The 72,089-nt window shown below is 43.0% G+C and overlaps 1 long non-coding RNA gene across 1 annotated transcript; it reads right to left on the minus strand.

Moving 5' to 3' along the window:
• Positions 1 to 35,857: 35,857 nt before the first annotated feature.
• On the minus strand, positions 35,858 to 55,205 carry LOC147581243 (uncharacterized). Its single transcript, XR_015250878.1, has 3 exons — positions 55,096 to 55,205; positions 37,093 to 37,236; positions 35,858 to 36,246 (listed from the first exon to the last, which is right to left on the minus strand). It is a non-coding gene; the product is annotated as an uncharacterized LOC147581243 (long non-coding RNA).
• Between the last annotated feature and the right edge of the window lie 16,884 nt (positions 55,206 to 72,089).

Consider the following 72,089-nt stretch of genomic DNA (forward strand, 5'->3'; position numbering starts at 1 on the left):
AGCCAACGGAAACTCAGACTTTCCAAGATACTTCAAGCTATCTGTTCCTTCCCCGACCTGAGCCCACCAGCTGCAAAGTAATAACCAGAGTGCTGGTGAAAATGTTGAAGTACCTGCCCAGGCCTGCTAGACCTCCTACCTGTGGATGCCCAAGCCAGACCTGTGAGGGACCCTAAAGGCCTGGGATCACCCACAAGGTCCTCTGCCTGTCCTTGCCCGTTGCAGCTACACTTCCACACCCACTTTTGCACATGATGATAGCCCACAAGAACAATTCCTCTTTCTTAAGAGACCCATCCTTGACCAACTCGTCATGAAGCTGGCTGAACTTCTGCCTACTCCCTCCTGCTCAAGGTCACTTTCCTTCTCCACTTTAGAAAGCTCCTCTGGAGTCTTCCCGTGCCTGCCGTTAAGTACATAAGTAATTAAAGGTTGTAAGTAAAGGTTGATGTTAACGGTGTTCTTCTTATTTTTCGTCCTCTGCTCTAAGGGGCCTAGATTCTGTTTTTATGGCAAGTGGGTGCCAAATAGGGGAGACACAGCATTTCTTACTTTTCTGACTTCCTTCCATAGTCAGAAAAAAAAAAAAAAAAAAAACAAAACCAGTCACGTTTCCTCCTTCTTCTTGCTGTTGTGATCATTGAGACACGTTTGAGTTTTCTCAGGGAGGGGGGAAGAATGTTTTTTTTTTCCTTCTACCCATCTTAGGTTCTCTGGGACACTATAAACTGAACTGACAGAAGACAGGTTAACAAGAGAAAAACAAGCAGAAGCTTATTGACACATGTATCATACTTACACATGGAAGCACTCAGTGATGAGTGACTCAAAGGAGTGGTTAGAACTTGGGGGTCTATGTATCGAACTTGGTAGGAGAAAGGGAAGGGGGAGAAAGGGCACCTACGGGAAAAGCAAATGACTTTTTGGAAAGATAAATGAGTGCTTAAAGGAACAGGTGGGAGACATGATAATTTGGAGGACGATTGTCTTGGGTGTGGTGCTGATTTCTTGGCTCCCAGAAGAAAAGAGCAGCGTTGTTTCCGGGAGAGGATGTCTGACAATTGAGTCCTTTGGGGAGGCTCTGCTTTTAAGCAGATAAGGGATTTCAGGAATTCAGATGTCTTTAGTTCAAAATAATTTTTTAGGTCAAAGTAGGGTATTTGGGCATGGCATACCCTGCTTCTCTTCAACCTTTGTTACCAAATTACTCTACTTTGTATTCTAGGATTGACTTTAGGACAAGATCGAACTTTGGCCTTGCTTTGGGTAGGGTTGGGACTAAGTTGAGACAAGCACTCGCCTTGACTGCAGAATTTAAAGGGAGTGGCTGAAAACTCAGTCACCAAGATCGTTGTTTTATTGTAATATTTTTGAAAATAAAACCTAATGCAAAAAAAATCCAGGATGAGCAAAACATGAAAATTTGAAATTAAGCTTAGATTACTACTATTGAATATAGGCCTCTGGCCTTAGGGATCTATTTCTAGATAGTGACTTGTACTGCCTACTTCAGAGTCACCTGCCTGGATGGCTCAGTCCATTAAGTGTCCAACACTTGATTTCAGCTCAAGTCATGATCTCACCGGTCATGAGTTCAAGCCTCACACGGGGCTCTGCGCTGACAGTGGGGAGTCTGCTTAGGATTCTCTCTCTCTCTCTCCCTTTCATTCTGCCCCTCCCTCGTCCATCCTCTCTCTCTCTCTCTCAAAATAAATAAATAAGAATTTTTTAAAAACAATTTAAAAATTTATACTGACTACTTCACTGTCTGGAGCCTGCTTCCGGTGGGGGTTTTCCTAAGCCACAGCGTCCCCCAAAGTCTCCAACACACTCCTGTCCTTCTGTCACCTGTGATTCCATCCCCACGTGCTTCGTAGCAGGAGCCAACATTTCTCAGTCACTTGCCAGGCACTGAGTCATGATCTTCACATTCGTTACGTCGGGTGATCCTCACAATTTTCACAGGTACCAATAAAGCAAGTCTTGGTAGTATTCGGAGTCTACATTTATGTTTGAGGTTGAGAAAGCCTCAGAGAGGTGCTACCACGGCCACGGACGACACAGATAGTACACAGCAGGGCAGAACCAGGACCCAGAGCCCACTCTTGCCCACCCCTCTCTACTAGTCCTCACAGACTCAGTCTCTGTCTCGTCTGTTCTTTGTACTGGCCATGCATCAAGTGTAGTCACTATCCCCTTGGCAGGACCTCCCAATTTTTCTTTGTAGGGGCTTCACATTGAATCAGAAGCTTTGCCGAAATTCATCTTGCTAAAATGTAAAGCTGGAAGGGACCTTACAGGGAAAGCAACTAATCCAAAGCATTTCGTTTCCTCAAGATGCAAAATCAGAAACTTGAGTCTTGGAAAGGCGGTCTGATTTGCCAGGTGTACATGTTGATAATACTCCGCCTTTACTCCTTCCACTGAACCCTGGTTCCTTATCCTACTGTCCTGTCCTGAATATGCCCTCAAACATCTGCCCACTGAGATTTTTCCATTAGTTTCCAGGTTGTGTGCTTCTTTCCCGAGACTGCTCCAGTTTTTTCCCCTTCCAGCCCGTTTGCTGCCTATACTCCAGAAATAGTCACCGATCGCTTCTTATGTGCAAGGGTCTTTGCTGACATTTTAGGCAGCACTCTAAATACATACATACGTACATACATATGTACATACGTGCCTGGCTCAGAATAAAGTTGTAGGGCTGGAAAAACAGGGATGGGATGGGATCCCAGCTTCAGAGAGAAAATCAGCTCCAAACTTTATAGTCTTCATTTGCTTCTGAGTACAGTTCAGGAAGCCAGTCACCATCCTTAGACTAGGACCAGTTCTGCATGCAGAGGTCTTTCAACATCCAAAACCTCTCTGTCTCCTGACTCACCAGTTCCCCTTCACTGTGTGAGCTGTTGTGAAGTCATTAGAGTCAGGTGGTTGGAGGGGGAGAGGGGCGGGGGAGGGACTGCTTATAAGGCTTCATTAAAACGTACCCAAATTTCCTTTCTCTTTTTTTAAGCTTTTATTTATTTATTTTGAGAGAGAGAAAGACAGCATATGCACGGGCGTAAGTCAGTGGAGGGGAGCACGGGGGGAGAGGAAGAGAGAGCATCCCAAGCAGGCTCCGCACTCAGCACAGAGCCTGACTCGGGCCCAATCTACGAACCACGAGATCACGACCTTAGCCAAAATCAAGAGTCTGATGCTGAACCAACTGAGCCACCCAAGCACCCGGAATTCCCTTTCTCTTAACTCCCAGAAGCTCATTAATAGATTAGCTGTCAACCTCTTGGAACACACCTTGGAAAGAAAACAGGATAGATGTAAGGAAAATTTCCTCTGGGTAAAGGCATCAGCGCCTAAGAGTAGCCCCAAATGGCCCAACTTGTTAGAGATTGGCTTTGCTGCCTCACTACCCATGGTTCCCAAAGTCCATCGTGGGGTGGGTGAGGGGAACAGTCTGAGATTTGCTCAGAAGGGCTGCTTGTTGAGAATGTTCACGCTTGTTCCACAAACGATTAGTAAGTTGGGAAAAAAGCACAAGAAGACTTGTTATAAAACATTCTATAAAAATGTGGTTAAGGGAGTGAGGACCACATCAAAACAGAAGGAACTGGCTGTTTCAAGCTGATGGCGGTCAGGTAAAGTAGATGTTTCAAAATATTTGATGGCAAACTCTAACCATCAACCAGCGATTTGGCATCATCGCTCCAAGGCAGGGGCAAGTGGTGAGTGGGAAGAATCAGCTTCTCTGAATTGTTTCGGGCACAGCAAGAAAGAACTTTCCCCTCCTTGTCCTGCTCTTGTCCCATCAGCTCCACACTGGGGCTGCTGGGGGGCAAAGCACTTTACAGTTACACAGAGAGTCATGTGCAGGGAAGATAGCAAAATCAGTGGAAACTGGACTGAGCAGACCATGTGCTTCCCCAAATCCAAAGTCAAATCCACAGCCACACATAATGTCTCTACCCCTCACCTTGCTGGGTAACCAGAGTGCACCAAAGAACCCCTGCTGAATCATGCCTTAGCTATCATCTGAGCCTTCCCCAAAAGCCCATCTTTGAAATCCAAACTTTCCTTCCGGGGCTATAGCATTTTAGAGGGGTATTTTTGGATTTGCTTTTTTAAAAATAATGTTTGTCTTTAGTTTTTAAGCAAAAACGCTTGTGATAGAATTTATTTTTTCTTGACTCTACTTTTGCGTTACATGTAAGTGATATTCTAGGTTACATAGAGATTCCTGTGGCTTGCGGGTTCCAGACCGAGCCTTCGGGGCTCCCAGAAAAGTGCAACCAAAGCACAGCTCCACAAGTGAGAGCCCCCCCGCCTCCCCCGAGAAACCACTGCCCAGATCTGGGACATCTTCTTGGTGAAAACCACAATACAGGTTTGAAAAGTACAGAGAAACCTAAAGAAGAAGAAGAAAGAAAAGGAGAAGAAGAAGAAGAAAAAAGCTCCTTATCGTTTCATGGCTTTCAACATTTTGATTAAAATATATTTTCGGGGCGCCTGGGTGGCGCAGTCGGTTAAGCGTCCGACTTCAGCCAGGTCACGATCTCGCGGTCCGTGAGTTCGAGCCCCGCATCGGGCTCTGGGCTGATGGCTCGGAGCCTGGAGCCTGTTTCCGATTCTGTGTCTCCCTCTCTCTCTGCCCCTCCCCCGTTCATGCTCTGTCTCTCTCTGTCCCCCAAAAAATAAATAAACGTTGAAAAAAAAAATTAAAAAAAATATATATATATATTTTCATCAATGCAATAGTGGTGTCATACATTTTAAGGAAACATCTTGATTCTCAATGGAAGCCCAGGGTAAATGAGGCCGTAAAAATTGAGCACTGTGCCATGTTGAAAAGTGAAAAAAAAACATGGACTTGAAAAGCCACGAGGGTGAAAAGAAGCTTCTAAATATAACAAACTTCCCAAAAATGCAATCTCACACCTAACTGAAGTCATACTATTTTTGAAAGTGGAAATCCCCTCCTTCACCACACAACTCCGAGGTCAGCCGTCTAAGAATTCAACTTCTGTGCGGGTGCTAGGACAAGCCGGTCCTTCTGTGAATGCCACAGTCACTCCTCTTCCTTCCTGCGATCCAGGGCGTCAGTAGCCAAAGCCATCAGCTAAACGTGACACCCGTGCCTACGGGCTGAATTCCCTGTGCTGTGTGTGCAGTGCCTGCCGGAACGGATGTTCCTTAGAAGCACTGCTCTTGGGCCCTCATTTCAGTTCTGTGCTGCTCTCTGGACCTTAGCCAACACTTCTCCGTGAAACAGCTGGTATTCGCTGAAATAAAAAAAATAAAAAAATAAAAAAAGAGGCAGGGATTTGTATTTTGGAAAATATACCTCGTGCGTGTCTCTAATTTTTGGTGTGGCCTGAAAGAGAAACGTAGCCCTTTTGTTCTGCAAATTTTAGATATTGGAGAGGTATCAGTCACTCCGTGGAGAGAGCCACGCTCTTCCATGTACTGACACTCCCCCTCAAAGTTCATGCCCATGTCCAATGTGAGCTGGGCTATACTGAGTAGAGCTGGGCTATACTGGGTAACGGGATGGATGCCCGATCCCCAACAAAGCAAACTGCTTTTGTCCTCTACCTCTTTTCTTTTCTTTTTTTTTAACATGAAATTTATTGTCAAATTGGTTTCCATACAACACCCGGTGCTCATCCCAACGGGTGCCCTCCTCAATGCCCATCACCCACCCTCCCCTCCCTCCCACCCCCCATCAACCCTCAGACTGTTCTCAGTTTTTAAGAATCTCTTATGGTTTGGCTCCCTCCCTCTCTAACTGGTCCTCTACTTCTTTAAAACAAATTTTTTAAAGAGAACAATTTTAGGCTTAAAACAAAATTAAGACGAATTTACAGTGATTTCCCATATACCTTCCAGGCAATTTTGCTATCTCTTTTCTCCATTTATTTTCACGGCTGAGCCCGGACACGATATAGTAATATCTCAAGGGCCCCTAAGTGTTAAGAGAAAACAGTTAACATCACATTTTACCTAGCTGGAAACAGAGGTCTCTCACTGCTTATTCATGTTCCTCATTATAACTCCTTACTTTTAAACATTCTGTTGTTAGGTTGACGTTCCTATTTTTTCAGGCAAGAATTCAGACACAGAAGCAGTAGGAGTGAGGTGACCCTGCAAGGGGAAGCAGGGACAGCCTTCTTGTCCATCCTGCATACTTTTAAGCATTAACTTTTGTCTTCTGATTATGTAGGTAATTCATGTTTCCTTGTAAAATTTGGAAATTATTAAAAAAACAGAAAGAGGGAAATAAAATTACCAATATAGATCATTTCCCCAAAACTGTCACTCTAAACATTTTGGGAAATATTCTTCTAGCCCTTTTTTTTTTATACTTATTAGCACACCTTACCACCCTCCCCCCTCTAGTTGGGATCTTGCTAGCCACGCTGTTTCATAATACATTTGTTTTTCACCTACTATAGTATAATCATTTTCCTATTATTAATTTTGTATACCTATTGTTTTATTAGTCATTATAAAAATCCAGAGAAGTAGCCAAGGCAGTTATTAGCCCCATTTTAGGGATTGGGAAAACGAGGCACAGTGACTCTGTTAAGCCACAGAGCAACTCAGCCTAGGTCTTCCAACTGCCAATATAATGTTCTTCTCCTTCATCTAATTAAAAGGACAGAAAAGCACAAAATGAGGGATCCTTAATATTTCTTTGCAAGGATTAGAGGAATTAATGGTAAGTAGTTGCTACAGTGACTTCTTAGAAAAGACTAGGTAATAGCTTAGTATTTAATCTGTAATGATACCAATGCGCAGATGAGAATAAATACAATGTGTTCCGAAATTTAAAAATGACTTGGGAAATGTTGGTGAAGGTGTGGAATTCTCACATTGCTGGTGGGTATATACATTGGTAGGACCACTCTGGAAACTGGTAAAACATAATTAACATACAATTATCCTAACACCTAGCATTTCCCGTCCTAGGTATATACCTAAGAGCAGAGCAAGGCTCAACTGACTATGGTCTACAGGCCAAATATGGTCTTTATAAATCAAGTTTTATTGAAATATGGCCACGTGTATTTGTTTATGTATTATGTGGGGCTGTTTTGTACTGTAATGGCATAATTGAATAATTGTGACAAAGACCCTATGACCTGCAAATCCTAAAGTATGTACAATCTGACCCTTTATAGAAAAAGTATACAGCTTGCCTGCCTAAAAGGAAAAAGGCACATATTCACAAAAGAACATGTGCAAGAATATTTATATGTACAAGACATTTATATGCACAAAAAGATACATGCAAGAACATCTTATATACAACTGTCAAAAACTGAAACCCACCTGAATGTCTACCAATAATAGAAAAAAGAAATATTTTATGCTATGTATATTATATTCTATTGTATTTGTACAATAGAATACTGCACAGTAACAAAAAAAGAAATCTCTATTGCTATCTACAGTACCACATCAATGTATCTCGTACACATAATGCTGACTAAAAGAAACCAGACACAAGAGAATATCGACAAAATGATTCCATTTATATCAAGTCCAAGAACAGTCCACATTAATCTGTGGTGATAGAATTCAGAATAGACTGGAAGGATATATAAGAGAGGCTTCTGGGATGCTGGAAATCTCTATCTTATTCAGAGGGATAGACAAATGGATGCATCCATGGTTTAAAACCCATCCAATTCTACACTTAAAAGTATGTTCAACCTCAAAAAAATTATGATGAAAACTTGCGAAGTATGAGAAAGTGTCAGAAGAACTTGTGAAAGGAATACATTGCCACTATATTATGAGAGAGGCCTCTGATTAGACAGAATAAAGGACAGCGGTTTGGTTAGAAAAACGAATGGAACAACATCAGCGCAATGAAAAAAGGTCACGTTAGCAAGAGATAAGTTTGTTGGCCTTGCCTGGTAAGTAAGTGGTCCTCACTGAATAATATGAGGGACTTAAAGCTTTCTCCAGGAGTAGGCAAACTCTCCAGGCTCCATCCACAGCTTCCCAGAAAGGACTCTGAAGGCAGGCAGAGGAGGGGGAAAAAAGCAAGGAGACAAGGGAGGGAGACCAGAGAAAAGGATTCACGAAAACTATTCAAACTGTTGTCATTCCAGGAGGTTCTGTTTGGAGTGATGGGTGACTTTTTTTGGAAAAAATAAATAAATAAATCATTTGCCCAAATCTCTGGACTCTGTAAACATGCGTGATAGAGCAAAAGTAACTCTATCTTTCTGAAAGCTGACAGGTCAATACACCCTCCCAGACATTATGGGCATAGGTCCTATTAATTGAATATGTGAATAAAGAAAATCAGCAAAAAGGAAACTATAAACCTTGGAAGAGAAAAGCTCATTCTCTATCCACTCTTCTTTTATCAACTTCTTTTTTTTTTTAATTTTTTTAATTTTTTATTTATTTTTGAGACAGAGAGAGACAGAACATGAGCAGGGGAGGGGCAGGGAGAGAGGGAGACACAAAATCCGAAGCAAGCTCCAGGCTCTGAGCCATCAGCACAGAGCCCGACGCGGGGCTCGAACTCACAAACCAGGAGATCACGACCTGAGCCAAAGTCGGACGCTCAACCAACTGAGCCACCCAGGCACCCCTCAACTTCTGTTTTAATTGAATTATATTTGACATATGGTGTATTCTTAAGATGCACAACATGTTGATCTGATACATGTGTATGTTACAGTATGACTGTCACTGATGCATTAGCTAACACCTCTATCACATCATATAATTATCATTTCTTTTTTGTGGTGAGAATAATTAAGATCTAGTCTCTTAGCAAGTTCAATGTTTATAACATAATATCATCTATAATTACTACACTGTGCATTAGATCTCCAGGACTTATTTAACTGTAACTTGCAAGTTGGTACCCATAAACAACATTTCTCTTATCTCTCTACCCTCCAGCCCTAGTAATACAATTTTACAAGTTTGCCTTTTTATATTTGCATTCAACCACTTTTTTTTTTTTAATTTTTTTTTTCAATGTTTATTTATTTTTGGGACAGAGAGAGACAGAGCATGAACGGGGGAGGGGCAGAGAGAGAGGGAGACACAGAATCGGAAACAGGCTCCAGGCTCCGAGCCATCAGCCCAGAGCCCGACGCGGGGCTCGAACTCACGGACCGCGAGATCGTGACCTGGCTGAAGTCGGACGCTCAACCGACTGCGCCACCCAGGCGCCCCTCAACCACTTTTTTAAAAAAATCTATTTGTATGTATTTATATTTACACTGGCTCTTTCCTGGAACTTTCTTCCCCTGTAAACATCTGAATGGCCACATTCCCATCTCAATATTGTGGATTTTCCTCACTCTGCTGGGTTTTTTCCATCGCACATATCATTTCCTTATATACGATGCAATTTACTTATTTATTATGCCTCCTGTCCGCCTCTTTCCCAATAAACTATGAACCCCATGAAAGCGGAGATTTATTTCTATCTTATTACTTCTGCATTCCTGGCATAGGAATAAATATATGTCACCTAGAATAGTGAGTAAAGATGGGCAACAATCTTTTGTGACACTACTATTTAGCATTGCAATGATCCATAGATTCTTTCCAAAAAGAGTACAGTAATTTGTACGACCAACTAGTAATATATGAGTATGCTTATTTTTCTGTATTTTTATGAGCAGTGCATGTTATCAGTCTTTTTCATTGCAAACTATTCATCAGAGGTGAATACACTTCCCTGATCTTTTTTAATATCATATGTTTATTAATCATTTGCATTTTCGCTTCTACGAATTACCTGATTGTGTCATTTGACCACTTTTATTTTAGAATTGTCTCCTTTTAACTTAAAGGGATCTTGTATAAATTAACTTAATCCCTTGTCAATCCGAGATAGTCCAAATATTTTATACCATTCTCTCTTTGTGTTTTATACATTTGATTTGAAGCATTTAGATGTTCTCTGTTCAAAGAAGTGTAAGAATGTGAATGTTCCCTTTTATTATCTAAAGGAAACAAAAGATGTTTATTTTATAGACAAACTTTATGGTGTCTTTTTTGCAGGAAAGGATTATTTTCATGGATCAAGGCTCAATCAAATTTCAGTAGTAGTAGTTAGTAGCAAAGACAGGAAACTGTCAGCAGACGACTTTGCACAAAATCTTGCCTTTCAGGAAAAGGGAAAAAGAAAGGTAATTGCTAGACAAGGTTTAATCGTTTGACAAAGAGCAGGACTCTTTGTACATCAATGAGAAGATTCCAAGTTCGTTGTTGTTGCTTTTTCCTTTGTTTTTAGTAGAACAGAAAATCCAATTGGGTCTCTAGATAACTACGCCATGATTCTGTGAGCAAAGAATAACAACTATACAAAATAATACATTTCATTTGTATAATGATTTACAGTTCCAATGTGCTTTCATAAATATCATTTAATTTAAGCCTCAAAAAAAACACAAAACTTTTTTTTGCAAAAAAGTAACCAGAAGTTCATAAAGGTGACCAGGACTCTGGTGACCAGGTGACTAACTCTGGTGACCAGGACTTCATCGTGTTGATTCCATGACAGAAGCAGACCCCATGGCCCCTCTTAGAATTTCCTATGCAACTGATTATTTAGAATTTTAATAAATAATATTAAAGAAAATATATTAGGATATTAAATTGAACAGGTTGGGCCTAAAATAGCTTATTTCTTCTCTTTGTTTTACAAAAAACTCCAGGTTCTCTTGTATCTCCTTCTGTCAAGCACAAAAACAGTGACATCTATCTGGTGCCTATTCTTGCCCGGGGTCTTGCATTCAAAAAATGCAAGTCAACAGTGTCATAGAAAAAGGCTTCTGGCAAATATAACCCTATTGTTTTATAATCTCTTAAATTTTGAGGGCTTTCTTTCTCTACTAGACATGCTTCTTGGTTCTGTAGGTTGAAGATTTTTTTTTTTTCAACGTTTTTATTTATTTTTGGGACAGAGAGAGACAGAGCATGAACGGGGGAGGGGCAGAGAGAGAGGGAGACACAGCATCGGAAACAGGCTCCAGGCTCCTAGCCATCAGCCCAGAGCCTGACGCGGGGCTCGAACTCACAGACCGCGAGATCGTGACCTGGCTGAAGTCGGACGCTTAACCGACTGCGCCACCCAGGCGCCCCAAAGATTTTTTTTTTAAAGATGCAAAAGAATATTGACAACTCTTTAGATAATAATCAATGCGCTGTTAAAAGTATATGAGATGACAAAGCAAAGCCTATAAATGTACTTGAAAGCTCTTCAGTCGTAGTTAAGTGTAGATGGCAATTTTATGTTACACACCTTTATTTTCTTTTTAGGAAAGTCATAGTAAAGACCATAATGAAGTTAAACACAAGGAATACTCCATTCGATTTACCTTCACAAATATTCCTGGTGAGGTGTTAATACCCAGAAATGAGCATGTAGGCTACAGAATATATTTCTAAGGTAGGGCTCATGTATATATACACCGAAATCACTTGGGCTTCCTTAGTTTTATAAACTAAGCTTAAATCCCTGTCTGCCCACATATTCCTCCCTCAGCTGGCCCCTGCCATTCTTAATTAATCCAGTTTGTGCCAGATATTTTTAATCTTTTATGCCATCTGTTTCCAAGCACTGTTTTGCTCAAGGCCTGGCTGGGTTTCCATATCATTCAACCTTTCCTATTTTAGCTTCTCAGTTTTTGATTGCTGTGTTTCAGAGTTTGGTTGCATGAACGTAAGTCATGAGCTCAGCAAAGACACCAACACTGCCCTTAATTCAAATAATTCTGGCCCTGGGCACTTCCTTAGTGTTTAATCTGAGAATGAGAAGACCTTGTTGTGCCTGAAAACGGAGCTGGCCAGCCAGGCTGTGTATCACCCTCAGTCTAGAGACCTATTCATATCGTCATTGCCTCGTGCCAATAAACCAAGGACTTCAGGCATTTTGAGAGAATGTTTTTCTTGTGCCACAAGTGAAGAAGGGACTTTTGGCTTGAAACCCCATGGGGAACTTGCTCCCAGGGATTTATTCCAGAGTAACTATTTTTCTACCAGTAACACTTCACCAAAAAAATAAAAATAAAGATCTGTAGAGGATACGTCTACACAGGATGCTCATTTGCTTTATTAAAATAGACCTCTTCTTGCATAAACTTGTTTATGCTTCTAGAGAAAATTTGTTAATCCATATATTTCTGAATTGTAGCTTGACTCAATACTCATCCCAGGCAACAGAAATTTGTCTGGGGTGATAGCATGGCAAGAATGTTGAAAATAATACTATACATCTGCCCCTTGAACAACGTGGGTTTGAACTACGCGGGTCCACAGATACGTGGATTTTTTTCCCTGTAACTACAACACAGTACTGTAAATGTATTTTCTCTCCCTTATGATCTTTATGTTTTTATTTTTTTAATGTTTATTTATTTTTGAGAGAGAGAGACAGAGCACGCACGCGGGGAGGGGGTGGGGGAGGAGCAGAGAGAGAGGTAGACACAGAATCCAAAGCAGGCTCCAGGCTCTGAGCTGTCAGCACAGAGACTGACGCTGGGCTCCAACTTACAGACTGCGAGATCATGACCTGAGCCGAAGTCGGTAGCTTAACCCACTAAGCCACACAGGCACCCCCCCCCCCACCACCAATTTATGGGTTTTTTTAAAACATTTTCTTTTCTCCAGCTTATTTAATTGTTAAGAATATGGTATATAATACTTATAACATACAAAACACGTGTTAACTGACTGTTTATGTTTTGGTAAGGCTTCTGGTCAACACTAGGCTATTAGTAGTCAAGTTTTGGGGAAGTCAGAAGTTATGCAAGGATTTTTTACTATTCAGGATATTTTATTTGCATTGGTCCAGTCAAGGGTAGTCTAAAAATCAACTTTATAGCTTACAGCATTAGAGCTTTCCTTAACCTAGGTCACTGTTATCTGCCTAGGATTTTCTTTTGTTTTCTTTTCTTTTAAACATTTATTTATTTTTGAGAGACAGAGCACAAGTGGGGGAGGGGCAGAGAGAGAGGGAGACACAGAAGCCCAGGCAGGCTCCAGGCTCCGGGCTGTCAGCACAGAGCCCGACATGGGGCTTGAACCCACAGACCGAGAGATCATGGCCTGAGCCGAATTCAGATGCTTAACCGACTGAGCCACCTAGGCGCCCCTAGGACTTTATTTTCTAAGGTGGGGACCATATCTGTTTAATTTTCTTCACCTACAATTTGCCCCGGGATAATATGTGATGTGGTGACATTATTGACTACTCACCCATAGGGGCCCTGTATTTTATCAATTTGATGAACAGACTTCTTATATCAGGCAAGAAGAATAATGGGATGTATATTCTTCTCTCTCCTTACAATATAACTCCTTCCCAATCATTGTCACAGACCTTTTCTCCCGGCATTTTCCCCTTCTTGTCACTTTGTTTCTTCCCTTACGCAAAAGGAAAAAACCATAACTCAGATACCTGCTTCCGGGAGTATCTGAGGATACTTGGGGAGGGGGGAAGAGGATGTTTTACCAAGAGCAGGCCCACCACCTTTTGGGCACTAGCTAACAGGCCCAGGTGTTCTCCCCACCTCCCCCATCCCACCCACTTTAACGCGTGCCTCTCATGTTAGGATGGGCCCTCATGCTCTGTTCGGGCATCTATGAAGAAAAGACACAGAGCCCAAGAGCCTTATATGCAATTCCTGATCCTACCAACTAACTCAGCTTTCTGAGTTAGCTCTGTATATTAACTCTGTATACTAACTTTGTATATATATATAGTATATATGTGTACTATATATATACTATATATACACACACACAATATGTGTGTATATATATATGTGTATATAACTCTGTATATATAACTGTATATTAATTCTGTATATTAACTTTCTGAGTTAACTCTATTACAGTATAACTCTGTAATAACTTTGCTGAGGTTTTTGGTGGTTTTGCTGAGGGCGAGAGCCTGTTCGAATATCTATAAAAATAGGGTAAGTGCCCTTTCACTTTTTCTCTTCATTGAAATGGATTATACAGCCTGAAGTCATTGACCCCATGTGCTCATCAATAAATCATCAGTGTCACAACTGAGACTTCTTAGTGGTTTAGGGGGACTCCTCCCACATCTTCTCTAAACCTTATTTTAGAAAAGGGGACCATAGGGGAATTCTGGTTATTACACCCCCTGCCCCCATCTCTTCCGGAAGCTGCCAATGGTACTATCTCTAGAAACCTCAGGCAGGTCTGAGAAAACCCTGATCCAACACCCTGCCCAAGTTTCAAAGGGCTCAGATAGGTCAGGTCGTGGCAGAAATTTCCAGTCACTTTTTGGACTGTTTGGGTTTGAGCGAAATCACTAATAAATACCAGTTCGTCCTCATGCTGTCCTCACTTTCACAATTGCTGCTATGCTGTGCTGAAAAGAAATGAGCCAGAGTTTCCACAGTTTCATATGCTCCTAAGAGAACTTGAAAAGCCAGGATCCCTTTGGTGGACTTCTCCTGAAGAGAGTTCAGGAACCAAGGAAACGACATACCCCAGATATTTAAAGATCTCTCATTGTTGGAGGCCACTGGGGCACAAAAGGTATACTGAAATAAAGTAGGTAATTCCATAGAGGGAATTCGCACATACACTCACATTCAGAAGATTTGGGGGATGACGCGTTCTGTTTAACTATTAGTTAAAATATAGCTTGTTGGTTAGAATATTGGCTTGGCTGCAGTCACGACGAGACAGAAGAACAGTGCTTTAGAAACAGAGACTTTTTCTGTGTCTCCAATATAAAAGAGCAGGTTGTCCGTCCAGGCTGGGGAGGGAGATCCGCAATCCTGAGGCTCCTTTTTGTTGTTCTTTCATCCCCAGTAACTGGTTTCCAGCTGAATGTCTACGGTTATTGCTTTGGATCCCTCCACCACACCTGATTCCAAGCCGAAGGATCCTTCTTTTGAGCTCACAGAGCATGGGAGGCTCACCATGGTGAGCAGAGACACATAGCACCTCTGTGCACACAGTCACCTGGCCCATGCCCATAGCTACACCTGTCTGTAAGCAAGGCTGCAAAATACACGCTTGACCTGGGTGACCATGCACACTTTTAAATGGGAGACAATGGCTGGGGTGGGGTGGGAGAGACAAGTGGTAATTTCTGCCACAGCCCACCCTCCGAGGATTAGGATATAACATCTACCGTTAATACAGAGAATGATTCTGACGACTAAATTCCAACCCCTTCCAATCACTAAGGAATGGATGAAAGCCAGAGTCTCAAGTTACCCTATTTTCATTGTTTTGACTCCAAATATGTTCCCTAATCCTTTTCTGCCCACATGTTTTATAAGCCACATTGATCTAAAAATACATAGTCATTCCTTTACATATTTGTTAATGTGCATTTATATTAAAGGCAGATTTTTTTTTCCCTTGGTCTAAAACTTATACATGTTCAATTTCAGGTAAGTCTCTTCATCAACTATATTCTGCAGGTATTGATGATTCTGTTTATATGGAAGAGAGGCAAACTGTGTATGAACTTTAAGAAGGCAATTGGGAGGGGGACGCCTGGGTGGCTCAGTTGGTTGAGTGTCTGACTTGGGCTCAGGTCACGATAACACGGTTTACCAGTTCAAGCCCCACATTGGGCTCTGTGCTGACAGCTGGGAGCCTGGAACCTGCTTCAGATTCTGTGTCTCCCTCTCTCTCTGCTTCCTGCCTCCCACCCCCGCTCACGCTCTGTCTCTCTCTCTCTCAAAAATAAATAAACATTAAAAGAAGAAGAAGAAGAAGAAGAAGAAGAAGAAGAAGAAGAAGAAGAAGACGGCAATTAGGAGGGAGGTAAGCACTGTGGAGGTTAAGAGTCAGATTTCTCTCTATCAAATCTCTGCTCAACTCTTTACTAATTGCCCGCTCTTAAGTTATTTTTACCTCTCTGAGCTACGTATCATTTTTTGGTTTTAAGTATAACAAGCGTCTAGCACAGAGCCTGCTATGCATCAAACGCTCAGTAGATGGTCATTCTTTTTGCTCGAGTTGTGTATTTATGTATATACGTCATAAAATTGCTTCATCTAGAAATATTTTCCTTCTCTCGCTGCTCTGTATCATGGAGAGTTGAAGACAGCCTTGACTTTTTGGTGACTCAAGCACCACTTTAAGATGGCATATTGTCTAAAGAATTCTCTCCCAGAGTGCAGAAATCATTGCCTGTGTGAAACCCAGCCTTGCCATCTCTCCCAGTGCCTTCCCAGTAGTTACAGGGCAGCTGTGTTTTGCAGGTGAATTGTTTCATGCCAACCATGTTTGAGCTAAATGTGCTCAGGCTAGACAATATCTACTTACCAATTTGCATCTTTTTTTTTAAAGTTAATTTATTTTTGAGACAGAGAGCAAGCAGGGAAGGGCAGAGAGAGAGGGGCACGGAGGAGGATCCAAAGCGGGCTCCAGGACGTTGGGCTTGAACTCATGAACCATGAGATCACGACCTGAACCGAAGTCAGACGCTCAACTGACTGAGCCACCCAGGTGCCCCAATTTATATCATCTTTACCTTTAAAAAGAGTTTTCAGGCAGCTTATAAACATATATCGAGTACCGTAAGATAAAACTAGAAGGCAAAACTAGAAAATGAAACGAATGGAAAACAAAGGACGGGGCATACACCAAGCCAGGGATGAACTGAGCCCTACGATGCACACACCAGTTACAGGTGCCTCCCTCTGCCATTGGACTAAACATTATGCATTATTTCACTGGGCCTCACTCCTTGGCCACCTTCTTGTTCTCGTGACATTCTCCCTGCGCATGTGCGTACAGATTTCCCTTTCTTACAAGGACGTCAGTCGTCCAACAATGAGGTTAAAGACCTCACTTTAGCTCCATTGCCACTGCGAAGACCCTGTCTCCAAATAAGTTCGCGTTCTGAGGACTTCAGTTCAGCCCCGGACACATGGTTTCTGATAGAACAGAGTATGTTACTTCACTGTATTGTGTGTTATAGGAGTTTCCCCAAAGATTTTTCTAAATCTTGCTTCAGGCTTTCACAGGGTCTTTGGACGATCATTTAAACATCATTCCTATGCAGAGGGCTAGAGAAACCCTCCTCATGTGGGTTTAGGGGTCACTAGGATTCTGCTAAAAGGCCACTTGATGCCCTTTGGGTGAAATACACTCTGAGGGCAGCTGGTAATGGAGGCTTTGTCAGATCTCTTACCCTGTATCTGTTTCCTCCACCTCTAAGTGACATAAGTCATACTTTCTTCCATTATGTTCCATAGTACTCTCTGGAGCTCATGACTGTATCTACCTTCCGGTAGTTTCCTAGCAGTTTTGCTGAGTGCAGTAATCTATCAAAATATCTATAGAATTTGGATCAATGCCTTTTCACACCTCGAGAGAAAGGTCAGAATTCAAGAAACTGTCTTCAAGCCCAAAAGACAAAGGTGTTTGCCTTTTTAGATTTCCTCAGTAAAAATAATAAGGCCTCCATCTAATCTCTGTGGCAGTAATGCCTCAGCCTCCATGTTTGAGAGAGAAAGAAGGTGTGCAAATCACTATTTTAGAGTCAGAAGGCCTTAAATATCATCCTTTTCTCATTTTCAGGAGACAGAATGCAGGCCCAGAAAGGAAGTCTCCTGGCTCCCTATCCAGCCATCTTTCTATTAAGCTTTCTTATCTTTGTCAGATCCAAATACAAGTGCGTCAGACACTGCCTACGGATGGGACTGGGACGTGAGAACACAACTCAGGCGCCTTTTATCTGAAACCCTTGAGGCCATATGTGTTTCCGAATTCAAAATGCGTTTGCACTTCAGAAAGGCAATTCAGAGCATATACCAGATTTCCCATAACACTTCCTTGTGGGGTTTGGGTAGCACCTTCTAATCAAACACATTTAATAAACATTTTCTGCAGCAAACTGTGTCAATGTTCACATTACCTACAATAAAAAAGGCTCACACATACCCTTCATGGTACTTCGTGGGTCATAGTTTGCGCCCCAAATGACTTATGAAAAACTTACAGTTTTCAAAGTTTTCAGTACTTTCTGGATTTCAGGATTGGGGAGAAAGGATTGCTGGCTCACTTTGGTCTAGAAGAGAGATTCGTCGTTGTTTGTTTCTTTTTTTGTTTTTGTTTTTTAATGTTTGTTTATGTTCTCCGGAGAGACAGACTGCGAGCGGGGGCGGGGCAGAGAGAGAGAGAGAAGGAGGCACAGAATCTGAAGCAGGCTCCAGGCTCTGAGCTGTCAGCACAGAGCCCGATGCGGGGCTTGAACTCACGGACTGTGAGATCATGACCTGGGCCGAAGTTGGACACTTAGCCGACTGAGCCGCCCAGGCGCCTCTAAAAGAGATTTTTAAGCTTAGTTGTGAAAAGGAACCACGCCAGGTACCCGCACCGCCCCCCACCCCGTCACCCCCCCCCCCCCCGAAGCAATCAGATTCTGTGGGGTGTGGCTCGGGAATTGCAACTGTGGACAAACAACTCAGATGATACTGGAGTAGATGGCTGGGGAAACTAAATTCATGAAATACCGCCTAGAGCGCAGTGTCACAGCATGAGAAACAGGTGGGAACCGCAGCTGGGCTATTTTTAGCACATGCCTCTCCCAGCACCTCCCTGTGACATGGGTTTGACCCTGCAGTCAAGTTTCACAGAATTTCTCCATGACATTTTGATGGGAACTGGGTGTCCAAAGGGCATGCGTATGTAAATAGTAAAAGAGATGGGAGAGAAAAAGAGAGTCAAATGAAGAGGAGAAAACTGCTACTCTAAGAATGCTCAAGGTACTGTCTGGTCACCAGATTAAGTCACATGTATGCATTCATTATTTATTGAGCGTCTACTATGAATTAACCGCTGGTACAGGTATTTGCACAACCACAGGATAATTCTATGCCAAATACGCCATTCTTATCTTTTTTTGCAATTCCCCTGCTCTTTCCCCGTAGGTTTTCTGGTTATTGGGTTTGTTTTTTTTTTTTTTTTTTTTTTTTTGAGGGGTGGGCGTGAGCCGTGGGAGCATATTGAGCCCCTCCAGGCTGTAGCTCCATCTGCTGGAATATAAGGAAAGTAACCAGTGTCTCACGATTCTTTCATCTAGACGATTCTTTGCACGTGTATGAAATCATAATTCATTATTTGACCATGTCAGTTGTGCTAAAGGAAGCTTTTTGTTTGTTAGCTGTAGGTAAGCATACGAGAGAATTATCTGTGAGCCCCATCGGAGAGCATTAGACTAATCTACATGGTTGAGAAGGCTTTAGTGTTAAATAGGTTAACACCCAGGGAAACTTCCCTAATATAGCCTGCACTTGCTGGAGATGAAGAACTGACCTTCTCTGCAAAAGTCTTACTCTAAGCCTGGGCTCCTGAGAAAAGCTCCCAGCCATGGCTCTCACCACCTCTGGGTCTTGGCAATAGGTAATGAGCTAGGCATGGGAGCACAGAATAGCACCAAAAGCTCATTCGTGGACCTTCTGAGGTTGGCATCTGTCTGGGGGAGCCTGAAGTTGTTTTTCTGGTCACTCATTTCCCCTCCCCTTTACCATTATTCATTTACTCTGCAACACCTATTTTCTCCTAAATTCCCTCTTCTGTTTTACCTGCCAAGGCTCATGTTTTCCTTCTTCCTCTGCTGAAGGTCTGTCCCTCTAAGTTTGTCTCTTTGTATCAGTTTACCTATGGACATCTGATGGTCCCTACAGGGGCTTCTATGTAGATGTCTCTGCTTGGAGCAGGATGTCTGCAAGTATATGTGTATCTCAGGGGGAGCGGGTGGAGGTGAGAAGGTGATGCTTACGTCTAGTTCCATCGGCAGCTCACATAGGGCAACGTAACAGCTGCTGTTTCTACACTGTTTGGCTTCTATGGAAATAAAGGACTTGAAAAGGATTTGAAAAGTAAAGGAGAGGAAAGAGGTTAAGGAGGAAGAATGAGCATTTTTGGAGGTGGAAATGGACATGACCCATGAGAGGGCCCATGAGAAAATGAGTAGAAAGATCTGCCTCCCCAAAGGAAACTCGACAAAAGCAGGGACTTCACCTGTTCTGTTCTCCGGAGTCCCTGCAGGGGGCTGAACAAGACGTGACCCACAGCAAGCGCCCAATATTTGTTGAATGAATGAATGTTATTGTGGTGGTGGTTACTGGTACCTAGAAGAGTACCTACAGGTACTTTGTAAATTGTAGAGTGCTTCTCAGTCAACGGATATTTAGGAACATCTGCGGTGCCAGAAAAGGGTTGAAGAAGGAGGCATGAGTCAGCTGTAGTTGGCCATGAGTGCTAGACTGGAGTTCTGAAGTGGAAGAAGCTTCCGTGGTAGTCCGACCTTCAGGAAGGGGGCTTCCCACGTGCCAGAGTCTGCAGGACCCTTCGCAAATCCTGCATCAGTAATCATCACTCAGCTCCTTACTAACTGGGTGACTTGGGACAGGTTTCTTTTCTCACATCTCTGGATTCTCCTCTTCTGCCTGACCTATAAAGTATAAATGTTAGGGGTCCTCTATGCTTATGACCTGCCTTCTCTTTAAGTGTATTTTCTCCTTTAGGCCAATGGCTGAAACTACCACACATACGCAGATAATCCTATATTTTTATCTCTAGCCAGACTTCCGATGCATGTATCCTAATGTCTAATTGACCTCTCTTCGTTTGGATGCCTGCTCATCTTTTTTTTTTTTTTTTTTTTTTTTTTTAACATGGCCAAAACGTAACTCTTGATTTCACGTCTCATTTCTTTTTCTCAAACCCTGCTTCAACTCCAGTCCTCTTAGCTCAGTTATTGGCCCTGACATTCACCTAGTTGCTTCAGCTAGAAACCTATCTTTGGGTCCTCCCTTTACCTCACTTTCCTCCACGTCTACCAGCAAGTTGCAAAGACTCTATGTCACAAATAGGCCCCTTGTCCATTCACTTTTCTCCATCTCTACTCACTCCCAAACCCAAGTCCCCACCATCTCCTGCCTTCACTGTTGCAGTCGCCACCCTTCTGGTTTCCCAGGGTTCCATCATGCATTCCTTCAAGGCATTCACCATACTGAAACCAGAGAGCTATTTTCAATTTTAATTTGGACCACTCTTTGCACTGCCCAAGTCTCTTCGGTCTTCTCACCGGATTGGAATAAACTCCAAACTCCTTGCCATGGTGCACAAGAATCTCCTCTTCTTGGCCTCTCCCACTCCATTTGCCTCAGCTCCCCCAGCCCCGGCTCTGCTTGTCTTTAAGTCTCTCAAATATGCCAGCCCCTGCTTGTTTTGAGGCCTCTGCACTCCGCCTCAGGGCCTTCCTGGTCGAATCCTTTCTCATCACTATGTCTCAGCTTAAATGGCACCTTAAAGAGAAGCTTTTTAAAATTATTCTATCCCAAATAGGCCAATACACCTGTTACTCTGTCTCACGAGACTCTACCGTTTACTTCACAGGACTCTTCACAGTCTATACTTATTTCACTTGTTGACTTGGTTATTCCCAACTAGGAGATAAGCTTCTTAAGACCAAAGATGCTGTCTTATATCCCGATGGGTCTCAAGCTCTTAGAAAGGGTCCGGTATAGACTACGCATTCAGTAAACATTTGTAGAATCAATGCATGAGCCTCTGTAGGCTTCATTTTTTCATTCTGTGACCTAATAATAATACAACCTGCTTCAAAGAGTTACTATGAGAGTCAAATGAGAAAATGCTAAGGGATCAATAAATGTTAGCCATAATTATTATTACTATTACTAGTGGTAGTGCCATTATTCTTTTCAACAACACTCATGAGGTAGTCAAAACTAACTGCAATTTGCAGACAAGGAAATGAAGATCAGAAAATGTAAATAGCCTCCTTCAACTCACTTAGCTCGTACCAAATAGAGTTTGAATTTTAAGACTGAAGAATTGGAAACTACTACAGATCTCAAGCCAGAGTGATTGAAGGAAAGGTATTTCCAATAGGATAAAAAAGTTTTAGACAGAGGTGGCTCCAAGGGGAAGATGTATGATGCTCAGTGGAGAGCTGGATACCCAAAATTTGATGCCTGGTAAACTATTGGAGATACAGAACTTTTACCTGGAGGAGAGGTCTGGAGTTTCAGATTGGAGCAACAAAAAATATAACCTCACCACTTTGATCACAGTAGCGTATCGGGAAAGCTGTGTGTGTGGAGTCTATAAGCAGAAACACACACACATACATTCACATTTCTTGAGACTGAAGGATGGGTCATGCTCCTCATATGGATATAGGTCTCTCTCTCTCTCTCTCTCTGTCTTTCTCTAATCCACCCACTCTCCTTCCTACCCAGCCCTCACTGGAATCCCCTTTGCTATTTCTGTTCCTAGACCTTTCCTCACCTCACATCATCCCATATCCATTTTGGAAGCTCCCAATGAGGTCCTCAAGAATTAACTTTAGGACTCTAAAGTAAGTGTTTACCATTACTGTAGGGTCATGCTCAGGTAGGGTGAATTTTACTGAATGGAACAACAAAGCAAAACATGACAAGAAAACTCTCTCTTCTTATATTAACGTTTCTAAAAATAGCTAAGATTTGTGCCAAGAACTATTCTAAGCACTTTATACATGTTAACTTCTTTGTTCCTGATAACAACCCTATGAAATAGATGATTTACTTTCTTTTTCTAGAGTAGATATTGAGACACAGAGTGGCTAAGTTTGAGAGCTGAGGTTCCGACCCATGAAGCATAGTTTTAGCCTTGTTCTAAAACCATCAGGCTACACAGTCTAATGTGGGCTCTATCTCTCTACTCCATCTTTCCAAAGATGCATTTCCCGTCAGAGTTGAGGGGAAGAGAGCCAAGAGGTAGAGAGAAAGCCATCTTGCCACAGAAATGGAAATTCTATGCATAAGTCCCTGAAACCACGCACTTCAAGGAGGAGGTAGTCAAGAGTATCAAAAGTCTTAAATTGGGAGAAGAAAATTAGGTTCACATATAACTTCAGAGAAGTATTCTTTTTATTTCTTTTAAGTTTCTTATTTATTTATTTTGAGAGAAAGAAAGCACAAGTGGGGGAGGGGCAGAGAGAAGGAGACACAGAATCCCAAGCAGGCTCCACACTGTCAGCACAGAACCCAACGTGGGGCTTGAACTCATCAACTGTGAGATCATGACCCGAGCCAAGATCAAGAGTCGGACACCTCACCAGTTGAACCACCCGGGTGCCCCCAAAGAAGAATTCAGTGCCCCCAAAAAAGAATACAGAGAGAAAGAGAGAGAAGTGTTCTTACATGGTAGGGGATTTCGAAACCAGATCACTAGTGAAGTGGGTGATAAATGTAAGTCAAAGGTAGTCTCTTCCACATATTTGATAACAAACAGAAGTAGGCAAGGACTTCATTGCTAGAGAAGACAGCAAGGTAAAGGGAGATATTTGCTAATCAGGAGGCCTAAAAATGCTGAAAGGTAGAATGCATGAAACACAAAGAGTGGGGAATGAAGATGTGAAAGAGGGAGAGGATAAGGGAAGAAAAGAACTTAAAGACAGAGGCCCTTCAAACCGCCACTGTGAAGAGAACACGGAGAGGCTCCCTCAGCAGAGAAGCAACAGGCAACGTGAAGAGGTAATGGCATTGTGGCACCTGAATCTTCATTGGGCCGGGACTTCACACTGATTGGTCCTCTTACAGCCGTGCTTCATAGACAGGTGGAGATGGAGGGAAAGTTGATGGAAGGTGATCTGCGGTTGGGTTGGACTCAGGAGGGTCAAAGAGAAAGAGGACGTGGGTCTCCATGGAGTCTAGTGTTGTGGTGCGGTTGGTTAGGGAACAAGCTGAGTAGATTCGGAGAGTGGGAAAGAAGGCCAGTCAGGAGGTTGTAGTTTGAGAAAGGAGCATTCACAACCGAGACCCCACATGTGAAATAATCCTTTGGGATCTATAACTCTTAGGCACGTCAAAATATTTCACATTCAAATATAGGTTTCCTCTAAAGTTCAATGAAGTTTTGTGAAATGAACAGCAGATGCAAATTCGCAGATCGATCACCAGACATAGCTCTACCAACAACCAGCTATTAGCTTTTAGGCAAGTCCCTTTGTGGATCTCCAGGGCTGAGTGTCCTCATTTACCCCTAGGAAGGGACTTGCCTGGATAATTTCTTGTGACTTGTGTACCTGAACAACTCATCTGCTTGTTGGGTTGCTTAGCCGCATACATCATCAAGCTAATAAAAATATTCTTCCTTAGGATAAGTTATTTCCCGTTCTTTCCCCACCCCAAAATATGTTAATGCCTTCTCTTGCCTCCATGTTGCCATCCCCCAAATGGCGGTAGCAATCTTGATATTAGAAAGAGGCATCTTTAGGGGAAAAACCTCAAGGTTCCCATTTGTTTTCTAGCATTAAACTAGCAAAACAGTTTACCGGCAATCCACTTAAAGAGATGGAGACTTATTAAAACCAAAAACACGTCGCTCATGGGAAAGCTTTTGTGCACTTAAGCATAACTCCTCATTTGTGTCAGCCAAAAGTCGTACTGACTTATATTGTTAGGCATTTTAACCAAATTAAAGTATCACATTATCATTACGAGTTTCACAATTTGTATCCTAGAGTTTTCTTCTTCTTTTTTCTTTAACCGAAAAGTGGAGTTTAGGGTAAAATTTCAACCTGCAAAGTGAACGGGCTCACCTAGCACACTGTCAGCTGACTTGCTTGTTTCATGTTAAATGAAACTAACTTTGGCTCTCGATTCTCCCTCCTCTCTTCTCCTCTCACCTACTTCCTGAAAATGTCATTCAGGGCAGAGGTCTCAGATGCAAACCAGGTGCCACAGCGCTGGGGACTCCGTAATGGTTAGACACGGGTTTATGAGTGAGTCGAGTCTAACGACAGAATCTTCTGTATCGTGCAGATCCCACAGAAATCTTGAATTTCTTAGTTACCAGTGAGCTTGGTTATAAAAGTAGAAACTGTGCGTGTGTTTGTGTGCATGTGTACACCATATATACATGCACGTGTAGGTATATATATGTGTATGTGTGACCATCCCACCAGCTTGCAAATGAAATCTCCTGAAATTCAAAGGAAACCTTATTAAGGCGCAAGGGGCGCAGTTGTCTCCATCACAATTCGTGCAAACGATTCACACATTGGAGCGAACAGCACAAGATTTACAGACACCTGACAGCTGGGCAGGGTCAACACTGTTGTAGAGCCAACCCACCAGGTGGGCATTGGTGAGGGGCAGCTTGCTGGAACAGCATATTCCCACTTTGTCGGGGAGAATGACCCATGTTTAACCTCAAAACATCTTAGGGACCCCCCCCCCCGCCCAATGCTAATCATTGTCCTCTTTGTACCTGTGAATTGAGAAGTACGTAATGATAAAAAATCAACGAGAAATCACTGAAGCTTTGGAATAAATTCGTGCTTCAGAAGTTTCAGCAGTACTCTGCCAGTTTTCAATGGATTGCCTTCAGTTCCAAATTCCTTCCACAGCTGCTCTACACACATGGATTGAACCCTTAAAGCATTTCTCCTTTACAGTGAGCACCATCTCCCTCTTTGTTAGTGAGGGCATGGCTGGAACAACATCGGCAGGAGGGGAGCTTCTCTTCCTGGTTTTGGTGTGCTGTGTTTTGCTTTTTCTTGCTCCTGCTGCATGATTGGTTAGCGGGGCCATGTGTGGGACGGTCTAGTGGTGCCCTGCCCCTGCCACAAGCCTCATGCCCAGAAGTACAGTCTCTCAGCTGCTATTCAGCCCCAGCCTGGGCCTGTGCCCACCTTTGAATTGTCCTCCAATGTGGGTGTGCTCCAGACTTCACATCCACAGGGACAGCCAGCTCCCTCCATGCACCCTCTTTGTACAGCTTCTCTATGCATTCGCCCACCAGCCCCAGCTCACCTGTGCCCTGGAGGATGGTTCTCCACGGCTCTCCTGACACATAATACGGAGCTCTCAGTTCATGCTGCTAGAACAGAATACATAGATTGGGTGACTTAAACAACATTTGTCTCTTACACCTCTGGAGCCTGGAAGTCCGAGATGAGGGTGCACACATGGTCGAGTTCTGGGTAAAGTACTTCTTCCTAGTTGATAGATGGCCAGTCTTCTTGTAGACAGGAGAGAAATTGGGAGAAAGGTCTAGCTGTCTTCCTGTTCTTGTCCCATCCGTGTGGGGACACAGGGCTCCACCCTGATGACCTGATTTCCTTCCAAAGGCCTCACCTCCAAATACCATCACATTTGGGCCTAGACATATGCACTTGAGAGGAACATAAAATTCAGTTCACAGCATGCACCCCTCACCTGCCCACCCACAAGCCTGCTTGCCCAGGCTGAAGGAGGAGGTTGCTTCCTGCTTGCCCAGCAACTATGAATCAGCTTCAGTCCTGGCAAACAACCATCCTCTCGGATCTCCACTGGGTTGTAAACACACCTTCTCCAGCGAGACCGAAACCCCAGCTTGAGAAAGGAACACCTCTTTCCAAGCTATCCATCCATGGGTACTTTTCCTCAGCCCTAGGATACTTTTAAAGTTTTCTTTACATCTTTATATTTACATTTATATTTATATTTATATTTACTAAACCTTCTATCACGATTTAGTAATTCTTTATATTAAACTTCCCCTGTTTTACGTTACCCTTTGGTTTCTGTCTCTTGATTAGACTGAGGTTAATATAAGTTCATCTGGAAAAGTAACGATACATATGTGTTAGCGATATCCCATCTCCAGGCAATGTTTAGAATATAAAAGGATTCTCAAATCCCTTGCAACTGCTACCTGCAGTCTTCTGGGTGTCCACAGTCACCAGGTTGGGAAACCCTGGACTGGAACTGCCAGGAACCAAAGCACAAACCCTAACGTGGATATAGAGCTGTTGGGAGACGAAACCCATCTTCCAGTCACGCGTGTTGCACTTGTAAACTAGGTATTCTTGAGCAGCTTACCTAATGCCACCCCTGCCTTGTATCCTTACCCATCAGATGCTTAACAGATGCCGCTGTCAGCTCTACCCTCGTCTCCCCAGCCTTTCTCAGATCTTTATGATTGTGTTTGCTGTTGTCTCTCCTTCCTAACCTGCAGGCTCTGTCCCAGTCTAGTTTCCGAGTGCATCTTGATCGAGAGTGGACCCAGTCCCCTTCACTCATGGCTTCAATCCAAGACAGATTTAGTGGTTAGGACATTCATAGATTCTGGACCAAGAGGAGATAGGGCTGACCACCCAACATCAACACCGTTTCCTAACACTCAAAACTCCCTCAACCCCCCACCCACAACATTCATCTCATCCCCCCATTAACAACCATTTCTCAGGGGCATCAGAGAAGGTTACATGGCCTAGCTCTCCACACACAAATTCAAATATCCTAGTATGACTTGTTTCTTCCACCTCCACACTTTTCATCCAGTTAGGAGGTTTGCCTTCCCCCTCCAATTCTTAGCCCAGCTGGCCCTAGGCTTTCCCATTCCAGGATCTTTCCCCAGACATCTAAATCTCTCTTCTATTTATCACCAGAACAATTTATTTCCACCCAATCCAACATCTTCTTAAATCATATGTTCACATCTAGACCCTCAGCTAAAGAGGGGCCCTTCAGCTATTAAGACCACCCATTAGAAGGCAGCGAGGAATTGTAAATAAGAACAGAACTCTTTCACAATCATATCTCTGATTGTGCTTTGGCATTCTACTATTTCCAATAACAGTTGTCTCTTTGTGTTGTTCGGATTTTAGAAGTTACATAACCAGGATGTGTTATAGTAGCTTTGTGGTAGTGACAAGTGTCTGTGCAAATTATGTTGATTGAATTGACTCTGAAGCTGATTTATTTTGTCTTTCAATGACTAACTTTATAAATTACTTAACTACAATACGTGGTTTGCTTCATGGTGCTTCTCAATGTTTTATTTTGAATTACTTTAAGTTTTATTTGAGAGAGAGAGAGAGAGAGAGAGAGAGCACATGCACATGCATGGAGGAGAGGGGCAGAGGGAGAGAGAGAATCTCAAGCAGGTGCCACACTCAGCGTGGGGCCTGACACAGGGCTCAATCCCACGACCCTAGGATCATGACCTGAGCCAAAATCAAGAGTCAGTCACTCAACCAACTGAGCCACCCAGGCACCCCTCAATGTTTTATTTTTATTTTTATTTTTTTTAGTACTTTATTTATTTTTTTTATTTGTTGTAAATTTTTTTTAATATGACATTTATTGTCAAACAGGTTTCCATGCAACAATGTTTTATTTTTAAAGACAACTAGTCTAGGGGCGCATGGGTGGCTCAGTTGGTTAAGCGTCTCACTTCGGCTCAGGTCATGATCTCACAGTTCGTGGGTTCGAGCCCCACATCGGGCTCTGTGCTGACAGCTCGGAGCCTGGAGCGTGCTTCGGATTCTGTGTCTCCCTCTCTCTCTGTCCCTCCCCTGCTTATGCTCTGTCTCTCTCTAGCTCTCAATAATAAATAAACATTAAAAAAAAATTTGTCTGAAGAACAGTTGAAAAAGTTGTCTGAAGAAAAAATGGAATAGAAGACAATATTTACAGTAGCATTTAAAAAAATAAAACACAGAGGTGCCTGGTTGGCTCAGTCGGTTAAGTGACTAACTCTTGATTTCAGCTCAGGTTGTGCTCTCACTGTTCGTGGGATTGAGCCTTGCTTGGGGCTTTGCACTGAGAGCATGGAGCCTGCATGGGATTCTCTCTCTCCCTCTCTCTGCCCCCCCTCCACTCATTCTCCCTCTCTCCCTCTCTCTCCCTCCCTCTCTCTGCTCCCCCTCCACTCATTCTCTCTCTCTCCCTCTCTCTCCCTCCCTCTCTCTTTCTCTCAAAATAAATACACTTAAAAAAATAAAACACATTGGACAAAAACTGAACTGCAAACGTGCAAATTTATTTGACAAAAATTTTCAAGTCCCTCTGAAGAATGCAACAATATACTCTGAAGGGGTTTAAACTATGCCCCCCAAAAATATGCCATTTCAACAAGTACTGTTTGGGGCTAAAGCATTTAAAAAAAAAGAAGACACAAAAAACTCTGTTCTACCCCCTCTACCAGGAAGGGCAGGATGTTTCTTAATAACCAGAAGCAACTCTAGACTCTTCTCAGCCCAGAGACTCTACATAACAAACCTTACTAACTAGCCCTTACCTGCCATTACTTTTCCCCTCACATTTATATTCCCACACCCTGCCATCCCTAAAACACTAAACCCTCTTTCTTTTGTCTTGTCCCCTCTTAACAAATTTATCGTTATTTTGCTAAGATGCTATATAAGTCTCAGTTTCAACCACCTTCTTGAGTTCTTCATCACTGAGGTTTCTCCACCATGAGCACAGCATGTGTTAATACACTGTTTTTCTCTTGTTAATTTGTCTTTTGCCAGGCTGCTTTGCAGGGCCTCAGCTGAAGAACCTAAGGGACTAGAGAGGGAAGTTTTTTCTTCCCCTACATTCTAAATGAATATAAAGACATGTCTTGGATATTGTGGATAGGGAGACTCAATAATGAAAAGATGTCAGTTCTCCCTAAGTTAACTTCTAAATACAGTATTGTCCCAATAAAAACAACACCATACAGTTCATGTGGAAAAATAAACCAATTTAAATAACTGGAAAAACTAAGAAAGAAAGGAATACCAGGAGCTTCAATTTACCAGATAATAAAACAGGTCACAAAGTCTTATTAATTAAATGTCTGGGATTGGTACATGAACAGAAAGACCAGTGGAATAGAATAAAATCTTCAAATATTGACTCAAATACATTCAGAAATTTGGTATATTATAAAATTGACATCCATATTAATAGAATAAAGATAGATATTTAGATTAGTGGGACAATTGGTTGCTCATTTAAAGAAAAATAAGTTTGGGTCTATGCCTCACATTCTACATCAGGAGAAGCCTTTAATTACATCAGATATTAAAAGTAAAAATAAAGAATAAATTAAAATGGTGAAGAAAATATGGGTGAATTCCCTGCTAACCTTGGCGTAGAAAAGGCTCTTACGTGACTGAAGATAAAGAAGCCAAAAGATTAAAGAAGGTAAATTAAATGATATATTTTTTAAAAAATCCCTTTGCATGACAAATACAGATAAACAAAGTAAATGACAAAATGATAAGCTGGAAAGAAATTGCGAATCCTATCAATGACAAATACTGTTATCCCAAAGAGATAATGTACTCCTTAGGAGCTCCCAGAAATTAAGAAGATTAGGAATAATCTAGTAGAAAAGTGAGCAAAACACATGAATAGACATTTCACAGGAGAAGAAATATTCATAGCCAAATAGAATAGAAATTGATATGATCAATACAAATGAAAACTACATTAGCACGAAGGGAGAAATGGTCCAGCCCCTTTGGAGAAGAGCCTGGCAATACCTGCCAAAATTATGGTCGAGTGTTCCCTGGACCCAGCAATCCCACATCTGGATATCTTTCCTACAATCACATCTGCACACATAGTAAATGAAAATCTACAAGGCCACCTATTGTGGCGGAGCTTGGACAGAACCCAAAAAAACCATGGCACATTTACGTAACTAATACTATGCAGCTGTAAAAACATAATGAAAACCTTTTCTATACTGATAGAGATCTTCCGGCGATATATACTGTTAGGTAAGGAAAACAACATACAAAACAGTATATATTATATGCTACATTTTGTGTAATAAAATGAAGAGGGTAGGTAAAAATATATTGTATTCTTATCTATTTGCATATGCATAAAGAAATAAGAAATAAGCCAACAAACCAAAACTAATACAAAGAGTAGGGAGTTGAGAGGATAGGACAGATGGGGACAAATGTGGAGTGAACTTTTCTGTGTGTACCTTTTATATAATTTTGATTATTTTTGAATCATGTAAATGCGTTACCCACTTGGAAAAAAATACTGTGTTCTTTGAAACAAACGACTGTTTTGCATTGCAAATAAGATGAATAGCAGGGCCTTGGACCCAAACAAGAAAGTTCTTAGTTTCCACACTTTAAACATGACTTTTTCAGCAGTTTTCTTCTTTGGAACATGACTTTTTAAGCTTTTTTTTTTTCTTAATGTCATGAGTCATGGCAGATTTTTACATTGAATCTCAAAAGGTTCCCCTCCTCGCACACACACCCATTCAGCCTTCACACCGTACCCCAACCAGTCAGTCCCCGCCCCCTCCCAGTCATGTCCCCACTGCATCAGTGAGAGCCTTCACATGCCTACCTCCTCCAGAGCTCTGAGGCAGCTGCATTCATGCTTTGTCACACTTGTGTTCAGTTTGTACCAGCCTGAATCTAAAACATCGAAAGCTGTCGTTCGTCATTCTCGTACGTGTTCAGGATACAAGAAAAAGGAAAATGAAATAAAGCTTCAGTGTCACCAAAATACTTTGACAATGACTTGGAAGAAAATTGTGAAGTGAGGGTTGCCAATGATCCTCCGCCATTTCCCTTTCTAAGGGTCACCTGCCATACTGTGCTGTCTTCTCCACTAGGGTGCTCAGCCCCCATTTGCTGCCCACCGCCATCCTGTAACCCCACATTAATAAGAAGAGTGCCACCGTGGTGGGCCCAACATAAGGTAGCTGCTATTTATTATGTACTGATTTCTTCTCTCTTTCCCTTAATCCAGATACTGCTTAAGAAAGCTGGTCTTACTTTCCACTTTTGTAATGTAACTTGAACCTGAGGCCCAGAGAATTAAGTCAATGCCCAAATTAATATTTCAAGTACAGTTGACCCTTGAACGATATAGCTTTGAATTGCAGGGCTTCCTTTATGCCGTATTTTAGCCTTTACCACATTCTTAGAAAGTAGGAATTATTGTGACTTTCATTTTATAGATAACGACATTTAGGCTCGGAGGGCTCCAGTGCATGAAAGAGCCTTCTTAATACTTGTCTAGGCTTTCCATCCAGGCATACCTCCTCAATCCCTGGGCTAGCCTTGATTCCCCTGAGATCAGACGTAAGTTGAATTCCTATAGTGGATCAAAATAAGACTTTCTTTTTCCTTAGGTCTCACAGAATTCGTGGTAGATCACTCCAAAGAAATCCTACCTCCATCCAGACAAGTTGCATCCTCTCACTATCCAGCCAGTCAGCACGTCCCAAGGTCGATTGGTCCTCTTCCAATGTTTTCTTTCTTTCTTTCTTTCTTTCTTTCTTTCTTTCTTTCTTTCTTTCTTTCTTTTTTTTTAACAAAATCTTTTTTTTAAGTTTTACTTATATTTTAAGTAATCTCTACACCCCACATGGGGCTCAAACTCATGACCCCAAGACAAGAGTCTCCTGTTCTTCCTCTTGAGCCAGCCAGGCGCCCCCTTCCAACTCTTTATAAGTGTAGTTTTCCCAGTTGGTCAGAGAGAAGTTTTACAAATAACCCCAGGCAAGCATTTTCTCAAGAATGTTCCAGGGAACTTTCAGTCCATAAGATGTTTTGCCCCTTCCCCAAAGTGTGAGTTAAATATTTTGGGAAAGAACCTGTAATAGAATGATGTCACCCATGCATTTTGTCTTACTAGAATTTAACTATACTCATCTTGCACATAAAAGAAGAAGGAGGTGTGTATGGGGGGGGGGTCCTTTATGTCCGCTGCTGCTCTCCCCCCATTTCAAACTAGACTTGGTCTCCACCATCAAAGGTGGAGGTTCCAAGGAACAGAGACATCGCCACTAAAATGCAAAGGAAACAAAAACATTAACTCTTTGCTGTTGTAAGTCCTTCAGCCCGGCTATATTGTTAAAGGTAGTTCCCCTCCTTGTAAGAAACTACTCTTATTTGAAGGGTCATTTTGACTGTATACTATTCATGCCTCTTTAAAATCTCTTTAGTACAGGCCATTCTCCTACTTCTCTAAATTTAAGCTTTCATTGGAACATAGCCACACCCATTTGTTTATATATCATCTGTGGCTGCTTTCACGCTACAATAATAGAATTGAGTAGTTGGGACATATACCATATGGCTCATAAAACCAAAAATATTTACTATCTGGCCCTTTACCAAAAAAAAAAAAAAAAAAAAAAAAGGCAAACCCTTGCTTTTTGGAACATCACCCCCTACAAGATGTGACCCCACTTAGTGGTTATGGGTTTTATGATAGAATCAAAGCAAGAATTTGAATTAGAATCTGGTGCCTCAGTTTTGTTGACTGGGCTTTTAGCCATGCTTCTTAACCTCTTCTAAACAGCTTCTTTGTCTTTAGAACAATGTCCATAAGAATAACACTGGCTCCTGGGGTCATGAGAATTCGGAGAGCTACCCCACGGACAGCACACACATACTACTAAAGAAAAGGAGCAAGTCCTCAAAGTATGTTATTATTGTCAATATAATGATTGATATTATTATCGACATTTTATTTAAGATTAATGGGCACGTTAACATAGTTAAGAGTCGAGGAAGAATTTTATTTTTTTTAATTTTCAAAAAAAAATTTTTTTTTAAATTTTTTTTTTCAACGTTTATTTATTTTTGGGACAGAGAGAGACAGAGCATGAACGGGCGAGGGGCAGAGAGAGAGGGAGACACAGAATCGGAAACAGGCTCCAGGCTCTGAGCCATCAGCCCAGAGCCTGACGCGGGGCTCGAACTCACGGACCGCGAGATCATGACCTGGCTGAAGTCGGACGCTTAACCGACTGCGCCACCCAGGCGCCCCTCAAAAAAATTTTTTAATGTCTGTATTTTTGAGACAGAGAGAGACAGAGCATGAGCGGGGGAGGAGCAGAGGGAGAGGGAGACACAGAATCCGAAGCAGGATCCAGGCTCCGAGCTGTCAGCACAGAGCCCGATGCAGGGCTCGAACTCACAGACTGTGAGATCATGACTTGAGCCTAAGTTCATGCTCAACCGACTGAGCCACCCAGGCGCCCCAGAGGAAGAATTTTAGAAAAAGAAAGTTTTACTTTGTTTACTCTATCATTTCCCAAATTTCTGTGACCAGAGAATCCCTTTCCGACACTCTCCGGTGACCCTCCAGAGACACGACCCTACCTCTAGTCATTGGAGGGAAGGGTCTGTCTTCCTCCAGGACTTGCCTCTCCTCTTTGCTCTTTACCTTTCTGCCATGTCTTGCTCCTCATTCTTTTTCCTTCTGTGGTCCAGTTCTTCCTCTGAAGTGCTTAATATTTCAGGCCTCAATGTTTTCTTAGCCCTCATTTCCAACTCCCAGCTAACTGAAAGCCAGCCAGTGAGATCGAGGAGCTAGTCCTTGCTAATAGATTAGTGTCTGAGGATGATACCCCTTTGCATTCTAATAGGGCTTTCTGGACACATTAGTGTCTTTCCCAAAGCAATCATTTCACTCAATCCCAGAACCTAAGGCATCAGAATAGCCAGGTAAGAAAAAGATGTTAGGGCAAGGGGCCATTCAGCACTTTTCCAATACATAGTGCACACCTGCCTATAAATAGACTAGTCTCAGATAGTTGCTAAAGGAAAATCTGGACATTTGTCTGATTAAGGAAGGTAAGGAAATGACTTGGAAACAAACCCCCATCCCCACATGGATGCTGACACCCGCCCCCTTCAACTGGGTACTGCGTTCCCCCACTTTCATAGCATTTCCACAAATTCTGTATTTCTTCACGCCTGTGCACCCCTGCTAGACAGTTACCTCCTTTATAGCGAGTATCACGTCCTGTACATCTTCGTTTCTCCACATAATAGAGATATTTGTGGTAAGTAGGAAGGAAGGAATAGAGGATGGGACAGAGAGGGGAAGGAACCTTTTTACTAGCTTTGGGACTTTCTCATCACTGAGTTTTTCTTTACTTAAAGCTTCCTTTGACTTGGTTTCATTTCATAGCTGGGCGAGGGGCTTTGATGTGAGCAGATATTTGACACAGATGGGATAAATAAATGGCAATTTAAAGTTCTTGGGCTTGACCAGAAGCTGGCGGAGATGCATGCCCTCGAAGGGTCCTGCGATCCAGGATGTGAAATGGCGATTACGTCCCTCTGCAGTCAACCCTTGATGTTTTAACCATATGGGCATCTGATCCAACCTGGGCTTCTCCTTAGGAACTTGAAACTTTGGCGGTAATCCCAAGTACTGACATTCCATTGGCGAGGAAACCAAAACTCAGAAAGATTAAATGCCTGTTCAAGTTCCCACAGTTAATAATGTGGTGGACCTTGAAACCAAATTCAAATGTGAGACTCCAAAACCCCTCTCTGTTTGCTACAAACACTATCTCTTAAAAAGATTATTTTAGCCACTGCTGAGAAGAAATCAGGCTCTTTTCCCACATTAAACCCATATTCAATAATACAGGCACTTCTTTAAATGTCTGTGATAGGAAGACCAAAGCATGGGGAATGCTCATCTAAGGAATTCAATAATTTATTATGATCTTGCCCAATTCTTATAATACGCATTGCTCTAGAATTAACAAAAAATGGAGAGGCACCTGGGTGGCTCAGTCAGTTGAGTGTCCGACTTTGGCTCAGGTCATGATCTCACTGGTTGTAGGTTCAAGCCCCACGACGGGCTCTGTGCTGACAGCTCAGAGCCTGGAGCTGCTTCCGATTCTGTGTCTCCCTCTCTCTCTCTGCCCCTCCCCCGCTCATTCTCTGTCTCTGTCTCCCTCAAAAATAAGTACACATTAAAAACAACTTTTAAAAAATGGACATCCCTGCCCATTCTGCATCAGAACCCTGTATAGGCTCATTTTTCCGTGTCTGTGCACCTGTACTAGACGGATAACCCCTCTGAAGGAAGGATCATGTCCTATGTGCCCGGGGCTTCCTGGAGCAAAAGCAGAGCCTGGCCATATCTTCCTTCCTTCTCTTCTACAGGTGAGGAAGTAAACTCTATTCACCTGCTAAAAATTCTTATGTCCCCTCATTTGATGGGCCTGACCTGTGTTTAGAACACAACCTGAGAGAGGAACTAAAATATGAGAAGCGGAACAGAACACAGGACTAAATAGCTCAGAGGATCAGAAAAGCTTTATTAAATGCTGGCTTAGTGCTGGAGACACAGAGAGAAACAAGAAGACTGTGCTCACACTCGAGTTTCTGGGGGGGGATATAGAGAGAGGTAAAATGAGAATTACAGGATAATGAGAGCAAATGATTTGGGGTAACACAAGCGTGCCATGGTATAGAGCAGCAGTCTTTGAACTGGAGTGTGCGCCCCCAGGGGGTAGCAAGACTTCTAGGGGCGCGTGGACATAGTTCAGAATAGATAGTCAGATTCTCAACATCCATGTTTCTTTCTTCTTCTTAAAGCTGATCTGCTTGAGAACCTCCTTTTGGTAAAAGTAAAATGTTGCGTTTCTTTTCAAACATAAACAATATTCTCACATTGAGAGGAAAAGCTGTGGAGATACTGAAGTGACTTTGGAGGGCTAAAGAAAAAAAAAATTACGGTATATAAAATTCCCAGTTGTTGAAGAAAAGCTTGCCCTTGCATTTTTTCCCCCCAAAGGATGATGATGACGGCTGCCAATAAGATGAAAACTTAAGCTCCGTATGTATCCATCATGTCACGTTTTAATAGAAACCTGCCGTTTACAATACATAAGAAATGACAACCTTCGCCACTATTTAAGTTTATGATGAAAAATTGCAGAATAGCACATGGAAAACACGCAAAGCGGCACATGGTTTTTAAGTGATCTTAGGCGGGGCGCCTAACTTTCCTTTCGGGCTCAAGTCATGATCTCACAGCCATGGGATTCGGCTCCCCCATCAGGCTCCGCGTTGGACGTGACGCCTGCTTGGGGTTCTCTCTCCCTCGGCCCCTCCCTCCACTGGCGTGCTCTCTTTCTCTCTCTCTCCCTCTCTCTCAAAAATAATAAAAAAATAAATAAATAAACTTTAAAATGATTTTAGGTGATCAAAGCAAAGATATTTGAAGATCATGCGGGAAAAGGATGAATATCTACATGAACCACCAGGATTGGGCGACGAACGGGAAGGTACAGTTGGTAAAGGTGGACCGGAGGAGACGGTGACCGAACGGCTTGGAAGGGCGAATGGTGGCTGCCATGGTGGAGCATGGGAGAACTTGCTTGAGGGGGGCCAGCATGTGCCACACCTCAGAGGCAAAGGAGAGCCTGGAACGTTTAGGTAGGACAGTCATACAGCGTAAACACAGGCAAATGGTGGAAAATGAGACGGGGAAGGAAGGTAGAGATTCACCTGAGGAAAAAACTACCTACCTTAGCAAAGCCACCTCATTCTCTTTGTCACGAGTCGGGGCTCAGGGTGGTGGTTGAAGTGGGCTTGAGCCCCGTGAACCCCAGCCCCCTTCCTATTATCTGCAAGACGTTAGATATATGGTCCTCTGGTCTTTGTTTCTGTATCTGCAAAACGAGGAACATTCAGGGTACTTTCTTCATAGAGCTGTTCTAAAAATTAAATAAAGAAAACCTACCATAACGCATTTGGCACGGTGCCCGTTAACATAATAAGCACTAGGAAAAATTGGCTGTTTATATTATTTCTAACACCTTAACCTGATATTATGATCCTCTGCTTCGAATCTTTGAATTATTACCTTTTTGCCCTCAGTCTACAAAGCCAAACTCTCTAAAGTTATCTGAACCTCCCCCTCCCTATTTTTTAGTGGAAACACCTATCCAGCCCTCTCCCCAGAAAAGAAGTGAGAGAAGTGATGAAGTAACATCACCATGAGCAAGTTAAACTGTCACAGATGATGCTGCGTGAAAGGGCCTGGTGACCTCCTCTAAGTCAGGAAATCAGGGACTCTGTCCCTGCACCCAGCTCTGTCCCCCCACCACCTCTCTGCTGTCCCAGTCTCATGCTCCGTGCAGTTAAGGCCTGGGATGTCAAATCTTCGATGAACTCATTCTAAAATGATGCAGTAGGGGCGCCTGGGTGGCGCAGTCGGTTAAGCGTCTGACTTCAGCCAGGTCACGATCTCGCGGTCCGTGAGTTCGAGCCCCTGCGTCTGGCTCTGGGCTGATGGCTCGGAGCCTGGAGCCTGTTTCCGATTCTGTGTCTCCCTCTCTCTCTGCCCCTCCCCTGTTCATGCTCTGTCTCTCTCTGTCCCAAAAATAAATAATCGTTGAAAAAAAAATTTTTTTTTAATTAAAAAAAAAATAAAAATAAAATGATGCAGTAAAGAGGCAACATCATCCAATTCTGAAATGACAAGCCTTTACTGAGGGATACTCAGTACAGTGAAATAGAGAGAGGGAAGTTAACGAGTGATTTTGAAATATGTGGTTGGAATTGCCCCAGTCAAAATATCTTTTGGTTCCTTTTTGCTCCTTTTTTTTCCTATTTTATTTTATACTCTTTGAGGGAGAAGCTTTTCAGATGGGAGCAGAGCAGCCATTATCATTAGACTTATCGTATGTTTCAATGTTGCCTCCCTACTTTCCTCTCTCTGCTGGCCGGGAGAAGGCTATTGGCTTTGTCTCACAGATGGCTAGAAGGCCTGGAACCTGGCATGTGTAATGTCCTGACCCTAATCACAGTTCTCTGCATGTATGCTCAGGCACAAGTGTGTGTGTGTGTGTGTGTGTGTAAGGAGGGGTTTCCGCGGAAAGTGGCAGAACTCATCTCTGCCCCAACAAACTTCATATGTCACCCATGATACTCAGACTATGACAATAAACACAGAGAGGCAGAGGACACGTTTCAGATACATCCTGGGAGTCTAATCTAAAAAAAAAAATAATTCCCGATTAAGTGAAACAATCAGGGAAAATAGATATCTAAGAAAATGCCCGTATCTCTAGCTTTGGTGACTAAATGGATAGCTATACCATTCACTGAGACAGGAATTATGGGCTTAGTGATTTAACTTATATATTTGAGGTCCTTCCACAAGATAGTTAAATGGAGAATGTTAGTAGGCAGCTGGATATATGGGTCTGAAGAACAGGTATGAGATCAGGGCTTGGGGTACTGAATTGGTTGTAATTAAAACTTCTAGCTATTGACAAGCTTGCCCAGGTAGAGTAGATGATGTTGAGAAAAGAAGAGCTAAGACAACCCTATGAAATTGCATCGTGTAAAGATAAGAAGCCACAAAAGAATCGACAGAAGGTTAGAGTGAAAACCCCAGAGAATATTATCTGAGTAGCTAATAGAAAAACGACAGTCAAATGTGAAAGAGGTGGCAAACAGGACTCATTCATTCACTGATTCATTCATTCATCAAACAACGGATGCCTAATATGTGCCAGAGATTGTTCTAGATGCTGAGGACAGAGGTAAATATGAAACCATCTTGCTCTCAGGGAACTTTGTTTATTGAGTAAGACAGAAAGGAAAATATACACTTACAATATAAGATATAAGGAATAAATGAGGGTGTCCTGTGATGACATGAGCACGACTGGGCCTCAGGGACAGCAGTTTCAGTGGAGTGACAAGGGCAGATATAAGCTTATGCAGCTGTTGCATTTAGGAAACTTGGTTCTCAGCAAATAAGACACCGAGAGTGATAACTAAGGATGAATACGGGTGGGGAGAGGTGTTATTTTTGGAGATAGAAAGAAATAACGTGGGTTTATTCGGGAAAGGGAGAGATAAGAAATCAGAAATAAGGGAGAGGGCAGGTGGGGAGGAAATTGGATTCCAGAGTACAGGTGGACCCAGTAGCCCTATAGGGAAGGAAAGCCTGTCTCTCTTAGAGATAGCTATCCAGAAGAGAATGGATGGATGAATGGACAGATGGGTGGATGGATGGACGGGTGGGCAGATAAACTTTGAAACCAGAATGATTGTGTTTTAAGTGCTAGAAATGACCAATCAGTAGATAGAATTATTAATCACATCTTTCCTCCCCCCCATTCATGAAAAAAAAAAAAAACAACAGTGAGTAAATGGATTCACTTGAATGAGCCACCTCAAAGACCTTTCAAAGAATCTCATCAACTTTGCTGGAAATACTTTAATCAGCAGCCTGATACGTGGGAACTGGGTCTGTGGGGCTCTGCTGGGAAGTGTTTGACTGCCTGGGCCACAGTTCTCCCGAAGAGGGGGGCTTTCTCATATCAGCAACCATGAGGCACAAAGGTCACCAGGCCCGAGGAAGCAATACATCCCTTTCCTCCCCACACGTTTCCTCTGTCACATTAGCACTCAGCCCTTCTGCTGCTACTGCTTCCTCGAAACTTGTTCCTTGAAGGTCACCGATGACATCTTTATTGCTAATTCAAATGGCCTTTTCTTCCACCTTGTTCTCATCATCCCCCATAGTCTATTGTTTATCCAAGTCATTTCAGTGTCTCTGACACAGCTGACCTCTTTCTGAAACTCTCCCTGGCTTCCATGATACTGCAGTACTGTGATTTTCCTCTGACTTGTGAGTAAAGGGTAATTCCTAGAGGATGGAAAAAGAACGTTGGCAGTGTAACTCAATGAAGGATGTATTTGTGCTTGTCCTCGGGATGGTTGCAAGGCCCAGCAAAATCTGACCTCCTCCTCGGCGAATCTGCACTCGCTCCATTCCAGCCACACTGTCCTCTCTGTCCTGCGATCTCAGCAGACACACCTTTAGCATCTTCTCTGCCTGCTGTGCTCCCCTGTGATAGCCCTGTGACTCACTCCTGCGCTTCTGTGTATCCGTTTCCTACATGTTTCTGAGACTATTCAATTCTGCTCAGAAAGTTACGAAAACCAATGAGAAGGCTAAAACTCCTAAGATACGCTAAATATAGTAAGGATCCTATGAGACATGTTAAAGATAAACTGAAAGTGAGATATATGATTTTTGAAGCATGGGCTGATCAAAAGTGTTATTTCTACAAAGAAAGGGATGGAAGGACCAAGTAGCCAGGTACTGATCATGTCACCTGGAGGTTGATAGCTACGTAATCTCAAATTAGCCACCCCTTGGCGATATGCGTTATGGTCCCCACTCTGGTTCCACATGTTTTCTGCCCAAGAGAACCAGAAAAAGCTCATCGCTGCTCAACAGGCTAGTACATGAGCCATAGCTCTTGGCCAAGAATACTTAGTCCGGAGTCTCTCTGATATTGGTGCCAGGCACTTTCTATCTGCTGAGGCTCTGGGTTAAGTTCAAGTCCGGTCCTTATAACCTCACTCTGAGAGAGAAGGCTTCTGGGGGGAGGAGTATTAATATTGCATAACCCGGGACTCCCATATTGTAAGCCTCCTACCTTTATACATTTCCGTAAGTATGTTAACCTATACCATTTCTTTCCTTCTGCTGCTTTCCATGTGTTTCACTTTGATCTGATAATTTAGATGACTGAAGCATCTGAATTTGGCCTGTGAACCTTTCTGTTCCACCACAGAATAGCTGCCCTGGTACTTGCAGGTTCCCACCGGGTCAAGGTCATTTCCCACAACAACCGTCTCCAAGTCTTTGTTTAAATGTCACCTTCTCAACGAGGCCCACCCTGACCACTCTATTTAAAGTTGCAGTTCCCATGACCAACCCCCTTATTCGACTCTCTTGGTTTTTTGTCCCCTTAGCAGATAGCATTTTCCAATATCTGTCATTTACTTATTTATTATGTTCATTGCTTATTGTCTGCATCTCCCACAGAATATACATCCTGTTGGGTTTTAAAATTTTTTTTTTTCAACGTTTATTTATTTTTGGGACAGAGAGAGACAGAGCATGAACGGGGGAGGGGCAGAGAGAGAGGGAGACACAGAATCGGAAACAGGCTCCAGGCTCCGAGCCATCAGCCCAGAGCCCGACGCGGGGCTCGAACTCATGGACCGCGAGATCGTGACCTGGCTGAAGTCGGACGCTTAACCAACTGCGCCACCCAGGCGCCCCTCCTGTTGGGTTTTGTCTGTCATTCAGTGATAGACCGCATTCATAAAACAGTGCCTGAAAAATAATAATCACTCAAAAACAGTTGTGTGGAGTTGTACGAGTTAAGGAAATGGTGTAAGTGCTGGGGTATACAGGTTAGTGCTCACAAAGGTGTGAAAGTCAGCATCAATGGCAGCGTTGAACAACAACCACGATGACAAGTTTATAGCGCACAGTCACAGGAAAAGGCTAAACAACCAAGGGTAATTTCAGTGGAGAAGACAGGAATGCAAGGAAAGTCTAATAACAATCTTTGGATGTGTAGGAAAATGTCGAGGGGAGGCTTAGCTTTTGTCTCCTCTATCTAGTGGACTACTAGAAGAAATAGTAGATTTATAACAGGTTTTATCAAATTAATTTTTTGAGAACACCTCTTTCTAAATTTCGCTGCAAATGCCACCGCTCATAAGGGCTAAAGAGACAATTAAGCAAAGCAAGAGGAGAGCAATAGAACAGGTCGCGGTATGGATCTTGCTGAACTGGAAAGCCCCCTCGCCCATGAAAAGAGACACCAACCCCTCCTTGACTTCAGTCAAAAGTTGAGATACAAGAACGTAGGCCCAATGTCGCCATATTCAGGCATGTTAGGAATCCAAATTCTTGTGTTTTGTTTTTTTTTTAATTTCTTGATTTGCACAACTCTGAGCTGGACAAAACACACTATTGTGGCCTGACAGTGTAGGACATCTGGATTATATTCCAGACCCTCTGCCTCCCTTCCCAACTGATGTGACTCGTTCTCAGCATGGGTCATCCGCTCCTGTTGGCCGCCTCTACCCTGTACTCGCAACACCTTCGCACAGCCATGCTGCTCCTCACAAGATTACCCTGGATGGAACTGAACCCACCCTTGCCCATCTTTCTATCCCATCTCTCTAGTTCTTCATTTCTTAAAGACACTCAGGTCAAGACCCACCATACCCCCAACAATTTCTCAATCACTCTGCGCTACAGCAGTGTGTCTTGTAATTTTTATGGCTTTTGAAATAAATCATCTACAGCCTCGGGACATTAGACACCTTTCCTATGTACCTGTGTTATTCCCCTAACTAGATCCTCAAGGGTTAGTGGCTGGCACCAGAGCATGCGCAGTTCTTGGTGTTGGAAAGATCAGGTTTAATCTGGCCTTTGCCACCTACTATTAATGTGACACTGAGCTAGTGACATGAACCCTCAACCTGTTTTTTCACCTATGGAATGCAAATAATACCTCTTCATAGAGATCCTGCAAAATTTAAATTAGATGAATAAAAAGTGGACATTCTCAATGGATAGAAATGTGTCTGGTACATAATAAGAATGCCACCAGCCTTAACTGTTTTCATTTCTATTAAAAATTTTTTCTACTCTTGATGTAAATGTCGCAGGCACTTTTATTCTGTTTCAGTAATTTTTCTTCTCCATTTCACCAGAATGTCGGCCACAGTCCCCACGCACTGTTTCCATGGCCCTGTGAGTCTTTATGAACATCCCTATTCCCTAAAGAAACAGGTGCAGGGCTGGGCCAAGCCCTTGAAGCCAACAGGATGGGGAACAGCACATCATCTTTGGCAAAGTTAGCAGCCACTCCCATAAATCAGATTCTCTCGAACTAACAATTTCTGATAATTGAGTAGTGATTTTCTCAGAAACATCTTGTTCTTACTGTACAATGGCAAAAAAAAAAAAAAAAAAAAAAAGTTTTCCATGACATGAATGTTAACTATAACGCGGTGGAATTGAACATGCTTGAATATGGAAGTCAATTTCAAGATGCTCTCTACAAAATGACTTGTGAAAGAATTGTACCAAGAATATTTGTCAATGGACCTTTTACTGGAGGTGCAACTGACACTCTTAGTCATCAAAAAGAAGGGAAATTGCTTCCACTAGTTCATCATTATTATTTAAAAAAAAAAGTAAAGGGCGCCTGGGTGGCTCAATTGGTTAAGCGTAGACTTCAGTTCAGGTCATGATCTCATGGTTCATGGGTTCGAGCCCTGTGTCAGGCTCTGTACTGACAGCTCAGAGCCAGGAGCCTGCTTCACATTCTATGTCTCTCTCTCTCTGACCTTCCCCCACTCACGCTCTGTCTCTCTCTCTCCCTCTCTCTCAAAAATAAAATAAACATTAAAAAAAATTTTTTTAAGTAAGAGGGAAGAATTTTAGTGATGTAGGTACTTATAACATTGCTAGTAAAATGTTAGTGATTTAAAAGGATAATCCCTGGGGAGCCTGTTAAGGCATTATATAAGCGTCTAACTCTTGATTTCAGCTCAGGTCATGATCTCATGGTTCTTGAGTTCAAGACCCACATAGGACTCTGCATTGACAGTATAGATCCGGTTTGGGATTCTCTTTCTCTCTCCTCCTCTGCCTCTCTCTCTCTCTCTCAAAATAAATCAATAAACTTAAAAAAAACTCAAAAATGGTAATGCCCAATAATGCCTTTTGAATATTTGAGGATGCTTTAAAAATGTAAGTTATCTTCATGAAAAAGTTGTAAAACTCATGAACAATAAATTGCTGTGGAAATCTCAAAAATGAACAAACAAAAAGTCTTACTGTTTTGTACACTCTATGGTCCTGGTATAAGTTTTTGCTCAACAGAACATTCACAATAAATTTATGTTGATTTGTTCCATACAGAGAACATTAACCTGGCTCTAATAAAGGCATTTATGCCTGGATTTAATACTTAGAGATTTCTCACAGGGATTTGAAGAACACACATTTCTCTGATGATCCAATGTGAGTTTTGCTCATAAACGGGACACCAAGATGAACAAAACTTTCAGGATTTCCTTCATTCCTGCAGTTAGAGTTTATCTAGAGCACTTGTTCTCGTATGGAACAGTGAAGACAAGTTTGCTCCCCCGAAGTCACTTGGCAATGTCTGGAGACAGTTTTGGTTGTCACAACTGGGGAGACAGTACAGGAATTTAGTGAATACATGCCAGGGATGCTGCTAAATATCTTGCAATGGAGAGGACATCCTTTCGCCCTCCCCCTCCCCAAAAGAGAATTATCTGGCCCACGATATCATTACTGTTAAGGTTGAAAAACCTCAACCTAAAGATTTTCAATGCTTGAGGCAATCACCACTCCTACAATCTCTCCCTTTCCAGAACTCTCTGCTATGCTAAATTCATTAGACAAAGGAGAGCAAGTAGCTGGGGTTAACAGTAAGCCAAGTAAGTAGTGGGTGGTCCATGGAGAATCAAAGAGCCAACTCTAAAAGAATTCTTCTCAGCTCTCGGACTCTAAGTTGTGTTCAACTGGTGGCAGGCTTTTCATTTCTGCGGCACCAAGGCATGGCTGCCTGTGTGTGTCTGATTATTCTCTTCTTGAATAATCTTTTATTTCTTCACTCAATTAAACATGGAAACCAACGTGTGAAACCTCTTTGAAGGATACTAAATAAAGTCCTAAGTACAAGCTGATAAGTATGCTAATGTAAGACTCACTTAAAAGGACTAGAGCCCTTTGTAAAATGTAAATTCATTCTCATAGTTTCCCAAAGAGACAGATGCTTTTATAAGAAGGTCAAATGTCTATCTTATACTCACACTTCAAGGCTGTGAATAAATGTGGTTACAGCACTGGTTTCCTCTCTCGGAAATTTCCTACATCGGTTGCTTGGTTATTTCCTTTTCTTTAGTTAAATATAATCTAGCTGAATGTGGCCTTTTTTCTTTGTTCTTTTCCTTTTCCCTTTCATTGTCTCCCTTCTCTCCTTCCCTCCAGCCCACTTCCTTTTTTTTCTTCCTCTGTTACTTCCTTCCATATCCATTCCTTCTTTTCTTTTCAATTATAGGAATAAGAAGAAAAATTATTAGCTATGGTTCCTTTCTAGCTCTTTATCTTCTATCGAAGCTCTAGAAACAGGAATTAGTCATCCACTTAAAACAAAACCAGAAAACAAAAAAACATTGTGCTGCCATCTTGTGGTAAACTGAGATATTCAGCAAGTCAAATAAATGTAAAGTTCAGAATTAATGAAATGCCTAAAAATGCACAGCTGAGCAGTTGGGGCTCTAGTTAACTGAGATTTGATGTTATCTCATCTCATGGTTTGGCAGTGAGGGCCCCAACCTAAGGCTGCCTCAAGCCCCATATTCCTTACTGCCCTCAGGGCCTGTGATTTCTCCCAGGAAGAAGGCAAACTTACTGTTCCTAGACTGAGCCTGGAAAACACTGAGTATAGAAGAAAACCCTTTACATAGGTTTATGGCACGTTTTTGGTCTTTAGAAGGAACTTCTCAGGTATTGAATATTTGAGTTCTTTTCTCTCAAGCCGTCCATGGAGATTTAAGACCTACTGTATTAACATTGGGGGATTGCCCCGTTACGTCAGGATGTTCACATTATAACCTAGATGAGTAACCAGGAGTCAAATGGTTTGGGAAAGACAGAAAACAACCCCAAAAGTTAGTGAGATATTCTAAAGGTCAAAATAGTATCTGTTCAATGAAACAATGCAAATGATATTGCCTTATTGTAGCAGGGGAGGCACACGAAAAGTTGATATTTAATGAAAGCTCTACACAGTATGGATCCATCAGGTGATGCCAGGACCTCCAACTCAGCAGATCCAAAATGCAACGTGTTCATCCATTTCCCCAACCCAAGCCCTCCCACCCCCATCACCGCACGCACACACACACACACACACACACACACACACACACACACACAAACACTGCACCTAGAATATCTCTTTAAAATACAGACTTGATCATGTCCCTATCCCTAGAGTCCTTCCTTGGTCTCTCTTGTCCTCAGATTAAAGTATGAAATCTCCAACCCGTATCTGATTCCCTGTCCACTTCTCTAGCACCCTATGCCATCTATATTTGTCTACCTTTTTTTAAGAGAGAGAGAGAGAGAGAGAGAGAGAGAGAGAGAAACACGGAATGTGAAGCAGGCTCCAGACTCTGAGCTGTCAGCACAAAGCCCGACACGGAGCTCGAACCCACAGACCATGTGATCATGACCTGAGCTGAAGTCAAACGTTTAACCGACTGTCCCAGTATTTGTCTACTTATCTTTTCAGCGCTGTGCAGTCTGTCACCAGGTTGCTTCCCCTTCCCAACTGCACCTATAGTTCTCTCTTTTTAATGATCCTTACACTGGCAATTCCATTTTTCATCCCTATTTGTCCTGTTACAAGAGGGTAGGGGCTATGGGCATTTTAGTTGCTACATATTGAATGCTCAGAAATATTTATTTAACTTCCCTCTGAACGTGGTTTTCAGCAACAGTGAAATAAGGTAGGACTCTAGAGTGGGGAAGACTAGATCCCTTGCCACAGTTTCCAGATCAGAAACAGGCCCAGTGAGCCTGAGAAACTTGAAGTTCCCCTCACTTGTCTAATGGCAGACCTAGAATCAGAATCCAGTTATCCCAACAAGCAATTCCTAGGACTGTCCGGGAGAAGAGATGGAGAGGTGGAGTGCTTCCTTTGACACAAATATTGAGTGTAATAAAGAGGTTGAGGAATAAATGTATGTCTGGTCTGTGATGCCTCCATTAGTGTGAAGCATCTCCTATCTCCCTGTGCTTTGAGAGTTTACGCTGAGTTCTGTGGTTCTCTTTGGTCAGAAGGTTTCAGTAGTTCAATTCTAAGACTGTATCGTTGGAGAAGTTCACTTCAGAGTGGTTCTAATGTGGTCTGGAGAAAGGAAAGAAAGCAACCATGTATGTTTTCAGTTTTTACAGCCCCTTGATAAAACATTTGTCACTCTCCCCAACACAAAGATGAGGAAATTTCGGCCCAGAGAAGTGAAGTGACTTGGTTGGAAGCCCTGTGGGCAAACGAGCTGTGATGACTGAGGCCCTCAACAGTGGCCGTCTTTGTCTCCAGGGAGACCCTCAGAGCTGGAACTCCGGGTTCTTAGGTAACCCTGGGGGGATACAGAAGACATTCCTATTGTCGACTGTGAATTCATCCTTAGGAAAGAGCTCAAGTGGTGGTGTCCATTCCCAATCTGTGATATTGTGATTTATAATAAGAAATCTATGTATCCGGTCTTCCTCCCTGGTCCTGACACCTGAAACCCTTGTAAATGTTTGTTCTAAGAAGGCATCTTTTGTTCTAGGGAGTGGTTCTGGGAGGCCTCCTGGATGGCTGCTGGATGGAGGCTGGTCACCAGAAAGACCAGGCCCTGATTAGAAGCTTGAAATTTGTAGTCTCATCTCCTGCCTTCCACAATGGGGAGAGGGGCTGGAAATGGAGTTAATATTCCATCATGCCTACCTGAGAACGCTCCCATAAGATCCCAGTAGTAGGGGGTTCAGAGAGCTTCCAGGCTAGTGAACACATTCACACCAGGTGGGTGACACATCCCCATCTCCACAGGAACAGAAGCCCCTGTGCTCAGAACCCTCCCAGACCTCGCCCTATGTATCTCTTCATCTGGCTGTTCTTCTGTATCCTTCATCTTATCTCCTAATAAACTGGTAGGTATAAGTGTTTTTCTGAGTTCTGTTAGCTGTTCAAGCAAATAATGAACCCAAGGTGGGGAGGTCATGGGAACCTCCGATGTGTAGCCAAGTCTGTCGGAAGTTGTGGGTAGCCCAGGGACCTACTACTTGTGGCGGGAGGTGGGGTGGGGGCAGTCTCCTGGGACTGAACCATTAACCTGTGGCTATCTCTAGGTAGTGTCAGAATTGAGTTATAATGGAGGGCACACAGCTGGTGTTACAGAGAATTGCTCAGTGTGGGAAAACTCAACACACATTTGGTGACCAAATGTGTCAAGTGTTATGAGTGTAGTAGTCATGTGAGAGTAAAGGAGACATACAGGAGAGAAGACTGGGTGGTTCTCTTCTTCTTTTATTTTAATCTTTTTTTTTTAATCTATTTTTGAGAGAGAGCGAGCATGCAAGCAGGGGAGGGGCAGAGAGAGAGGGAGAGAGAGAATCACAAGCAGGCTCCGCATTCTCAAAGCAGAGCCAGACACAGGGCTCACTCTCACGAATTGTGAGATCATGACCCGAGCCGAAATCAAGAGTCCACGCTTAACCAACTGCGCCACCCGGGCGCCCCAGACTGGGTAGTTTTCTAGCTCACCATCACAGGCAGGAGCCAGACCATAAGGCAAACCATATTTATACAGACTTTGTTGGATTCTAGAAGCTCCGTAGTACGCCAATTTCAGTTATCTGTGATATATTTATTTGCCTTATATATTTGTGAGACACAATAAATCTTTTAAAATCAAAACCACCTGAGGACTTAGCTTCAGAGATGACTAGGAAGGGAGGAAGCTGGAGAGGAGGTAAGGTGGCCTGACCCTCAGGGGACAGTAGGGATCGGGAAAGCAGGCTGAGTCACTGGAGCCTACAGTAAAGGAAGAATGAAAGAACCCAGAGGTGCATGTGTGTCTGAAAAACAAAAAGCCTGGTCTGAGTAAGAAGTAGAGAAGCTGTGCAAGGTTCTCTGGCAGGTGCAGGGTCAGTGATGGTAGAACTAGGGTTCACACCTATATGGGAACAACTAGTAAACCTCTCACAACCTGTTTCCTATAAAGGGAGGCTTGGTGGATGCCAGATCTGCTACGTGACTGGTGTACTGACCGTAAAGGGTCAGGGTCATTTGAGCGCATGATTGTTTCTGTTCAAGGCCACAGGGACGGTGACATCTGATAAAGCTGCAGCAACCTGTCACTAGCACTCTTCAAAACTGAAGATTGCCGGTCTCCCAGCCTGGATGACCGGTACAAGAGTGAAAGAAAATAACTTTAAAGAAAATAACGTTTGAGGCACTCCAGTATCAACCTTTCTGCTACCCCAACCTCCAAGAAAGCATTAGAACTTGGTCCCACAACGCGGCCTCCCCTCTAGAGATAAAACCTCCCTGCGTCTACTCAATGCCCATGCCACTTTCTCTCTTCCTTATGCTTCCCTGGTAAAACCCAATCCTGGTTAAATCCAACCCTCTGTCCCTCTGTGCCTGCAACCCTGCAGCTGTACATGGCTGGAAAAACCACTCAGTGATGGCTGCTGATCTTATTTTAAATTCACGGCAGCAGAGGTCTAAGGTTCTCTTAGGCCCCTAGTAGCCGAAGCCATTCTATCGTATTTCCTTAGCCAGCTCACCCTTGGGACCTTTTAGATGGCTGTCGTACCCCTCTTCTTCTCTCTTCAACCTTCCGTCACATTCTCTCCCTTCCTGATTCTCAGCTGAGTGCTTCGTTTCCCATTTCATGGTGCAAGTTGAAGTAACCAGAAGAGAAATCCCACACACTGCCACTTCTGCATCCACCCACCTGTTTCTCTTGCCAAATACTTTGCCTCCTTCTGGAACTCTGGGCGAACAGTCTGTGGTCCGATCTAAGGCCAGCTTGTACACTGTGTCCCATGTCTTTTCACCTACTGGAGAACACCATTATCCCTTTATCTTACTCATCGCTCACCTCCTACCTCTACTGGATCAGTCCCATCAGCATTGACACACGTTGTCGTTATCACTCCTGTCGTGCGCGCGCGCACACACACACACACACACACACACACACACACACTTTGAAATTCCCTTTCTCCTCTAGCCATTATCCCATTTCCTTTCTTTCTTTTATAACAAAACGCCTTAAAAGCATTTTTAATACTTTGTGATCACTTCCCCTCCCCTCATCCTTCCTGGAACCCACTGCAGCCGGGCTTCTGCCTGACCATTCCATTGAAACCACCCCTGCCAAGGTCGGAAACTTCCACGTGATTAAGCTCAATGATCACTTCACAGTCCTCTTGTCTGATCTGTCAGCCGTGTCTGCTGTTCCTTTTCTACCTTCTTGAAACACTTACTTCACTTGGCTTGCAGGCATAACTTCTTCATTTTCCTCCGAACTCGTTGGCCTCTCCTTCTTAGTGTCCATGGAGCTCATCCCCCATACACCCAGCCGCTGGATGGTGGAGTGCCCCGGGGCACAGTCCTCTGACCTCTTTTACACTCTGTCAGTCCGCCTGCACCTTCTATGTGAACTTAGCTTTCAAAGTCACTGTAGGCCAGCGACTCCCACACTGACAACGCTAACCAGACCTCGCCTCTGAATTCCAGGCTCCTAAATCTACTTGTTGCATAATGGATCTATGGATGTATGTCTCTGATAATCCATAGATCACAGTTCTTCTCTGCTTGGCCTCCAGAATCTCTCTGTGAGGGAAGCCCAGCTCTTCCATTCAGTAGACTTACGTGCAGGAAAGTGTTGACATATCAAGTCTGACTGCTATTATCAGAAAGGCCTCCTCACAAGGTTGGGCTTTGGTTGACATCTAGAAGCTGGGATATCAAGAGTGTTCCCTCATTTGATACTAGCTGGGAAGGAGCAGCCTACGGGAAGCTGGGCAGAAGCTGCCTATGAGCCCCCAACAAAAACCCTGGGCAGGGAGTCTCTAATGAGCTTCCCTGGAAGCTGTTCTTTGTTCATGTTGTCACAACTCATTGCCAGAGAAACTAAGTACATCCTGGGTGACTGTGTTGGGAGCAGACTCTTGGAAGCTTGTGCCTGGTTTCCCCATAACTTTATCCCATGTACCTTTTCCCTTTGTTCATTTTGCTTTGTATCTTTTCACTGTAATAAGTCATAGCCATGAGTATGACTATATGCTGAGTCCTGTGAGTCATCTCAGCAAATCCCTGGCACTGGGGGAAGTCTCTGGAATGCTCAATATACACATATCTCTGGGCAAGTCACGCCATCTTCCTGTGCCTTTGTTTCCTCAAAGTGGGAATAACCCACTTAGCTTCTGTAAAGTGGGAATAACCAACTCATAGGGTTGTTGTGAGGACTGAATGAGCTAATACATGTAACGAACTTAGAACAGTGCCTGGCTTATGGTAAACAGCCAGAAATATCATGTTATTTCAATCAGAAGTGTCCAAGAATGTACAATTAGATAATATAAGTCCCAGAGTAAAACCCTGAATATCTCTGATTTTGTTTTGTTGTTGTTGTTGTTGTTTGTTTGGTTTTTTTTTTGGGGGGGGGGTCTTACTGTGAAAGTTATACTCTTGTCATATTGCAAACATTTAAGTTCCTGGGGACTCTGCGTTTGAATACATTCACCTATCTGGAGTAATCCAATTCTGTAAGCCATATATTGGTTTCCCTACAGAAAAAAGTGATTAGAAGTTCATCAGTCAGTTTATTTTCCTAAATAGTCACATAAGTATATGACACATTGAGTCCGTTAGAATATAACTTCAAGACATTTTGTTGACTATGATCTATTGAACGTTTTTATTCTATAAGGCATTGTACTAGTAACATAGGTCAGAGATAGTTGTTTAAGAGCTTACACATTTCTAGCAGTCTTCGATTTCTCTTACTAAGCATTTGTGAAGGCTACTCTCTGCAAAGCTCTATAAAGGCACCGTGTTGCTGGGAAAAGCCATTTTGTGTTTCAGACTGTGACTAATGGACCTTCCCACTTAGCAAATAGAAGCTACCAGCCTGCTCCCTCCAGACTGCAGAAAATTCTAGGTAGAAGGACTTCTAGTTCATTTCTCAGATACACACACACACACACACACACACACCCCTTCACACACAAAGCAGAGGAGTAAAACCCATCAATCCTGATTAAGCTTGCATTGCTGCACCACAAATTCTGTCTCTCGGGTCTTTCTTCAGAGCCCTCTCTCATCTTCTCGGTCAAGACCAGGAATGACCCATCTTTTCACTTCTCCACGTAAAGCATTTGAGAATATTTACTGACTCAAAAACCTGTTCTCCAGAGGCACCTGGGTGGCTCAGTCCCTTAAGCATCTGGCTCTTGATTTCGGCTCAGGTCATGATCTCACTGTCGTGAGATCGAGCCCCATGTCAGACTCCACATCGAGCGAGAAGGGGATTCTCTCTCCCTCTCTTTCTCTGCCCTTCCCCCCACAAATAAATATTAAACATTAAAAAAAAGCCCACTTATTCTCTGGGGAAGCCTTGTCAATGTGACCGTTTCTTTATGCCCTCAAATAAGGAGCCCCAATCTATGAGGTGCCTTTTACTCCTGGTTCCCTTTTTCTATTTCTCATGCGGTAAGCAGGTAATTGGGTTCCCAGAACCTGGGCTGTGGAATCAGTCTGTAGGAGCCCTTCAGTTCTGACTATAGTCAGTAGGGGGCACCTGGGAAGAGAAGAAGGGAGGGCAAGTGTCCACCCTCAGATGGCGCTGTTTACCAAACACCAGCATTTTCTCATCTTGAGAAGGAAGATGCCACTGAGGTTTGAGTTTAGAATACAGTGTTTTGTGTAACGAATCAAAGACAACTTTTTACTGCTCCTAGAAGGTCCTGATTCTCGCCCTCCTCCACCTCTGTTTATTCTCAGCATAACAGCCAGTTATTCTTTAAAAACTTAAGTCCAGAAGCGCCTGGGTGGCTCAGTCGGTTAAGCATCCGACTTCGGCTCAGGTCATGATCTCGCAGTTCATGAGTTCCAGCCCCGCGTCGGGCTCTGTGCTGACAGCTCAGAGCCTGGAGCCTGCTTTGGATTCTGTGTCTCCCTCTCTCTCCGGCCCTCCCCTGCTTGCACTCTGTGTCTCTCTCTCTTTCAAAAATAAATAAACATTAAAAAAAATTTTTTTTAAACAAACAAAAAAAACCTAAGTCTGAACACATCACATCTGTGCTCAAAGCCTTACAACGGCTCCAAATCTTAGTTTGAGTAACAGCCAAAGGCTTAGGGCAGCTACAAGTCCCTGGATGACCTGGCCCCCACTTACCCCGACCTCATCTCCATCTTGCTCATTCTGCTATAGCCCATATGGTTCTCAAACACACCAGGCATGTTTCCTGTCTGTCTTCAGCTCAGCTGTTTACTCCTCCTGGATCTCCTCCCTCAACACACACGTGGTGGTGCCCTCACTCCTTAATGTTGATGTTCAACCCAGGAACTTCTGATTCATTTCACCCTGCTTTACTTTTCTCCACGGCTCTTGTCTTCATCTGACACACTATCTATTCACTCGATTATTTGCTTATTGTCACTCTTCCTGGGTAGAACGGCAGCTTCAGAATGAAAGAGACTTTGCCTGCTTTGTTCATTGCTCAGTCCCCAGTACCTACAACAGTGCAGGTCCGTGATAGGTACTCAGGAAGTCTTTACAACATGAATGAATACATGAATGAATATCCAAACACTAACAAGTTACACAATTTAAGTCCTGTTTCACAAATTGATATGCAAGCACTGAGTCTCCAAAACAGGACAAGAAAACAGATCAGTGAAAAAGCCAGAGGAAAGTTAACATTCCTTGAGAATGCCTTTGTGTATAGAACCTGAAGTCTCTTTCAAAATTGAGTTGGTGGGGCACCTGGGGGGCTCCATTGGTTAAGAGTCTGACTGTTGACTTTGGCTCAGGGCATGATCTCACTGGGAGTTCCAGCCCTGCATCAGGCTCTGTGCTGACAACGCAGAGCCTGCTTGGGATTCTGTCTCCTTCTCTTTCTACCCCTCCCCCACTTCGTCTCTCTCTCAAAATGAATAAAAATAAACTTAAAAAAACAAAAAAACTGAGTTGGTAACAGAGTGTTAAAGGATCCTGAAATTCCTACAATGGGGAAGTCACAAGTCTCGAGAGATCCAGATTTACATAAGTACCAGGTGCTAAGGCCGGAAATCCCGAGCGCTAAATTCTTTCAGCTCAGCCAGTCTTCCCTGGAAAATCCATCTTACATTTGAGTTAAGGTCAAGGATTTGTCCAAGTGGGACAGATGTCAAATATGTTCTCCCATTGTCCCCATACTTGTCAGATAAAATCCCTCCATTTCTGTTTCAGAAATACAACAGTCGTAACTGCAGCATGGACATGACTTCGAGGATAGGTTTTGGCGGGGGGGAGGTGCAGAGATGGAAAGAACTGGAGAAACCGTGTCACAAGTCACAAAAAGAAATAGATGTCTAGTTCAGCGGTTCCGTCTGGTTCGTGAGCATTTATTAATCACCTTCAGAGTATCAGGCATCACGCTAGGCACAGAGTAATCAGGGATGAATTAGAAATGAGGTGTTAGAATAGACACATCAACAGATCATCATGTTAATAGGATGGGCTCAGTGCTGTGAGCAAGTCATGATGCAGTCAATGAGGAGGAGATTTCCCCAGTGCTGTTCTCTGTGCTCCAGACCAAAATGTCAGGTCCAAAGTTTTAAGTTTTATTAAGAAAAGCACAGACTTTAGAATCAGATCCGCCATGCAGGTGCCCCTAAGTCAAATTTTTAATAAGACTTTATGGTTTCAAAGCACCTAGGTTCACAGCAAAACTGAACTGAAATTGCAAAACGTTCCCCTGTACCCCTCTCCCTTACATGTTCATAGCCTCCCCTGCTGTCATCATCCCCCACCAGAATGGTACATTTGTCACAATTACTGAACCTACATTGATATGTCATAATGACTCCAAGTCCATAGTTTACCTTAGGGTCCCTCTTGGTGGCTTTGACAAATGTATAATGACATACACCCATCATTAGAGTATCAGGCAGAGTATTTTCGCTGCCCTAAAAAGCCCCTGTTCTATGCCTCTTCATCCCTCCCCCCGCAGCCCCTGGAAACCACTGATCATTTTACTGTCTCCATAGTGTTGCGTGTTCTAGAATGTCCTATAATTGGAATCATACACTATGGGGAACTTTTGGATAGAAAAATAACAAATCACTATGATGTACCTCTGAAACGAGTAGGATATCGTATGTCGATTATCCTTCAATAAACAAATAAAGTAAAATCCGAGATCATTTTTTAAAAAGAAAAAAAAAAAGATCCCGCTACACATAATACACTACCAACTATATTTGCTGAGTCCTGATTCTGAGGAAATTGGGTCTATCGTGTGAATTTGAAATGATAAAATTCTATCAATCAGAATATTTAATAAGAATACTGTTTTCCCCATCATATCAGAAAACCCAGTTTCCTGTTTAGAACGCACAACATAGTTGGTAACAGCGTGTCATGCGTACTGCTGGGTTTCTCCACTTCCTGTCCAGAAGGGAAGCTCAGGAAGTGTCTTGGTTTAAAACACGGTGCATCTCTCGTGGCGTGGGATCCTGAAATTTCACATTAGCTGATGAATTAGAGGCCGGTGTTTATTCCGGAAAGTAAAATCATTTTGTTGAAAATGAGTATGAGCATTACGTATCATGTCTTTAACGGCAGTTTCGTCTGAAGGCAAGAACAGCTTTCAACCAGATGTAACTAGTCATTTACAAAGGACTGTATACTTTTTCTTAGAGGAAAGTTATACCACATTCCTGGTTCGTCTTTGTCCATCTGTGAACATTAACCAAGCTCAATAACAGCGCTCAAAGAAAAGGGTGCCAAGCTCTTGTGAACCGAAGGTCTCCCGAGGAGGTAGTAAGAAGATTGCAATTTAATGAGATACATTTACCTCATGGAACCCCAAAACATGGCAGTTCGTTCATGCACGTATTCATCCGTTTTTTAACAAATAATTTTGTAATGTTTTATTTTATTATTGAGATATAACATATTTTAGAGTGTATCATAAAAATTGCAGAGTTTTGCAAGTTAGGCAAATATATAAATGATACTGTATGTGAAACTGTATTGAAGCCTATCCGCCCAAGTACCCATGTCATAGAAGAATCTATGTCATCCCTTAATGTTCTCTTCCTCTCAAGTGTGCCCTCCTTGAAAAATAGTATTTTAGAACAAATTCTAGTTTACAAATACAGTTCACAAATCCCTTTTGCTAAAATAGAAAGAAAGGAAGAAAGGAAGAAAGGAAGAAACAAGAAAGAAAGAAGGAAAGAAAGAAAAAAAGAAAAGAAAGGAAGAAAAAGGAAGGAAGAAAGAAAGAAAGAAAGAAAGAAAAGAAAGGAAGGAAAAAAGAAAGGAAGAAAGAAATGAAGGAAAGAAGAAAGAAAGAAAAGAAAGGAAGAAAAAAGAGAGAAAGAAGGAAAGAAAGAAAGAAAAAAGAAAAGAAAGGAAGAAAAAAGAAAGGAAGAAAGAAAGGAAGGAAGGGAGAAAGAAAGAAAGAGAGAAAGAAAAGAAAGAAAGAAAGAAAGTGAAAGAAAGAAAGAAAGAAAAGAAAGAAAAAAAGAAAGAAAGAAAGAAAGAAAGAAAGAAAGAAAGAAAGAAAGAAAAAGAAAGAAGGAAAGAAAGAAAGTGAAAGAAAGAAAGAAAGAAAGAAAGAAAAAGAAAGAAGGAAAGAAAAAAAGAAAGTGAAAGAAAGAAAGAAGGAAAGAAAAAAAGAAAGTGAAGAAAGAAAGAAAGAAAGAAAGAAAGAAAGAAAGAAAGAAAGAAAGAAAGAAAGAAAGAAAGAAAGAAAGAAAGAAAGAAAGAAAGAAAATAGATTTGATAAACAAAAGTGCTCCTAATTGCAGTTGCAAGACGATTTGGGACGTCGCCTCAGTGCGAGCCTGCCTCCAGATGGCGCCAGAGTACAGCAGATTTCTACCGTCATCTCTAACCAAGTCGAATAAAAATGGGTTTTCCTGCCATCAAATGGACACTTACCTACAGAGATGTAAATTGTGGCTTGTTCATCTCTACATTATTTTCATAAATTTGAAGCATTGCACTTTATATTATCGATAATCTGGCTCTTTGGCCCAATTTTAAGAGGAAGGAATTGTGAATGGTGATGTTTTCCTGACAAAAATTTCCTGTAGGTATCAGCTATTCACATGTGTCTGTTTTATAATCCACGCTGATTCTAAGAGCGAGGGCATGTTTCATTCCTTTTTGTGCATTTCCCCAGCTGCTAGCTAAATAGAGCAAGTGCCCAAGAAAGCCCCGATTCGTTGATAAATGATGCAGAGAAAAGAAGCAGCACAGTTTAAAACCGAAAAAAAGCCAGAGGCTATTGTGATTATGGAAACTACAGCAAAGTGGAATGCAGGGAAGTTGCTTAGTGAATTTGAAATACATATGTGGAATTGCGCAATTAAAAATGCCCTTGAGGCGCCTGGGTGGCTCAGTCAGTCAGTTTAGTCCTCCGACTTCAGCTCAGGTAGTGATCTCACCGTCCATGGGTTCCAGCCCTGAGTCGGGCTCTGTGCTGACAGCTCAGAGCCTGCAGCCTCCTTCGGATTCTGTGTCTCCCTCTCTCTCTGCCCCTCCCCCACTCATGCTCTGTCTCTGTCTCAAAAATAAATACACATTAAAAAAATCAAAATTAAAAAAACTGCCCTTGATGGGGTGGTGGTCATTGTGTTTTGGTTTTAAAATGCTATTTTATAGCAATGATGTCTTCTGAGCGCTTGCAGGAATCTACTTTCCAGCCGGCAGAACAAATCAAGGGACTGTGTCCAACTCACATGGTTTACCCATCAGTGCTCAGGGAAGAGCAAATCCTCAGTACTTAGTAGATGAGTAAATGAATGAATGAATGAATGGGTGAGTGATAAACAACCAGAGAAAGTCTTACAACGCTAGTAGGTTCTAAGTTGTAAGTCCTGGAACAAGTTGCCAGCCATCTTCCCTTATGGACTGTTCTATACACTGATCAATGTATTTTGATTTCCAATATTTTTTCTTATATTATATGGTTATGTTACCTAATGTGGTTTTCTCTATTGGTCACATTTATCCCCAAATAACATGTGCTCCACTCTCATGTCTTCTCCAAGGGTCATCTCTTCTCCCAGGTAATATAATTAATGAAACTGGAAGAATTCAGGACTGCTTTTTAATTTAGCTTACTGTATATTAAAGCATACTATAAAAATTTCAGAGTTTCACAAATTATGGAAACATACAAATGATACCATATATGGGACAGGACTTAAACGTATTATGTCTGACCAAATGCATTTAGAAGCATCCATGACATATTCCTTTATGTTAAGCGTGTCCTCTTAACTCATTACATCCCTAAAGGATGATTTGTTACTGGCCAGCTGCAGCAGGGAAGGGCGTGGGGTTAATCATTTTAATTTTTAAAACTATGAATCAGGGGCACCTGGGTGGCGCAGTCGGTTAAGCGTCCGACTTCAGCCAGGTCACGATCTCGCCGTCCGTGAGTTCAAGCCCCGCGTCGGGCTCTGGGCTGATGGCTCAGAGCCTGGAGCCTGTTTCCGATCCTGTGTCTCCCTCTCTCTCTGCCCCTCCCCCGTTCATGCTCTGTCTCTCTCTGTCCCAAAAATAAATAAACGTTGAAAAAAAATTAAAAAAAAAATAAAACTATGAATCAGTCTCTGGGCTCCCATTAGCTGAGCTTTTCTTTCTAGAGCAACTTCAGGTTTATGCTGTGTTCAGCGAACATGGATTGAGTTGCCTTCAAATATTAAATATTTATCCTCCGAGATGGGACCTTAAGAAGCACTGGTGACCAACTGTGCCTCATGGTCACCCAGATTCAAAAACCAAGGAGTAGCTTAGCTCTGAAATTGGGGGTGGGCGGGAACATAATAATGGCGTGCTTTATACCTGACATTCCATTGGTGGGGCCATTGGAAAGGCATTGATTGCTCCTGGAGGGAAATGCATCGTAAATGAGGAACATTAAGAGGGTGTTCAGCCACTTTGCCTTTAAAATATCGCAACAATACTCTTATTTTGGCTCGTCTTCGGCAAATTACTGAGCAACGGAGTCAAATTCAGATAGAATCGTATAAAAGGATCTATGGAATCTATTTTCCGGCCAGGCTTTCTCCCTGTTCCATTTGAACTGTCATCTTCTTCCTTCTGCAGCCTCTTGTTTTTTGAGAACATTCCCTCCCCCCGCTACTGCAGGCTTTCTCAGTCTTTCCCTTTTCTCTAATGTCAATGGACCAACAGGCACAGAGGGCGGGTCTCGAACTTGAAGGCTTCGCCGATATTTTGAGGGTACTTGTTAAAGCAGCAGAGGACTGGCCCCACTTACACCTGCCACGGGGAAGCTGTGGGGGTGGGGCTGGGAAACTTCATTTTCAACAAGCCACAGGCTCAGTTCTGATGTGTAAGTGGTAGCTAGAGCAGTGACCTATTTTCCCTCACACTCTCCATTCCTCTGTCCACTCCCCTTGGCAAAGGAAGGAGTGATTTACAGGGGTGCTTCTCGAATTTTATTGTGAATTGAATCACCTGGGAATCTCGTTAAAATGCAGCTCTGGTCAGGGGCGGGGCCCAAGCTTCTGCGTTTCTCACGAGCTTCCGACTGGCGCGGCTGCTCCGTGGACCACGTTCTGAGGGGCAAGGACGCGGGGCAGGAAATCTGTGACCTTTTCCAGAACGCCCCCATTCCTCCCCACTGGGGAAAATCTCATCCCATCTGCTGCAACAGTGAAAATGTTCCCACTTGGGCTTCCGACGTAGGTTTGCCTGTTGAGCAATAAAGTCCGAAGGCCGAACATGCGCGTGCCGTACGATGGTCTAATCAAACAAAACCTCCGGCAAGATTAGCTACCATTTCACTGATGATAGCATTTCACCAATGAGGTACCGCAGGGTAATTAGGCACCACTGCCAAGCAGGCCACCTAATTGACATAATTAATGTTGCTTTTCTGCAAATCCCATCTTTAGATGTCCTCTTCTCATTCCATCACGTTCTTCCCAATGACGAACTCACACGATGGTGTGAATAAGTTTAAACCGGAGGACAGGTGATTTTGTGAAGCCACCTTGTTTCTGACATAGGGAATGGCGCAGGAAAATAGCACCGTGTTTGAAAAGTAAGTCATTGAAGAGAAGAACGTGAAGTTGGAGAAAGTGAAAACTCAAAACCTCCCGGATTCACGGTTTTGTCCAGACTGTCTTCCCACGTGCCTTTGAACGATACAGGCATGTCCGGGATAAATGGCTAACTTGAACATCTTCAGAAAGCCAGGGAGTAAACAGATCTGGACACCCACTGCTGACAGCGAGTTGGGAGGGGGACAGGTGTTGATACTAAGTGTATTGATGGTGAAACACCCATATAAAAAGGAACTTTGCACAAACATACCTTGCGTCGGGGCACCTGAGTGGCTCAGTCAGTTAGGTGTCCGACTTGGGCTCAGGTTACGATCTCAGGGTTCATGAGTTCAAGCCCTACATCAGGATATCTGCTGTCAGCGTGGAGCCTGCTTCAAATCCTCTATTCCCACTGCCCCCCGCCGCACCCCTCCCCTGCTCTCCTCTAAAAATAAACATTAAAAATTAAAAAAAAACAACAACAACAACATACTCCTCCAATCGCCCAAAAGCAGGACATACATTTGTAGAGGTATCCCCGCCCCTCCCCCTCTACCAGAAGAGACAGAAGATAATCATCAGAGACAACTGTAGACCCTTATCAATCCAGAGACAGACACCAGAGGAATCTACATACAAACTTTACTGACTAACCTTATTTTCCATTAGTTCACCCCTATACTTACCTTCTAGCAATTTGCTACTCTGTAAACTCAAAGTTCTTGTCCTTTGTCTTGACACTTCTCTGCATATTTATTGTCCTTTTGTCTAGATGCTATATAAGCCCCAAGTTCTAACCATCCCTCTGAGTTGCTCATCTCCGAGAGCTCCCGTGTGGATGCATGCTGCACGTGTTAATAAACGTGTTTGTTTTTCTCTTGTCAATCTGTCTTTTGTTAGTCTGATTAATAAAGCCCTACTGGAAAAGCCAACATGAGCAGAGGGAAAAGTTGTTTTCCTCCCTACATGGCTGACTACAGAGAAAATCAGCTCGTGAACTTCAACCAATATAAGATATGCTCTTAGAGAAATTCAGCAAAGACTGTAACCCTATACAATGATGAGTTGAAACACACCAAAAAGATAATAGGTCAAATGGCATTTTCATTCTGTTACAGGGAGCAGAAAGCTTGAGGAAAAGAAAATAGGAACAAAATCCCAGAAACAATAAAGAAAGACAATAATACAATAATAAATTAATGATCTTGTAGTGGCAGGTACCCAGAATAGAAAGGCCGCGTTTCCCAGGGGGCCAATCGTGCGAGAGACTGAGTTATTCAGTTGGTTCTTGGTCCCTTGTGCGCAAATGAGAGGTGATGTGCTAATATTTACAAGGCCCCAGAAAGCACTTACTAAGCAACGAAGACGTATTAGAAACTGCCGTCACTTCTATACGTAGTCAATGTCTACGTTTCTTTTATCCTTTGCCACAAAAACATTCTTTAGAAGTGTCTACTTACATTTAATATTTAACTTATAATTTTCCATTCTCCCTAACCACAATAACGTTTTCAGGTAAGAAAAATGTTTTACGGGGAATCTCCTGTTCTTTTGTTCGGGGTGGTGTTTGAGCAACTAATTTTTCACAGAAATCGAGTTAGAGCATTGAAATATTCTCCTACGGCAGCCCACCTCCCCCAGGGGGCGCCAAGGTATGTATGTTTAACAGGAACTGTGGCCCCGCCCAGCCCTGTCCCAGGAATCGAACCCGGTAGGACTCCCATCTTGAATATAGTTGGTTGGGAACAGCCCTCCGGCTTCCTTCTGCCTCTTCAGGCAGAGAACAACACAGCCCGCTACCTTCAAGGGTTCTCGGGAGCCCCAGAACCACTTTGTGAAGAGAACACCCCCTAGCTCTTCACGAGTCCCCTGTGTCCCTGGGATGTCCAGGTGCCCGTGGGACATCGCAAGTCGGCCGCCTCCAAGTTTCTCCGGCCAGACTTGACTGGCAGGCGGTGGCAGTGGTTTCATTTGGGTTAACGCTACGGTCTACTGCACCACACAGATGACTAATGTGGTCTATGCAAGAGGAACCCGTTGGGCATTTTGTAGCGTGTGTGTATGACGCAGGCAAGTCTGCGTTGTACTTCTACTGGCATAGTTTGGTAGTGTGCTCAGAAACACGGGTTCTGGAGACGCACTGCCTGGATCTGAATCCATTTACTTACTCTGGGACATTAGGAAAGCTACAAAACCTTTCTCTGCATACTGTCCTATCTATAAATTGAGGAATATATATCAGTATATAAATATGTAGCTACCATGGGTTGTGGGGGCGGAAGTCTGATAGGGATAGCTATAGTCAGACTACCCTAGGATGGGGTGCGGTCCATGTATTTAAATCAGATGCCGCCAGGGGAGTGAGATCTAGAAAATTACACTACAGACAACTATGCCTTGAAATAAGGAACCTCAATCACAGGAGGGGGTAGTTAAGGTTTCTAATTGCACATTATTCAGACGTCCCTCTGCTCCTTCAACGAATTAGCATGCCTCTATAGATCCAGTCCGAAAGCTACACTAAAAGAGATTTGGCTAGATTCTTCCAATATCAAGTCGTGTGCGAAGAAACTCAGTAACAATTAAAAACGTAACCACAATTCTGTCTCTTCTGTACCTCCCTCGGGTTCTGTACAGGCCAGCCAAGTTATCCCGCACAAGGATGCTGACCCCCAGGGAGGATGAGGGCAAAAGAAGGAATCCAAGGTAGTATTTGGCAGAAAACGCGTAGTTCCCACGTTTGGCTGCCCACTGGAGACATCTGGGGAGCTCTTAAAACTACCAACAGCAGTTTGCTGGTTACCTGGCTCTCAAAGGGCAGGTGGGGAGGACTCATTTGTGATTTGTAGCGTCTGGCAATTATTGTGACAGGAGTACCCCATGGTGGCAGATCGTAAGCCACCGGCGTGATGAACACGGGCTTGGGGAGAGCCGCACGGCCCGGAGGAGCCCGCTCCAGCACACTGCTGGGCTCACCAGGGATTCTGGTTTAAATGGGGAGGGGTGGGGCCCGAGCAGAGGGACGCTGAGAACCAGTCCCAGGTGATTCCAATGTGCCGCCATGTTTGAGAACCAGCCACCCCGTTCGTGTAGCTCTCGCTCAGGCTGCTTCTTCCGGCACCTTCTCATCATCTGCTCTACAACTGTCAGGTCAGTACCTCGTTCCTTGTAACATTTGTTGCCATTTCTTGGTCGGTTAAATGTCCGCCTCTTGGTTTTGGCTCAGGTCACCATCTCACCATTCGTTAGTTCGAGCCTCGCCCCGGGCTTCGTGCTGGCAGTGAGGAGCCTGCTTGGGATTCTCTCTCTCTGCCCTTCCCCCTGCTCGCTCTCTCTGTTTCTCTCCCAAAAATAAATAAATAAATAAATAAACAAAACATTATGGCAAATAAATAAAAATTGTTGCCATATTTTAACATTGTGCTTTAGGGGAGCTGCTTCTGTGCTCTTGTCCTCGGTTGCTCGTTAAGAGTGTTGTGTAGGTGGTTTCTTTTTTTTTTTTTTTCAACGTTTATTTATTTTTGGGACAGAGAGAGACAGAGCATGAACGGGGGAGGGGCAGAGAGAGAGGGAGACACAGAATCGGAAACAGGCTCCAGGCTCTGAGCCATCAGCCCAGAGCCTGATGCGGGGCTCGAACCCACGGGCCGCAAGATCGTGACCTGGCTGAAGTCGGACGCTTAACCGACTGCGCCACCCAGGCGCCCCATGTAGGTGGTTTCTAAAAGCAGTTGATTTGTTCAAAACCGTGTGTTAAATATGTTGAGGGCACATTGTTGAAAACAAGCTTGGAACTCTCTTCCCAACTCCAAGAGGCTTCTTGTCTAGAGGGCGAGAGACAGAAGTGAGCTAGCCGCCACCAGGAGGGTGTGAGAGGGGAGCACAGAGAAGGACATCAGGGCAGACGTCATTTATCTGCTGACCAGCACTTCCCCAAACCCCTTGGGGCATCCAGCGTGGTGACTGGGACTAAATGCTCTTTCCCCCAGCCTCCCCGGAAGCTTGGAGTGGCAATGAGATAGTTCTGCCCAGTGAGAGAGATACAAGCCCAAATCAGCTGGGAGCTTCCAAAACGGCTTTGGCTTTTTCTGTTTAAAAAAAAAAAAAAGGGCATAGCCACAGCTGGTACAGCCTCTTTGCCCACAGCCCATCTTATTACTCTCTGGAGCCCAAGGTAGCCGCCGGAGCTGCCATGACCATTTTGTAACCACGAGGTAAAAGCCAAGAGAGTCACAGGTATACTCCCTCAATCTAACATCTTAATCTTGAAACAAATACCAGAAGCGTCCTCTGTTGGTATACAGGCTTATAAGTCAGGTTTTCTCTGACCGGCAGCTGAACGCAATCCGAACTGCAAGCAGATACGGGTACTTACCCGCGTGGAAGATGGGGACGCTCCCTAGAATGATTAACAATGGAGCCAAATCTTAGAGGATGTGGCAAATGAGTGATGGGGAGGCATGGGGAGGAAAGGGGTTCTAAGCAGAAGGCCAGTGTGATCAGACACCTCCAGGGTCCAAAGAGCCTGGCTGGTTTGGGCACATGCCACTAGAGAAGGTGACAGGAACACGGGGGTCCATCTGAGGGCTTGGAGGAGCTGATGCTGGAGAAGCCAGCAAATGCCAGACCAGGAAGCATCCGTTGTGGTAGCTAAAAGAGTTAGAAATTTATCCTAAAGATAAAAGTTAACTTTTGAAGGATTTTAGATGAGAAGGTACACGGTTAAATTTGTGTGTTAAAAAGATAATATTGCCCTTTAATGCTGGGTATTACTTCCAGGAATTTTTTTATTCAACTCCTTTATTTATAATAGGGAAAAATCAGAAACAGCCTAAATGTCACCAATAAGACATGGTAAAATAAATTATAACACTGGCCTGCGATGGAATATTTTTGCAACTGTATTTTTAGGCAATGTATTATTATACTAGTGGCTTAATAACTAACGAAAATGTACAATATAAAACTATATCCCACAAAAATCCATCTTTTAGGCAAAAATAGAGGAAAACACTAGAAAAAGACATTATGGAATAATAATTACAGTTCTTGCTAGCTAGTAAAGACATGGCTGATTGTCATTTTCTTCTTTTATAGTTTTTATTTTCCTCATTTTCTAAATAAATTTTATAATCAGGGGGAAATGTTACTTCAAATGTAAGAATGACATCTGGAGGGGGCCAGACTAGAAGCAGAGAAATCAGTGAGTTAATACTTATTCTTCACTTGGTTTCTGAGTCTTCGTGTTGGGTGACCCAGACTTGGAAAACAGTGGATTTCCTACAATAGGAAATTCTCTGGACCTTACTCTCCTCCATCAAGAACCTACTTGTGATGGGGCGCCTGGGTGGCACAGTCGGTTAAGCGTCCGACTTCAGCCAGGTCACGATCTCGCGGTCCGTGAGTTCGAGCCCCGCGTCAGGCTCTGGGCTGATGGCTCAGAGCCTGGACCCTGTTTCCGATTCTGTGTCTCCCTCTCTCTCTGCCCCTCCCCCATTCATGCTCTGTCTCTCTCTGTCCCAAAAAATAAATAAACGTTGAAAAAAAAATTTAAAAAAAAAAAAAAAGAACCTACTTGTGGTCCCCCAAGATTTCTTGGTTCTCTGGACTCCCATACTGTCTTTTGCACTTTCAGTGCTCCTAAGTGAATTTTGCCTTTGCGGACTTTAGCTCCAGCTTTACCTGCCACATTGGGTGAACTCCCCTCCCAACTCCCTTGGAGGCAAGAATTCCTAGATATTTTCCATCCTCAGGAACAATGTGATCACATGTTTGTGGTCACATTAGTCACAGGGTCTACTCTTGACCACTGCTCCCACAAAATGCAACCCTCGAGAGCCATGGTTTGTCTCATGAGACTCTTCATTACCAACAAGTGGAAACAATTGGGCGATGGTAGACTGGGTTAGGCTTCTACTCAAGGGCAGTTAATCCATGGACTGGCATTTTAAAACTGATGAGGCCCATCAGGTTCTTTCCCTAAGGGACTTGAGTTGGGAAGGACAGAGAGAACGAGGCAGTTAGCAGCAGGGGCTAAAGTTGAAGGGATATACAGCTAAAGCCAAGAAGTAAGGCTGTGGTCATGATAAGTCATGAGAAAGCAGACGCTATGAACGGGCAGATTCAATGACATAGGAAAAGGGTACGCGGAGTACAGGTGAGAAGTGAGTTGTAGTGAGAAGTAAACAGAGAAAACCCCAGAAAATAGCCAACTCACATCAACAGAAGGGAATCAGAGTGAAGGTTCAGACACCGCAGCTGTTGAAGTTCATAAGCATTGCTGTCTTAACAGATGCTGGCTGATCTGCTTCTTATTTTTTTTATTTTGGTGTCTCTCCCTATGTTCCATGTGTTTCCCCGTAATAATAAAGCTCCTGCCCCACCTTCCTTTGTACTTTGACCATGTTGTGAAGGTTTCTGTTTTTTGCAATCACAAGGGCTGAACTTGAATGGTGTGGATCCATTTACTTATCTATTGTATTATTTATTCACTTATTAATCCTTTCATACATTCTATGGAATATATTAAAATTGTGCCAGTATTCTATGCAGTAGAGACCAGAAGATATGCAATACAATACTTGCCCATAATGATTATTCAATATTCGCCCTCATGGTGGTGATAGAACATAAATATGAGAGGTATATAGAAGGATGAAATAGATATGGTTGAATATAGGATGTGAACAAAAGAAGAAGAAGACGGCAGGGTGAGAAATTTTAAATTATGCTTCAAGCTTCTGCTCAGGTCATTGAAAGGGTGACAGTGCCATTCACCAAAATAAGGAATTCTGGAATAAGGAATGTTGAGTTTAAAGACATCCAGGTCTGGGTATCCAATATGCAGCTGTGGAAAGAGATCATTACTTAAGATGATGATAGATTAGCATCAATTTAGGAATAATAAATGTTACCAATAATATGCGGATCTGTGGCTTTTATAATGAGAGGAAGGCTGAGAGCAGAACTCTAAGGGAAGGTCAGAGGAAGAGGTTTCCATCCAGGAAGAAGACAAAGCAGGAGTGATCCAAGTAAAAGAACAGGAGAGTAATCTATCATGGATGCCAATTTTTTAAGTTTATCTATTTCTTGAGAGAGAGAGAGAGACAGAAAGAGCATGAGCAAAGGATGGGCAGAGAGAGAGAGGGGGGGGGGGGAGACACAGAATCCAAAGCAGGCTCCAGGCTCTGAGCTGTCAGCACAGAATCTGACGTGGGGCTCAAACTCATGAACCACAAGGTCATGACCTGAGCCAAAGTCAGACGCTCAATCGACTAAGCCACCCAGGCCCCCCATGAGCAGATTAGTTATAATAGGAGGACATATCAACAGTGCAAATGCCTCAGAGATGGTGAGGAAGATACAAACAGAAACATGCTTATTAGGTTTGTAACACAGAAGTTACTGGTGCCTTAGATGAGAGGGCTTAGTGAGAGAATCATGATGGCAGTGACCTGAGGGTCAGGCAGTAAGTGTGAGCTTATTCATCCAGTAAGCTAGCATTCACAGGTAGGAGGGAAACACACTCTACCCAATGGTGTAGAGTCAGGAATTATTGGAACCCATATGGGAGAAAGTTTAACTCTCAGATTCCACCTGAGTGTCCACATAGAACTGCTCCTCTGTCTTCTGGGATCTTCCCCATTGCTCCAAAGTCCTTTGTAAGGCCCTTCATGAGCTCCTGGACACAGTCTCCTCTGCCTCTGCTCTTTCTGCGAGACTAGAAGAGAACCAACCACTCTTCCAACATACGCTCTAGCTTAGGTCTTTGCAGCCATTCCACACCTGACTATAGGGACATGTATGACACTTCTTATACAGGACTGGAGAAAGAAAGTGGGAATTATATAAGAAGAAATTGAAAGCTATGCTCAAAGGTGTGGTTTGGAAGAGGGGAGCAGGGGTAGCGATGATGAGGTATGGGCCTTTCAAGTCAAAACTCCCCTGGGGTTCCCCACGTCTATTGGCCCATATTCACACACTTCACATGACGAACATTCCCAAAGGACAGACTTCTAAAAGGGAATACAACATATTGTTAACCCTTTCATAATTTTTAGGATTCCTCTCTGGGCGGATTCAGTGAGATACAATATCACAATCCCTCCCTTATGCTAGTGAAATTTTGAGATGAGATACTTCAGAAGAATTCAAACTCTGGTGAGATCCTTCTTAGTTTCCGTATGGGGGGAAGGGAAAGAAATGCTTAAGCCTAGCTTGATTCCCCTGCCAGGAGAGTCAGAAATGGACGATTATTGGAGCCAAGTTCCTGGGTAAGTAAGTGGAAGGGGTGGGGCTCTGGGGCAGAGGAGTGAAGAGCTCACCTTCTGCAAGAGAATGAAAGGTCTGCGTGCAGGTGCGGACACACGTGGGACAGGACAAGACAGAATTCTAGTCGATGGTTTCGTTTTCTGGGCAAATTATAAACAAAATCTTCTACTAGCAATAAGAGTTGAGGAAATGGGTAATACGACTACTACTAATTGCAGATCCACATATTGGATATTGAAAGTGGAGGGGCGCCTGGGTGGCGCAGTCGGTTAAGCGTCCGACTTCAGCCAGGTCACGATCTCGCGGTCCGTGAGTTCGAGCCCCGTGTCAGGCGCTGGGCTGATGGCTTAGAGCCTGGAGCCTGTTTCCGATTCTGTGTCTCCCTCTCTCTCTGCCCCTCCCCCGTTCATGCTCTGTCTCTCTCTGTCCCAAAAATAAATAAATGAAAAAAAAAAAAAAAGAAAGAAAGTGGATCAGGTCCTTTTTATACACTATCGTAATAGCCCCCATCATAGCCTTCGGTAGCATGACTAACCCTTAAATATAAGTTTGCTAATAGAGGGCTTGTGCAATGTTTTGACTATTTCTCAGCATGGCTAGGAAAATGGAAAATGCTCTATTGCAATTTTCCATGGAGCACCTATGGAAGTTACATGAAAAACTGCACAAATAGATGTGCTACTCTACATCTGACATAACCTATCAACAGGCAAATTTTACTGCCCCAGTCATATCCCAGCGTTCCATAGAGACCTTAGCTTCTAGAATTACAATTCTTTTAATGTCTGAGAAGTGACTATAAAAAATAATCTTTAGACAATATAACTTAAAAGGATCTTTATAGTTCAGTCTTCTGATCATGAGGTCAGCTGGGCAGGAGCTTGTGAAAGGTCTTAAGGAGTCCTGAATTATTGGGATTTATCAGATGTTTGGAAGAAGGAGAAACATAAAGCCCCACCTATTAGGGTCCTGTCTCTGGACTACCCCTTCAGAAGACCTGGAACTTCTGTTCCACTGAACACATACTAATGAGGGCCAACAATGTGTGAGTATTGTGCCGGGCTTCAGGGCTTTCATACAAAGATGATTCAAATGCACTCAATGCCCATAAAGAGCTCTCAATCAGAAGAACAAGAAAAACACATACACAGACAAAGTTGTGTAGAGTCTATGGCAAAGGCGGCCCGAGGATGTGTCTTAAAGGATGAGTAGGATTTCACAAGGTAAAGATGAGAGGAAAGGACTTCAGACTAAGTGACCAACAAAGCGCAGATGTCAAGGATTCCAGGTATTTGAGGGAACACTTAGTAGTCCAGTTTGGGTAGAGCAGTGGTTTTTGGAATGTGGTTCCTAGACCATCAACCTCAGCCTCACCTGGGAATGGTTAGAAATGCAAATCCTCAATTATAGAGTCTTGTGTCTCAATTATTGAGTCACCATATGACCCAACAATTCCACACCTAGATATGTAGTCCAAAATAATTAAAAACACAAAAACTTGTACATGAATATTTATAGCATCATTGTTCATAATAGTTGAAAGAAAGAAAGAACCCAAATGTCCATCATTTGGACATGGATACATAAAATAATGTTTCCATGCAATGAAATATTATTCTGACATAAAACAGAATGAAATACTGAAACATATTACAACATGGATGAATCTTGAAAATATTGTGTTAAGTGAAAGAAGCCAGTCACAAAGGACCACATATTATATGATTCCATTTCTGTGAAATATGCAAAATAGGCAAATTCACAGGGACAGAAATTATATTTGTGGCTTCTAGATATTGGGGTGAAGGGGGAATGAGAAGTGAATGGGTTTGTTTTAGGGTGATGACAATGTTCTAGGAGTAGTAGTAATGATTGTGAAACCTTGTGAATATACCAAAAACCACTGAATTGTGTACTTTCCAAGGATTACTATTGTATGTGGAAATATATCTCAAATTAAAAACAAAACAAAATTCTCAGGTCTTACTCCAGTCCTACTGAATCTGAAACCCTTCGGGTAGGGTAGGACCCAGTAACCTGTGTTTTAACCAACCTTCTGTGTGCTTCTGATGGACACTCCTGTTTGAGAATCGCCCTAGGGCAGTGGGTTCTCAGTCTGGACAGGACATTATTGTCACCTGGAGAACTTTAAAAGACATCCAGTTCCTGGACCCCGCGCCTAGAGATGCTGGTTAATTGGGCCAAGGAATCAGTGTTTTTTTGAAAGCTGCTACCATGATTCTCTCGTGCATCACAGTGGAGAACCACTGGCCTAGCCCCTAAGGCGTACGTAGGTGGATTAATGAGTGATGGTGTGAGAGGCTGGGACCTCACTATAGAGGGCCTTGAAAAACAACCTTGAGGAAAGGAGATTGTTAGACGTGCATGTTAAGATTTTCCTGGCAATAGTGGGTGGAAGAATGGGTAATGTAGGCACTGAGGGCCATGAGATCAGTTAGGAAATTTGGAGAGGCATGAGGAGTTGAAGGCAGAGAGCAGAATTATTATGGCAGGAACAAAAAGGAAGGAGTAAAGACGAGAAACATGCAGATAGGTGTACCAGCTGTGAAAACTAACGAATCAGAGGGTATGGAAGGAAAGAAAGGAGTCAAAATTGTCTTCAGAGATTTAAATGAAGATGATTGGATGAAGGTGATGCCATTAAAACAAATGAGGAGATCATGCATTCTTGCTGGGGTTTTTGGTGTGGAGGAACAGAAAGTACAGGATGAGGGGGGAAAGTCAAAAAGCAAAGTTGAAAATAAAGATAAGGAGCAGAGAGAGACTCCATGATGCACCTACCTTTAAAAAAAATACAGGGGTGCCTGGGTGGCTCAGTTGAGCATCTGACTTGAACTCAGGTCATGATCTCACAGATCACGAGTTGACAGCTCACTGCTGTGAGTGCAGAGCCTGCCTCAGAGACCCTCTGTTCCCCTCTCTCTCTCTCTCTGCCCCTCCCCCCATTTGTGTGCGCGCACGCTCTCTCTCTCTCTCTCTCTCAAAAATATATAAACCTTTATTTAAAAATGCAATGATTCCAGGAGCAAATCTGTTTCTTGCCATATTTTTTCTAAAATTGGCATTGCAAATATATTCACTCGTTGGAACTTCCATGAGTTCCGTGTTGCTGCCATAACAAATTACTTCAAATTTAGCAACAGAGAACAGCACAACTCTATTACCGTGCAGTTCTGTAGGTCAAATGTCTGATACGCGTCTCACTGGGCTAAAATTAAGGTGTTGGCAGGACTGCATTCCTATCTGGAGGACCTAGGAGGGAATCCATTTCCTTGCCTCTTCCAGCTGCCAGAGGCTGTATACCAGCTGTGTGTTGGCTGGTGGGTCCTTCCTCCATTTTCAACTCCAGCGATGGTGAGTTGAGTTTCTTCATACTGAAGTTTCTTCTTGCATCACTCTGAGTTCTTCTTTTTGCCTCCCTTTTTCACTTTAAAGGGCCCTTGTGATTACATTAGACCCACGCAGAGAATCCAGGATAATCTCCCTATTTAAGGTCA

This window comes from Puma concolor, chromosome B2, assembly GCF_028749965.1.
Source record: "Puma concolor isolate L17-30 chromosome B2, mPumCon1.1.hap2, whole genome shotgun sequence".
NCBI classification, from domain to species: Eukaryota; Metazoa; Chordata; class Mammalia; order Carnivora; family Felidae; genus Puma; species Puma concolor.